Here is a 63,226-nt window from a genome sequence, read left to right as displayed (position 1 = left end):
AGTCCTTAACCTTCTCAAAATTTGGACATATCAATCTCTAGGTCTAATTTGTTTCATTTTAAAAACTCTTCTATGTGTGCATTTGTTTCATTTTAAAAACTCTTCTATGTGTGCATCCGTATATCGACCCGGTTAGTATAACAGAAGTCACATTTGATTTTTTCGTTGGGTCTGACAGACTCGAGTGAACAAAGTAATTGATTTGTCCAGATTTTAAAAATATTAGGGACTTAAATATATTTTTAAAATCTCAAACTTAAATATTTGTGGGCCAAAAGATCAATTATCTATTTATCTTTTTCTCTAATTTTTAACATTTAGATGACATTTCTTATTATCTTAAACACATACATGACTATTATGGTAGTTTAAAATTTTTGAGTCAAGTGACAAATAAATCCTTAAAAATTTATATTTTGAACATATTAGCCCTTAAAAAAATATCAATAAAATCTTCTAAGATAACAAATGTAAACATGCTATCTTTAAATTTTTCCTTGTGATTAGAATAAAAGGTTATAACTTACTTATTCACTTTTGTTATTTTAAAGAATTTTATTGGTACTTTTTTTTAAGGACTAATCCGTCCGAAATGTAAATCCTCAAGGATTTATTTATCGATTAACTCATTTATTAATTAACTTTTTTATAAATTTAATTTTGATATTACATAGTTATTAAATCAGATTGATGTATTTAAATTAGTCTTTTAAGTAATAATGAGCATAAAAATTTATTGCTTTTACTGATATAATAATATACAATTGATTATTTATATAATTTTTTTAAATATTAGTAATTCATAAAAACTAATTATATATGTAATATAATTAAAAATTTTAATATTTTAAGAATATTGATACAGAGTTGTCGTTGTTGTAGAACTTAACCCAACATCTTATGACACCAGCTGACGATTGCCATGCACCACCCAGTGCGACTGTCATTCTCTCGAACCACGCGTTAATAAATTATTATCTCACCAACTAGTTAATCAGACACAAATTTTTTTTTTGGACGAATTCCTCCTTTTACTCTTTAGTCGGAAGGAATTATTTTTTTTCCTCTTTGTTTTTTAATAAAAATTATTCGAAATCAAATTAAATATATATTTACATTCATATATTTAAATGAATAAAAAAAATTGTATAATTAAAAGCATTTTTTCTATATTTTATAAATATTTTGTTTAATCTATAATAATTATAATATTAATTTAAAATTTAATATTTTATATATATAATAATTTAACATGTAGTTTATGACTGACTGATATTACACACCATTACTTAACTATTGTGATTTTTTTCTGTTGGTCACATGGGAGAATTAGTCATAGTATAAAAGAGATCATAGAGGAGAGGTTCATTTTTAGGGATGTTCATGGATTGGATGATCGGTATTTATTCGAATTCGATCTGAAAATTGTGGATATTGATCCGATCCGCATACTAATAGGATTAGATTGCGGATTTTGTGTAGGTATCCGTATATCCGCGTATCTCCAAAAACTAAAGAAATAAATAAGTAAATATTCTTTTTTATGTTTTATTTCAACCAATAATTATCATATATATTGTATTATTTTAATGTATTATTTAAAAAAAGTATGTTTAATATTATTTTAAAAGTAAACATATTTAAAAAATATAAAAAATGAATTTTATTGATATTTTTTTAGTAAAAATAAAATTTTAAAAATATTTTTATATTTTGCGGATATATCCGATATTCAATTCGATCTGCAAATATGCAGATCAGATCCAAATTTAAAAACGTGCGAATCGGATTTAAATTTAAAAACTGCGGATATTAGATCCGATCCGATTCGATTCGATCTGCGTTCATCCCTAGTCCCCGACTCCCCGGGGATGATTATTGTTCAGTAATCTTCACTCAATTTTATGATTAGGCCTTTAGGGTGCCTGCTGCCAGTAACGCACTCCTGTAGAAAGTTGGTTTCAGAAACCCATAAGAGCAATCAATGAATTAATGGATGGAATGATTGATTATTTAATTCACCAACTTATTTAATGCCTCCAAATATATATATATATATATATATATATATATATATATATATATATATACTTCTCTCCACTTAGTACAAAAACATCATATGCCGACATTGTCGATCAATTTTCTCTGAGTCAGACTTTTTTCCATGTTTTAAATATTGGAATTTTGCTGAGAAACTAACTCTTTTAATCAATAATAATGATAAATTAAAAGTAGTAAAAGTGAAATTTAAAGGCATATAATGGACATGACAAAAGTTATGATGGATAACAGTTATGACAAGAGTGTATTTAAATCAGAGAAATAATATTTACATTATATTTTCTTTGTATAATTTCTATAAAAGATAAATTTTTTATCTTCTCTCATTATGTATCAATAATTTTAATATTAAAAGTAGATATATTCAAAAAAAAAAAAAAATACATGAAAGTAAGTGTATAAATTAAGTTGGTAATAATATGAAGGAAAAGGATAAGGAACAAGAGCTTGTGTGGGTTGCCTTTCCAAATTGAGGCTGAGAAATGACAGTTAAACCAGAGGAAAGTAAAGGACATATTCTATAGGGGAGGGGTATAATATTCATTTCGTCTTAAGCTAATAATTAAATTAAATTACATATTATTATGTCTCACTCACTTGAACCTGTGTGTCTGTTCCACTTCACTTTCACTTCATTACACAAATCCATTCTCTCTCTTCTCTTCGTTCACAAAACCAAACCACTTCCTCTCTTGCTCTTGAACCAAACCGCATCATCATATTCTACTCTCTTCTCTCTACTAATCCCCATTCACCAATGTATGTATTCTACAATATTCATCATTACTTTCTTCTTCTTGTTACATTTTGTCTTGTATTATGTTCTGATTTGATCCATCGAATGCTTGTTTTTATTCAATTATGTGAGCTTTTAAACATTAGATCAACCAGCCTTTTATACCTCACATTCCTATCAGATTTCTGCTAGATCTTTTCATGAAAACAGCTGCAGTATTTCTTAATTCAGATGCTAAAGAATTTACATTATAGTTGAAATTATTGTGAATATAATATGTAGGGGTGTTCTGAGAAAGTTATCCTTAAACTTGTATTTCTGAATTCTGAGATTTTGTTGAATTGCAATAGCATAGTGTGTCTACAGTTCCATTTAATGCCTTGATTCTTATAGTGTAATGTAAACTATTTTTACATTTTAGATTAACAGTTGGTCATCCTTCAACTACTTCAATGGAATCTGAAAACGGTGTTGCTGTGGAGATAGAGAAACGCATAATTGGGATGACAACTAATAAGGAGAATACAAAGAACCAAGTTGGAAATGAATTATCCAAAACCATAGAAGCAGAATCAGATTGCCCCAATTCTAATGATGCTGTTGAGGCCTCTATAACTTGTTCTGCAAGTAAAGCTTCAAAACATACTAAGGAAGCAAGTGGTGGAAGAGCTAGTGTTGGTTCCAAGAACAAAAAATCTTCCAAGGATAAACCAATCTTGAAGAAGCTTCCAACTTCAATCTCTCAGAAACAAAGGCCAACCCTTTCTCAGAGCCTTTCTTTCCCGGCCAAAGCCAAACTCGGCCGCGAAGAAGGCATGCTCAAAAGCTTTGATGGATATCCCTCAAACACTAGGACAAAACCAAAACATGGAATTAAAGCGAAGGACGAAAAGCCGAAAACTAACCGGAGGGCCTCATTGGCATCCATGCCTAATTCAAAAACCTCTGTGGTAGTTTCTTTTTCTTCTTTTCTTTCCAACATGATTTCCTTCTTTAATTGTTCATTTTCATGATCTTGCATCGTTCTGTTTTCTGTATAACAGTTTGGAAGGACTATTCCAGTTAGCAAGAAGAACCATACAACTGAGGCAGCACTGTAATCTTTACATTATGAAAATTATTCATGAGATTGCTTTGCATTAATTACTATACAGATTAGACTAATTGACTATTACTCCTTTTCTTTAACTTTATTGCAGACCCGTTGATGAGATTTCAAATCCGGAGAAAACACCAAAACCAAACAAAGAGGATGATGATTCTCATTCCACAACTTCGTATGTGTTGTAGTACTCTATTACCATGAGAAATGAGAAAACTTTATGTCATGTTTGTTCTTGAATTTCTCATTCTTGTTCATGTAATTGTTTATCAGAAGTGCTACTCCTAGTCAGAAGACCAGTGGTTCTGGATTTTCCTTCAGATTAGAAGAAAGAGCCGAAAAGCGAAAGGAGGTTCTTGCTTTAACCTTATTGATATGATGTTGTTACCATTATCATAACTAACTGCCAGATACTGAATCACTAAACTTTGTCTTTCTTGCTTAGTTTTTCACCAAGTTAGAGGAGAAGATTCAAGCAAAGGAAGCAGAGAAGACTAATCAGCAAGCAAAATCAAAGGAGAATCAAGAGGCAGAGATCAAGCAATTGAGGAAGACCATGGTATTCAAAGCCACTCCAATGCCAATCTTCTATAAGGAACCACCTCCAAAAGTTGAACTCAAGAAGGTTAGATGTTAACCAATGTTAAGAGTTATAACTATTAATGTTACTTTCTCCTATCAGCTTAAACTTTTGGGATGACTGTATTCATGATATGGTATTAAAGTTTTATGTCCAAAAACTCCAGAGTTTGATCTTTGGTAAAACCAAAAGTGATCAACTTAAACTTTTATATTTGGTAAAACTCAAGAGTTTCATGACACAATTTATCACCATTTCTTCTAGATTCTAACTCTTTCTAGAGAATCCTCTTACTTATGAGTTTATATTTGGTGTGCGAATTAGATTCCAACAACACGGCCAAGATCGCCGAAGCTTGGAAGGAACAAAGAGTCTACTATGAAGAACAACAACTCAGAAGAAGAAAAATCCAAAGTGAAAGAGAAGCAGCAGCAACAGAATGATTCAAATTCAAACAAGTCAAAGGGAAAGGGTCACACTAACAAAGAAGTGATCTCAAAGAAAGCAATCACAAGAACACAAAGCAAGGTGCAGTCTCGGGAAATCAAAGGTACCAAAGGAAGCAGTGAAGAATGCCAAAACCAAGATGTAAATAATAACATGGAGCTGAAATCTGAAACAGATGTTGCACAGAATGGTGCAGTGATATTGAATTCGACTGCACCTGAAGTTGTATCATATGTGGTTACCGTGGGAGTGTAGTAATATAGTTATTTATTTCATTGTTAATGTGAATAATGGAGTTTAATTTGCTTCTTGATTGTGTAATGCAAATAAGAGCTGTTTTATATTATCCTTTTGACATTTATGTATATTAGAATGTAATTAATTCGTTATATTTAGCAAGACATTATTCATTTTTAGCTGCTATATGAATAAGAGATAGTTATTGCTTTTATGTTATGAAATGTGCATCACATTTGGGTTTGGATCTGTAGCAAATAGGAATCTTTCAAGCATGTACTCCTCGCCAATGCTTTTTGTGATTGTGTTTCATTTAGAGTGTTAGAAAGGGAAAGAGACAGCATTGGAAAAAAGGTCTGTGTGGTTGTATAAAAAATTATACAATATAAAAGAGTATTAATAAGTACTAAGAAATCAAAATAATAAAGACATAATATCCTATAATAAATATTACAAAAAGATAAATTTTAATTCTAGGTATTATATCACAAACTCATATACTATCCACTCACACGCCTCACATGCTTAAGGGTTCTTATCAATTATTTGGCATTGCCAAGGTTGGAATCCGATGCAATGCAACGTATTTTTTTTTTTTATTGATGGATTTAACCGTCTCCAATCCTAGACATTACCCACTCACACACACCACACTCCCACACACAATTCAGGTTCTATCACACCCAACTACAATTGAGAATCGAACCTAGAATGTAGCTATACGAAGCCAACAAATAGGCCATCGGTACAAAAGCTCGCCTCCAATGCAACGTATTAAGATGCATACTAATGTATATTATCTTTAAAATTTTGGTGTAGGCGTGTAGCCTCTGTTGGATAGACACCATTTTTGGGCCACCTAACAATCCATGTTGAAGCAAAATATCTAAGTATTCTTTAATGGGCCTATGACCAAAAATAAATTAAGTGGGTCTATAGTATATAGAAACCTTAAATTCAATTATCAAAAAAACAAAAATTATCAAAAGAAAAATCTTAAATTCATACAGAAATTACCAAAGAGATCTGACCAAAAATAAAAATTGATACCAAAGAGAGGCACGAATTCAGTACGCCCAACAGGTTTGTGCACCAAAACGCCAAAAACTTGTTTGGTTTATTGGTGTGCATTTTTATTGAATAGTCATTAGATTTTTTATATTTTTTTAGTCCAAGAGTGAAGATCATCCTAAATGTAATTTAATATAATTGGCTAATTAGTATATTTTGCAGCTTTTGTGTTAGTGGAATTACTTTAAAAATTATTTTTTTTATAGTTATTGTTATTATATCAGAAATATATGTGGGTTTATATCAAAAGATTAAAAATATGTAAATTTAAATTAATTAGAATTAAGTATCTCATGTTATGTTAAATGCCACCTTCAGCCCTCTCTTCATCCTCTTCTCCCTAATCTTCGCTACAATCTCGCGCACCCCAGCATCAACCATCTTGTCGGAGATGAGTTTGAGGACTCCAGCGAGGTCGTCGGAGAAAAGCTGGGACTGAAAAACGAGGTCATTGGCGAGAGAAAAGAGTGACTCAAAGTTGTTGCAGTAGGAGAGGATGTAGCATTAGACCTTGGATCGGATCTGAAGGGAATGCGATTCTAGTCGCTGGATGAGGAGGCGGAGATTCAGTGTGGAGAGTGGTATTGTTGGATCGGAGAGGTCGTGCGTCGAGAGGAGATAGACCTCAGGCGTTGATCGCGCCCAAGATCGAATCCATCGGACGGTTGAGAGAGAGGGAGAGATAGATTGAGGGTGCCGGCAGCTATGGATTCCAATTTCATTCCTCTCTCTTCTCCATCATTTTTCTAATCGTATTCTCTTTCTCTCTCTTTCTATCCCTAATTTTATACAAAATCAAAACAGATTAACAAACAAATTTCTATTTAGTGAAAAGCGACCAGTTTTAGGTACCCTTTTGATCGAATTGATAGACAGAATGACCCTCTGATTTTATTTTAATTCCGTTAGTGTCTCTGTTGAGGATCCAATTGAGGGTTTCGATGGTTAATTGTGATCACTATGGACAAATACGAGGCTGTAAAGGATTTGGGAGCTGGATATTTCGGTGTTGCCAGGCTCATGAGGAACAAGGTTAATTTTATTAAATTTTTTTGGTAACAAAATTAAAACAACCAAACAGAAAAGAAAAACAATCCAGATCTGCGTTGCGGCCGCCATCGTAGTGCTCTTATCATCAACTACTAGGCGACCTTTTCATTTGCCCAGATCTGTACCGTCTAAATCCGTGCGGTGCCTTTCCTGCCTTACTCTCACGTAACTATATATAAAGCATTCATTAAATACCTCCATGTGAAAGTAACACAACCACTTCGAATGACAAACTATTTACTGGCACTGACTCATCCAACAATGGCAGCACAACCATAAAAGAGTGTCAGAACATGATTCAAGAGAGTCTCAAAGGTTAAAGACCTCAGTTTCTTTTCTCTCATTTTAACTTTAGTGTTTTTCACGTTTTTTTTTTTCATTTAGCATCCTAAATCTTATTTTCAGATTGGGAGAAGCAGAAATGGAGATGAGAAGCATAAGGTTCAGTTATCCGGACCCTATCATCTAATGAGTAAACGGTAAAACTAAAACTAAAGGTGTAAGTTAAAAAATTATAATATGACCCCTCTTTTTTAATATGATTACCAAATAAATCCCAATAAAAAGTAAAATTTTCATTTGTAGATATTTAGGTGCATCAATAAGTTAAACAAATTTTTGGCGTTTTAGTGTCCAAAAGAAGTTAGCAAATCGAATCCGTACCCACCAAAAAGATACATCATGTCTGAAATCATCAATATTTATGTCCAAAGAAAAAGACTCCATTATTTATTTATTTAGTTTCTGATAATTAAATTATGGCTCAACATATGAAGTTAATGGAATAAATATTAGAATAATAAATTTAAAAAAATAAAATTCTGCAAACATAAAACCTAAATAAACTCCATTTATTCTACTTTTAAATTTTGACAAAGAGAAATTGGCCTAACATAACATCCTTCATTCCCTCCAAAGTCCAAACTTAAAGGTATTAGATCCTTTAAGCTGTAGTATTTTTCTTTTCTTCCCCCAATTTGATTACTCCGTTTTTACTTTTCAATTTTTTTTTTTCTTTATGATAAATTTTAACCGAAAAAAACTTCGAGATAAAAATAGAGGAGTCTTTTTTACCCCAAACGATTAAAATCACTAAGATAAAAAAGTTGTTAAATAAATAAATTGTTATTCCAACATTGAGTTAAAGCAATTAGTTATATTAGCATGATATTTTAGATCTGAGACTTAAGATCGAATATTAACAAAGATGATAAATTGTAGACAAAGCTACTGAAATAGACTAAACTTCAAAAGAAAAAACAATTTCTAAAAGAATCTAGTACAAAAAAATTTGATGGGAATCCAGTTCCGCTTAAAAAATAATAATTTTTGGTTTTGAACCAATCATATTATCATATTTTAGTTACATTTTCTTCCACCATTCTTTTTCCTATTCCTTTTCGTTATTAAAGGAATAGAATAAGGTCTTCCTCCATTACTAGCACATATTTTCGGAAAATAAAAGATAAAAATACACAGAAAGACACCAAAGGAGTGAAGTACACAACACAACCAATAATAATAATAATAATAATAATAATAATAATAATAAAAGACTGAAAACACACACACCATGAAATGAACTTGCACATGTGATTAAACACAATTACTGTACGTGGGGGTTTCTAATTCAAAGTGACATAGCTTCGTTCTTAACCTGTGTAATTCCATCGAGAAAATAACATAACCGAATCTTACATCAAATATTAAGATCTGTGCTAGGTGACAACCGAGACAACAAAAATAAGTGATTTTCCAGTACATTCAGTTTATTTATTTATTAATAATTTATTTATTTATTTTGTCAGAATGTACAATTTAATCATTCATACGGTGGTCTCCCTTTTGTCCTTGACGAGTTATTTGGTTTGAAGAGTTTGATTGAATAATGAATACCCATATTAGTCCTTAATAAATTTTACATAGGACCTTTTGGTTTTTAATAAATTTTTATTTTTAAAAAATTTTTGAGAATTATTTTTGTCAGATAAATTAGTTTTTCTGTTACTTTTAACCAATTTTCTAACATGTATGTTGAATAAATAAGTCATTAACAAATGTTATTATAAAATAATTAAATTCTCAAAAATATATACTTTAAAACAACTTAGTCTCCCTTTAAAATAATATAGAAATAATTTTAGAGGACTTTTGAATATTTATTCTAAGAATTTTTTGTCCAATGGCAACTAATCAGCGACCAACTAATTTTTATTTGTGTGAACAAAAATATTAAAATTAACCACTAAAATTAACTATTATATATTTATATAAAATGATGTTACATGATCAAATTACTTTGGTAATTAAATTCGACCAAGTTGGTCTTATAATTTATTGGTATAATCAAAATTAATTAAAAGAGACACATAAGAAGAAAAAAATTTTCGTTAAACTTGATTATAAAAATAACTTATTCACCTAATATTTTTTATTTATTATTTACATATATCAATTTACACATTTTTTAATTAAATAATTAGTCACCAAAATAATCAAATTTGTTATATTATAATAATCAAATCATCAAATAGACGAATAATGAAATTTATTTACAGTACAATGATAAATACTTTTTATAAAATACTAAATATGTATTTCTATACATAATGACTAATTAGTATTAGTAACTGATTTTTTTATGTGCATGTAGTATATCATTACTTTCTAATGATATTATTTCTCAACCTGCAATTGTATGTCCCTACGTGAAGGTATACAAAATGAATGGTAGATATTTGCATCAACATATTTGATGCCAATAAGTAGGGGTGTATATGGTCCGGTTCGGCCCCAAATACTTTAGGGGTTAATTTAGTGTAATTTTATCGGGTTTAAGATCGGGTAAGGGTCTCAAAAATAGATCCGGTCATTATTTTGAGTCCGATCCGGACCATAGCTTGGGTCACTCGAATTCGGTCCGGTGACTCGGTCATCATACACAATTAATATTTTGTATTATTAGTGATGGATGATGGCTATTCTTACGTGGAATTTAAATATTGTAAACCTTAATATTTTATGTTATTAGTCATTATAAGATTATAAGTTAATGTTTTATATTTAAAATGCATAAGACTTTACACGAATGCATAATATTGTGTTATTTGTAATTATTTAAATATTTGGTTTTATTAGACAATATTAGTATTGATTATGGTTATGCTTTAATTTTAGAGAAGGGTTGGTTCTTGTTATATTTTTTAAGTGAATTTTACTATGTGAATTGTGAAATAATGGTTGGAGATTAGGTGATTTTTACATGCTAAAGACCAAATTTTCACCCGGTTTTTACCCGGTTTTCACCCGCCCCGAAGGTGCGTAGGTTTCATCAAGTCAAGAATCGAGTTAGGATCTAAAAATTAGGGCCGGTTTATATTTTGAGTCGGGTCTGAGTTAAGCCAAATTCGATGTGGCTCGGTCCATGTACACCCGTACCAATAAGTGACCTTACTTTATATAACATATGTTGTCAATTGTGATTGAAAAATCACTCTCCCAAAATCTATGGCTATCTACCGTGCCACAATTCTTTGCCTTTGTGACATTGCTTGATGAGTTAGTGAGGAATACTATAAATTAAGAAAGAAAAAAAAAGGTAGAATAAAATGCTTTGATATATTCATTAATGCATGATAAATGATGAAAAAAAAAATCGCCTTTAGGCTTTAGCTTACTTTCAATTAGTATTGTACTATATGAACAATTAAAATTTATAAAGTATATGTGATAAAAGTTATATAAAATAAACTTTTGCTTCTTATTATGTCCTTTTGAAGCAAGCAAAGTGCAAGGCAACAACCATGCTTATAGGAGAAGAACCATGCATCCATGAGATGAGTGGCAATTTTCTTTACAACATCAAATCTAAGACTTGGTCATATATATAGTTTTCTTCACAAATTGTGACTTGATATTTAATTTGGCCATGGATCCTGTTACTTGAGGAACCCGCAAAGCTAGACTTTAAAACTAAGGATGACAGCATTCCCTTCTTTTGTTCAAGCAGTGTAAAACGTGCCTTTGCTGTAAATACTAGAAGCCAAGAATAATCAGAACCACATGTCCACAAAATAGTTCTATATTGCAAGCTTTGGGTAACTGTCACCGATAAAGATATAACTATTCATCCTATTAATTTAAATTTTTAGAAAAAATAATTTTTTGATAAAATATCAAAAATTTTTATGACTGAAAGATTCCAAAAAGAAGCTTTTTTGTAAGAAAGTGTATTAGAGATATCATCAATCACTTATGTATCTCATCCTATTAATTTAAATTTTTGAAAAAAAGTAATTTTATGATCGTCACAAATAATAAAAGCTAGTTTTTATTAAATAAAAAATCTCGTGTTAAAGGTAATTAAAATCGACAGTTTATATCTAAATTCGAGAAGTTTAGACAAATAATCACAAAGTCATAGGGTTTAGTAGGAAAAAAACAATGATACAAAACTTAAAACTAGTTGTAGCATCTAACTATGTATTATAAAATAAATTCCTGATAAAATGAATATATAGCAATTTTTTAAAGAAAAATCTAATTAAAAAATTCTCTAGTTTATTCCATGTTTTGACATAGTAGATCGATATTTTGGGGGGGGGGGGGGGTGGTTTGTTTTGAAGTAGTAAATTTTTCCAACTATATTTAGGGTACACAAAAAAATCAGTCATTAAATTAATTATTCGTATGAAAGATATATTAAAATATAAAATTTATATTAAAAATAAATTAAACTAAATATATATTTATACACAAATACATAGTAGTTGATTTTGTGACTAATTTTCACATAGGATTTTTGCAAATTTTCCAACGTTATTAAGCTCAGATCACCTGAATTTACTTAGGTTTGAGCTTACAAGCAAGTTAACTCGAAAGAATCGAAAATTTAATAAACCCTTGCTATATGATTGTGATCGAATGAACAATAGCTTGAATAGTTATTAGTGCTGTATTTTGTTTGTTGGTCTTTCTGTCTCAAGTGATGATTTTGTTACGTCTTATTCTCTCGGTTTCAATGTGGGGTTGTTAGGTTCTACGACTTTTGTTTCCCTTGAGAAAAAAATATGAAGTGATGAGGGAGAATAATTTGTTGGGCAATCAAGGAATGATACTACAGTTGGGGCCAGCTTTTATATAGCAAATACCACTATTTCTAGTAATAAGGCATAAACGTGACATAAGAGACTTTATTCAATATTAGTCACTGCCGAAACACCCCCCTTAAAACCAAAAGAAAAAAAGAAAACCACAAAAGAAAAGAATAATGTGAGTATTATATAGTGACCGACACCTTGGGAGGCCCCGCTATGTAAGAACATGAAGGGTGTCTTATTCATGAAATAAATAATCCAACAACTATTTTCTTTTTCATTAATACAGTGCTATTTGTCACCATAAGTATGGATTTCCGTGAAATAACCCTCTAACAGCTTCCCTAATGAAAAATAATAGAGACTGCCTCCACCAACACACAAAGCAAAACTCCATTTTAAGTCCTTGTTTTCTAATGTTCAGCTCAGTTCAGAGGTCCTTGTTTTTTATTTTTTTATTTTTTCTTTAAGTGTTCTGCTGAGAGGTCCATTTCATAGTTGGTTGTAGGAAGAAAGTTGTAAAATGGAGTTGAATTTGGAAGGCTTAATAGCAATAATATAAATAAATATAATAAATAGAGAAGTAACAAGTAGGTCATGTATGAATTTGATTCACAAACAAACAGAAAAAAATTTAATAAAAAGAAGGGAAAAAGGAAAGGAAAGAAAAGTATGCAAATTGCAACCCGTGATGAAGTGTCGTATTCCAAGGTTATTTATGCATACAGATTACAGAGACATTACCAACATAAGATAAAAATTTAATAAAAAAATGATATGTAATTACAGTATGAAACAAAATGACAGAAAAATCGTTGTCTTCTTCTGTATGTCCACCGAAATCCTGCAACGTAATCGCTTTTTTTTTTTGGGCAACTTTTGTATTAACTCTCTACAACTGCATAATCCATGTGAAAAAGAAAATATTGATCAGATTTTTCTGTCATCAAAGGAAATCAAATAAAGCAATAAATGGTGGGTGACTGGGTGGGGGTAAAAAGCTTACCATTCCTCAACTTGTGTACACAAATTCACTCTTTATTTTTTTTTTTTAAATCTTTTTTTTTCAGCGATTAGTTGGAATGGCGATTTCATTAGCAGACTGAGCCAAAAGCTCCAAGCATGTCACAAGCGACTTGCATCAATTTCCCTGCCACATGCCATTAGGTAAAATAAAATGATTAAGTCAACTAATGACGAGGCAAATCTATTACATGTTCAACACAGGAAAAGAAAATATATATACAGATCATGATTGAAGGCAATGAAATTTGTTTGTATCCGTCCTAAAAGCGTATCAAATAACCAATTAATTAAAGCAATATATATGCTAGTAATTGACAAGAAATATAATATAGGGAATGTGAAATTAGATGAAATGAAGCAATAAAATAAAGGGTGTAGGTGAATAATATAATAGTGAGACATAGACAGACTGTTTTGGCACCTAAGGTTGGGCTCGGTGGGTATGGACAATGTGCCTCACAGGTTGGCATCTTTATTCCTTAATTTACTTTTAATATCTTCCGTTCATCACATGGATGGACTAATTAAAGAGGAACAGAGAATCATAGTGATGGAAATGGAATTCATTAGTTAACACACACTTGTCTTGGCATCTCTAATAGTACTATTTTCCTTGGCAACTTCCTCGCGGCTTCCACCATTAAGCGGCATATTCCTATTCCTAATTCCTAATCAATCATTTATCACAGCACACAACTACTTTGTTCTTCCGGTAATAGTGTGAAAAGTGAAACCAAATGCTTTCAGGTTTCAACCCAAGTAAGTACTAACTAAGCTAGCACATAAAGGGTGAAGCAAATAGAAATCCAACACAAGTAACACGAGAATCAATGGTGAAAGGTGGAATTGGGTATGCATACAGCTGGCTCCCTTCTGTAAGAGGAATCTAAAGATTGCTTCAAGCACTTTCCAGAATGCATTTGAGAATGAAATCACTGAGATACACCAGGATCCTTCTTCTTCTTCTCATGCTAATTAATTGCCACCATATAAAAGTTACCAAAGGACTTGTTCTCCTCCTCACCTTACTTGGCTTGAACTCCATTTCTCTTTAGATTCCCATAAGCCAAGACACAAATATCAATAATCTAGAATGAATCTACCTATGCAATTTGCAATTAACGTTGCAAACACAAAAGTCTCTAAACTCAAAACAACTTGCCCCTTAACTTACTTCAACCAGACTTAAGAACCAAAATAGTGGCTTGCAATTCCATATCAGAATCCTGTCTCAAGCATAGGGCTACTGCTAACTGCTACAACTCATTCTAAAACACACTACTGAAAATCAAGAAATAATTTAATATAATTTGCTTGTCCCTCAATACTAAATTCATACTCCAAAATTAAGCAAAAACCAAATAAACAAACAAATATAATCAAAAGAAAGGAACAAAATCATGCAATGCAATAATCAATTCATGCTTAAATAAGGAAATTAATTTATAGTTATATACCTCTCCTAGGCTTGGCAGCAACTTTAACAAGCGGGGTTGTTCTACGGCGAGCCGCCGCCTTATTGTCTTCCTCCTCCTCCTCCCGCGGGAAAAGAACGCCGTCGATCCCCTGGACGGAGATCCTTCCGTCCGTATAGATATCAGGATCAAACAAATACGCAGAGCCATCGCCATTTCCGAATTTTACAGAGCCATCAGCTTCCTGAGCCGCAACCTTATGCGGCAACCGCAACGTATCGTAACGAATCTTCCCGAACCTTCTAACGGCATTGTACATACTCTCCTCCGTCTGGTACTCCGGTATGATGTGATAGTATATGATCTGCTCCGGCGCCCCCGGTTCGCTCAATTGATCCGTCGTAAGCTTCGCCATGGCCTCGTCGTTCGGCGCCAGAACCGTTAGGACGTAACCCTCGGACACCAACCGCCCCATCTCCGTTGCCAGGGAAGTTAGGTTTACAAGAATGTCCGCCATCTCGTTGTACCCGCCGTAATGCAGCAGCGTCTGGATGAAGTCCTTCACCTGGCGCTCTCCGTTGAAGTGGTGGCGGGGGCCGCCGGGTCCTGGTGCCGGCGCCGGAGCTAGAGATGGTCCAGGAGCCATGGCATCATAGATCGGAAGAACCGGAGGCGCTCCGGCGGGAACTGGAGCTGGCTTCTTCAGTCGGTGAGTGCGAGGATCCACCTCCGGAGCTCCCTCCGGTAGTACCGCGGCGATGGAGCGGAGACTACGTCGGCGGTTGAAGTCTTCCTGTACGGATCGAGGAACTAATAATCGTTCGATGCCGTGGATGACACCGTCAGGGCGGACAACGTCGTCAGGGTGGAGGACGGCGGCGGAGTCAACAGTCTTATGTCCCGAGGAGTTGGTAGTCAAATGAAGGTGGTAGTCGGAGGAGAGCGTTGTGTGGCGCACGACGGAGGTAGCGGCGGGAGGCCAGGCGTCGGAGGGGATGCGAGTGGGGAGAATGTGGGACATGAGGAGGGTCTGGAGTGAGTTGAGGTTTCGAGGCTCGAGAAGGAAGCGCTTGAACTCAGGGTCGAGGTCTCGCTCGAGAGCATGGTTGCGTGGTGCGAAGATTGTGATGTTGTGGTTGCCGACAGCTTCTTCAAGCTTCTGAAGGAGTAGTGCCTTCTCTACTAGCTCGGCGAGTTCGGTGTAGTGAGAATCCAAGAGCGCGACGAGGATGGAGTTTGAGTTGATCTGAGGAGAGGTTGAAGACGATGCGGAATGGAGAAGGAATGGGACGAGGAATACGAGACTGAGGAAGAAGGAGAAGTGCTTGTGGTTGCAGACACCATAGACGGAGGTATCCATGGCGCTGGATTGAAGAAGAGGATACAGATACTGAATGCAATGAGACTTTCTTTTCTGTATTAGAACAAGAACAAGAACAAGAACAAGAAGGAGGAGGAGAGTAAAGTGAGGGAGTTGTGGGGTATAGCTGGTGAGTCTCTTTCTTTCTTTCTTTCTTGTTCCAATGGGGTTGTGTGCAGAGACTGGTACTGTGGGGGGGAAGATGTTAGATGTAAAATGAAAAACTAGCAATATAGAAAGCATACAATTCTTTCAGTGACAGCCTGTATGTGGGGACCACACGGCAACTGGTGTGCTGTTATTATACTCACTACTCACTACTCCTCCTACTCTTTGCTTGTTTTCAAGCCACGCCAAACCCGCTTTTTTTTTTATCCTCTTCTCCGTTTAACATGTGTAATTACCAATAATCTATTCGGTTAGTAAATTCATTTTCCTGAATCCATGCAGGTGTCATGTTATACCATGTTGTAGTATTTCTTAACCATGATGCATATGAATGTTGCTTAATTATTGTTACATAGGGTAAAAAGGAGGGCAGCCCAAAAAAACGTGTTATGTATGGTGTGGATTGTATTTGACTATTTTAAATTTGGGAAAGAAAAGGGAGAGTGCAATGTGGCAAGGTGTCGGTGTTGGAGACAATGAATGAATGATAGAGAATGGGGATGATGCATCATAGTACGCTCCCTCGTGAATTGATAGTTGGTGTTTACATTGATTGATAGCTTCCCTTCCCAGTTCCCACAAGTCTGCTTAGGAAAACTGTTTCACGCAACCATAACGGTGACTTCCCCTCCTGCGGTGGTTCCTCAGTCAATTCTCTATCTTCACTTCACCTTCACTCTCACTCTCATAGCTTAATTAGCTTCCCTCACCCCTCCACTACGTTTCTTCTCATTTTACTTCCTCTGCAAATCACATGCATCACGTAACACTTTGCATTTACAGACAATGAATACTACCATCCATATGCGATGCTCATATTCATACAAACTTACAATAGACACCAATATCCTCCTACTTTCCTATCTGTATTCTTAATTGTAACAATTTTTTTTTCGCATAAAATCATATCAATTTATTCATTATTAAATTATTTAATTCTACAAAATGTAGTAATATCTACATCAAAACCACTAGTGTGAAAACCACAAAACAAACTTCCTGAAGCAACCTTGTGTGTGAATTTAACGTTATTATTTGTTGCCATGGGGAAATGTAATTAGATCAACAAGATTTTCGCTCTTAATGCATGAAATAAAAAAGAGGTAACTCGTTATTTCGTATTCCCTTCCCTAATGTTTTCGAAACAGCTGGTTTAACCGAAATTGGGATGACACAAATCAATCATTATATGTAGAGTAACTAATTAGGACAAATATGGGAAAACGTCTCCAACTTTGGGCGCACATTCATGTCACTTATCACAGTATATGCCCATGGCTTGCCAATTTCATAAAACATTACCGGTATTAATGTATATTACATGTTACGTATGCATATATACATGAAGATAGTAACATTATAGGTTCAATCACAGTTGCATCTTTCAGATCCTTTTAACTTGTTATTGTAAAACCAGAACAGAACATATATTTCCATTTTGCAATCACTCTTTCCAAAGCATCTGCTCCTCAGTATGTCATGTCCGGGGAATAATTAACCTGAGGACCAAAAACACTATTAAGCGATAACAACCGTACAATAACATTAACCTACTAGCTACTATTTCACAATAAGATCAATGCAGAAAATAGTCCCTAAAAGATTATGCATGAATCAATTTAGTTGCCAAGAAATTTAACACTCCAATTTGGTCGAACTGGTCGTTTATTACGCATGAATCAATGAGTCGAACTGGTGGTAACGTTAACTTCTTATTGACTTGACCCAAAATTTCAAGTCCATCACCTTTTCACCAATAACTGATTAGTGGTTAAACCATTCTCCCATCCCCACTAACAAAATAACAGGCTAGCCTACTGAACCACCAAAATAGCCCAAATTTGTGGCCAGCAGACCAAAGGATTGAGTTTGGCCATGGTGTTTGTTCCTTTTTTTTCCTTCTTTGTCTAAGAGACATCTCATATCCATTGGATAAATTGCATATAGGAATTAAGTTCTTCTAAAATATCAAATAGCTAGGAACAAGTAAGATGGAGTTGATAGACGTTAAAACTTAAAAAAAAGATTCAAGAAAATTCCCCCCGAATTCTTACTGCCATATGAAATCACGCTAAATAACCAAAATGCTCCCCAGAAAAACACACTTTACTTATTGCCAGTCCCATTGTAATCTTCAACTATATCTTATGCGTAGCTTTGTGAAAGAAAGTATGAAAGTGGTATACCATCTCTTCAGTCTACCAAGCACATTGCGAAAACGCCCTAAAACCACTTGCACTAGGGATGCTTAACCATAAGAACCGAAACAGGTATTGAGTTTACAAATGGCGAAAAGCAAGAAATGCTGAATCTGTACAGAATCTAAAAGGTTAGACAAGGATCAGAGCTCACCTTCAAACATGAGATGATGAGGAAAGATTTTATCGACAGAAACAAAATAGAGCTCAATTTGAACGTGAGCTAGCAGAACAAGCAGCTGGAGTGTTATCATGCGATGCATTCTCTCTTCTAGCTCCCCTGTTCTGGTTGGTCACCTCTCCAGTGGGATGATCCTCCAAATGATTTGACAAAGAGGTAGTCGCAGTTCTATAAGTTGCTCTATTTTGAAGAGATTGGGATTGCACCAATTGTGTGACGCCGGCAATTCCAGCCTCTCTCCTAGCTTCTGAGCCAACTTTTGACATGGAAGAACCATGACAGAACAGCCTCTCCTTCCATCCCCTTGCGCCTTTTGAAATTGACTCTTTGTATCTTAATCACAAAGATAGGTTGAAATCAGAGAGAAGTCAAGCAGGAAATATACAGAACTAGGCATATCCACTATTCTCTAACAAACCGTACCTCATGGACAACGCACTAAATCGGGCCCGCAGAGAATCAGAAATGGACTGGGATTCTGATGGCCCTGCTCTATCTTGGTTTGCTGGAGAAGATTGCGCAATAGAGTCTCTGCAAACAACCAGTAGAGTAGATTACTCCCATCCTGTATTTTTATGTTAACTAGTATATTTCCCCACTGAAATCAGATATGAAGAACTATATAAAATTACGACATTTAGAGAAAAGTGTCACACCGAACAAGTTTTCTTAGACTTAACACATTCTTTAAGGATGTTTTAGGGTCAAATGGCATTCCCACCATTCTTCACCATCATATGCTGAATAAAAGGGAAAAACACATCAATTATGCAAATGAATGTGCTTTACCCCTTGGCTCAACTTGATACACTAAACCGTTCAGGAACTAAGAGCTGAGACAAAGATATTCTGGACAACATTTTATATTTATTTGCATAAATAGTGAGGGAAGTTTTGAATGGGTTTTCATAACAGAGACAGTTGTGTATGGTAAATGCATAAATAGGGGGAGAGGAGTAGCTTATTGTTTTGCAAATAAATAACATGGTCACAACTACCTATCCCGAGGAGCTGAAGAAGAGCTTTGAGTCTGAAGATGTGGGATCTGCCGTGATATTTCACCTCCACGGGATGTCATAGGACTAGATGGAGTTCCTAAAGGATTTGTAGCTGGTTCATCTCCCCCTCTAGGAGATGATTCAGGGACTTGCGGTGGCTGAGATGACAAAACGATAACGGGTGGATGACCATGAGCAGATGCCCTAGTTTGATGCCCTTCCCTCCGACCATGATGGTGTGATCTCCCAACTGCTGCTGCTGCAGCTAAATGTTGAATTATTCGTTGTTCAAGATCAGCATCACTTATGCCTAACTGCAGGAAGAGAAAAATTATAAGCATGATAAACAAATGGGAGAATTGTAATGTGCTTAGCTATAAGACAGCCAAACCAACACTCAATGTCTGATAGATAACCGACATGCTGCAGTCCAAAATCACCAAAGGCAGGGTGGTGAAAGATAGCAGCAGTCCTTGGTGCGATAGCCCTCAACTTCCTTTCCCGTTCTACTGCCTCAAACAGCTCTTGACTGCAAGAAAATGCACAAAAATTTAAGAACAGCATCAATTTATAAAAAAAACAGAAAAGATCCAGAAAAGCTAAATCACAACAAACCTGGTTGGATCCTTCATGCTAATAGTTTGCCAACACATAGGGCACTGAGAGCTTCTCTGGCACCTACAAAAAACAGCCATAACAATTGCTAAAATATAATCTTCCATTTCCAATGATATAAAGTAAAACATCTCTAATATGCATATACTTTTAATGCATGTGGAAATAACAAGAATATCTTTAGCAGTGAGCAGATCCTCCTCCCACACACAAAATACACAAGCAACTCAATTCACTAGCTTTCTAGTCAATGCAGTCTGTACAGAGTGTAGTTCTAGAATAAAGTCATAGCCATATATCACCTTAGCATTGACAAAAGTCAAAAGAACAAGAAACATAGGACAGCATTCTAACCACCTTAATATAAATCAATGGAATTAAAACTTACATGAATATTCAATCAATAACCCATTATAATTGGTGATGTTGCCATATGCAAATTCCAGAATGTATTAATTTTTATGGGATACTACCAGACTGATTGTATGGAAAAGGGTAAATTTGAAGGACCTAAGTGTTTGTTTGTGGAGGGAAAAAAAACAACAACAAAACAAACTAACCTTGGTATGAATATCATTAAAATTTATGCTGTTAGAGAAATAGAAATTAGAAATCAGACTTCAATGTAAGTACAACCTGCCTCAAGTTAGTTACTCTCATCCTATCTCTATAAGTTGAAATTTAGTTCTCTTAATCTCTCTCCTACCACTTCCCCAGCCAGTAGAATGTTTGCCTCCCTATGTCGTAACTCTCGGACCCTGCTTTAAGAGAACACCATAAAATTTATATCCTTATCATAGCCATTTGACTCTTAAAGGAACCAAGCAAATCTAATATCGAGTAGGTCAACCAACATAATAGACAAACTCACAAGGATATAAAGGAAAAAATACAATAAGCTAAAATCAATATATATTTTGAGAGAGGCACACGAAAAAAATTATTCGTATATTAAGGCATACCATTCAAGAACACATTGAAGGTGAAACTCATGCTTGCATGCAGTGGTCTGAAAAGCAACAGAGGGAGAAAAAGAAAGTGACCAAAAGTTATATTTTATAAACGAGAGTAATTTGCAAAAGCTGAATATTACTGTCGAAGGATCACTTTCGGAGAAATCCTCAAGGCATATGCTGCAAGCATCATCACACGATTCTTGAATCCCTCCTTCGACGAAGGCTTCAGCCGAAGTCATTTGACTCTCAGCCTTGCCTTCCATCCCTGGTACCTTCTACACATCAGCCGGACAACTTCAGAGTCAGATTAATTGTTTTACAAGTGTAAATAGAGCTCTAGAATTCATCATATTTTGAACAAACACAAGGAAAATAAACCAAGGGATCAATAGATCAATTCTACTATGTCAAACTCCAAACCAGTTTTGAGACAAGTGCATTTAACTAGTCCTCACAACAAGTGTCACCACAATCCCTAGTACAAATGATCTACCAATACCAAATATTTAGTAACAAATAAATACAGTTTCTACCAGCAATACATACTATTACGCCCCGGGAATCTTCACGAAAAGCTTCTAAAATTTGAGAAGACAACTTGAACACAATTGTGTGATAAGTTAAATAATTTTTCTTAAATGTATTCCTATTATAGAATTGTGCCTCAAACATTTGATCATCATCATCGTCGAAAATCGCTATATCCTTGGTAGCAGAAAACCGTTGCTAACCGCCATGAGGAAACGTCGTTAATAGTACTTTCTATATTGGCATGACGCTAATGAAAAAAAGGATCACGACGCAGGACAGGACAGAACTCAAATCGACGCAGATAAAAAAAAATGAAACCTTTGGCATGGGGAAATGTAGTAGATAGAAGCAGATACAATAATGAGACCAAAATGGAAGAGAATAAGTAGGTTTTAATGTGGGTTACCTCCATGGATAGGAAATTAAAGGTGTCAAGAAATAGAGGGCAGGGCCATCAAGGGAAGATCGAGGCTTGAACGCTAGAGATCCATTGCAGAGAAGAGGAATTGAGTGAGTGAAACAATTTTGATGACGATTGAAGATGAAGAAAAGGAATGAGAAAGAGAGAGAGGTGCAGAAACTTTACCTTGAGAAATGGCAGAAGTTACCTGGTCCCACCCCGCAGTATGAGAGAGGAGGGAAGAGAGAGAAAACACAAAACACAGAACATAAAAATAAGAAGAAAAAGAAATGGAAAGGTTTTACTATTTTTTTTTTCTGTTTTTTTCACTGTAATACTATCAGGCTCAATGCCCAACTTAAGAGAAGCCCAAATATCTTGCTTCCTTTTAAATATGCATTGGGCTATAAATAAAGGATAAGAATCACGGTGTGGCTCGGGACAAATAAGCGCAAAAAATGACCGAAAAAAAAAGCCTTTGTTTCTCAAATCTCAACCCTCATTCTATATGTTTGTTTTTTCGTAAATATATATTTATTTGAATAAATAGTCAAAATCGTCCCTTAAAGATATTTCGATCTCTATTTTCATTCTCGAAAGATAAAATTAATCAAATTCGTCCTTGAAAAATAACCAAACTGGTCGCGTTAGTCCTTCCGTTATCTCCTGCACTGAGGTGGCTAACGCTCGCTGACATTGCCTATTAACTGCCAGCGTGGCACTCGCTTAGTGTACCCTCTTGTTGCTGATAAGATAAGTTTATTAAATCAATTCAAATCAGTCCCTAAGTACATGAACCCTAATCCAAAATCCAAAGGAAAGATCAAGGGAAACTTTCTCCTTAAGAACGGCAATGACTTGGTCGGGTTCTGAAAGCTTCTGATTTGTGATCCAAACAACATCAGCACCAACTCCCCTCAGCAGAAAAGTCAACTCCATCAATAACAAAGGACCACCTGAACAACAACACAGACAAAAAAATAACATTCTTTTCTTTCCTGAATTTAATTGACGAAAGGGAAAAAATAAAAGAGACGAAGAACGTACCTGAAGGGAGAGCTCATGGGAAACCATGAGAACAAGCTTGGACTTCATGAAATCAAGGGGAGAGAGAGCGTTTTCGAGTTGGAGAGAGGAGTAAATCTGATTGAATTAGTCTATGAAGTAGTAGTTGTTGTCGGCGACGGTAATGGTGGTGCAGGGAACGGAGCTGTTGGGTCTGATGAAGAGAACCATGGCAGTGGAGAGAGACAAAAATGCCACTAACATCAGCGGGCATCTCTTCCCAAATTTATGAATCTCTTACCTACTAATTCTACATTGTCATTGTGATTCTGGTTTCTAGGGTTCCTGCTGCTGTTGCTGGATCTTTGGATTTTAAGGTCTCATTACTAACTTGGCTATTAACTGCCTTCGTTTCGCAGATCAAATATACTAATTAATCCACAATTCTTAAATTTTACCACAAATACTAATAAATCTACCATCGATGTGCAGGCGATGGCAGCGTTGAAGGCGTAGGCAGTGACGCCAGCGACAGCAGGGCAACCTGGGAACATGGAATCTGATCTGCTATGGAGGTAAGGTTCGATTCCTTTGGATTTGGGATTAGGGTTCATGGACTTAGGGATGATCTAATAAACTTATCTTATCAGCAACAAGAGGGTATACTAAGCGAGTACCACGCTGATAGTTAACAGGCCATGTCAGCAAGCAAGAGATGACAGAAGGACTAACACGACCAGGTTGGTTATCTTTCGGCGACAAAAATGGAGATCAAGATATCTTTTAAGGACAATTTTGACTATTAATTCATATTTATTTCTACTTGGGTATACTTACTATAATTTTAGAAATGGCCCTGAATTGTTAGGTATTTAAATGAGTGACGAGGAGTTAGTATTTTTGAATATCTAAATAATTTCGGTGTGTAGATATTTGTCTATTTTATTCATAAATAAATTTATTTGTGTATTGTTGTTATTATAATGTTATTATTACAAATTATTATGATTATTTTTTTCAGATTATTATTATTATTATTATTATTATTATTATTATTATTATTATTATTATTATTATTATTATTATTATTACGATGGATAACCGGAGATTGTTGGGCTGGACTTGCTGGGTTGGCCCAATCGTCTGAGGAAGGAAGCCTTCGAGCGGGTCTGCGTCTTGGGGGCCTCCGTCCGACTTGTGAGTATGACCGAATGGGGGTGGTACCTGCAAAGACACTCCGATGCCTAAGTCAGTAAGGGTGTGAGCAGGTCTAGAGAGTATTGGGATTTAGAGATACCTGAGAGGTGTCAGTGTATTTATAGTGGTGAACCAATAACCACCGTTGATGTAGTGCCACTTTTTTAGGGTGATAACCATCCCTTTATCTTAGGGAGGTTGAGATATGGCCCCTGGAGGTGGTTAGAGAGATTCTAGGGGCAGTTACTTCATTCAAACGAATGTTTATCTGCCAGCTAACTCTCGTCCCCGACTTCTTCAGGGTAAATCGTGGTAAGAACCGACTTCCCAGGAGGAAGGTCGGTGCTGGGTTAGGCTCAACCCTTCAGATTGGGCCCTTTATTTGTACCTGGGCCTTATCGTTGGGCCATGGTATGAACAGTGCCCCTACTCGAGCCCAATTTCTTTTAAAATTTTGGGTTCGAGTATTCTACTCGAGGACGTAGCCGACTTGGGAGGGAACCGACGTGTTTGTTTGGAACCGATGTGACTTTCGTGACTTTTGATTTTTCACAGTTACGTCTAATCAAACGTCGCGTCTGTTAGAGGTTCGCGTAGGTATTGATTACCTTGGTAACAGTGCACCTATTAATGACTTTTCCATTTTTACCATTATGCCCCTAACGTGTTTATAAATACTTTCCCTCTCTTTCATTGTTTCGTTTCTGCGATTTTTCAAATTTCCTCTTCACCTGTTCGTGCTGCACTCTTGCGTTTGAAGGCTTTCATTTCCTCCAACCTTTTTCGGATAAAGGTTAGATTTTTCTTCTTCTCCTTTTGCAACATGCTTTCAGTTTGCATGCTTTTATTTTTCGGATGGATAGGTTGATTCGTAGGTTTCTGTTTGATTCCGTACTTCCCCCTTTAGAGACCATGTTTTTGATTTTCTTTTTCTTTTTCCTTTGTAGGTTTTACCAAAACCCTTTTTAAAAGAAAGAAAAATGTCTTCTGTTGAAAGTCTTGCTCAGTGGGTCGATGTTACGGTCCTGGGGGAGGAACCTTTGGTTGACACTGATTTTCTTAATGATCTCCGCACTCGCCACCGGCTCTGCACCTCTGATGAGGATGAGCCGAAGTATGAACTACTTGCCCCGGGTCCAGAAGACCGGGTCTGTTTTGGGAGGGCTTCGGAGGCAGCCCCTCATTTCTTTTTTATGTGTGAGAGCATGCTTACCCGCCTGGACGTTTTTCTTCATTTTTCTGACTTTGAGATGGATGTTTTACGCCACTGCCGTATTGCACCTACCCAGCTTCATCCCAATTCCTGGGGTTTTCTGAAAATTTATCAATTTGTCAGCCATGCTTTGGACTTTCCGACTTCCTTGAGGATTTTCTTTTTTCTTTTCCATATGACTAAGCCCTTCAGTGGGCAAAATAATAAACAACAATGGGTGTCCTTCCGGGCTATACAAGGTCGGAGGGTCTTCACCCTTTTTGATGAATCTTTCCATGACTTCAAAAATTATTTTTTCAAAGTGCAAGCTGTAGAGGGTCACCACCCCTTTTTCCTGGATGAGAAATCTTCCCCTCGCTTCCCTCTGTATTGGTTGGAGGCCTCCCCCTGTGAGAAATATGGTCTGGATGACCTGGATGAGATGGAGGCTGCCATTGTGGGGTTCCTCCGAGAAGTATGGGGGAGGGCCCCATATTTGGATACTAACAAATTTCTCCAAGGGTCTCCGACCTTTGTTCAGATACATTTAGGTAGCTTTTATTTGTTTTATTGGATTTCCGACTTGTATGGCTATCTTACACCGACTTGTCTAACATTTTGGCTGCTACTTGTTTTTACAGAGATGGCGATGAGGAATTCGAATGAGTCTTACCAGAGGGTCCAGGAGGCTAGGGTGAGGTCCCGGGCCAGGACTGGTGGTGCCAGGACAGTTATCTCTCCCCCTCCTCCTCCTCGAAACTTGGGGACTCCTTCTGAACCTATTGTTATCTCTTTTTCTGCTCCTTCTCAGCCGTCCCCTCCCCCCCGATCCTCCCCTGAGCCTGAAAGGAAGAAGCGCAAGGCTTTAGAGCCTAGTTCTTCTTTCGAGGGTGAAGCCAAGGTGGATGCTCCTGAATTTATCCAGAAGTACATCTATCCTCATGCCCGTATAGGCTTGGATGATGTTTCTATCCGGAACCACTTCACTATTCTGGCTCAGGAGAGTATCAGGGCGGCGGCAGTGTGCACCAAATTTCTTGATATTTTCGAGAAGACTCCTCTTAGCTCTCTTGGTTCGTCCTCGAGGGCTAAAGAGTTGGAGGAGAGACTTCTTTTATATCAAGAACATGAGAAGAAGTTGAAGGAGGAGGTTGCCAAACTAGAGGAGGAGAGGAAGGGTCTCCAGGAGAGGGAGAGCAAGTTGCAGGCCCAGTGCAACATGGAGGTCGGTTTAAGGCTGAAGGCGCAGGAGAGCTATTCAAGCCTTTTTGAGGACCTTGTGGTTGTGAAAAAAGATCTGCTGAATGCTCGGACTGCCTATGCCGAGTTGGAGGACTCTATTGCCGAGGGATCTGAAGAGGCTTGGAGGATTTTTAAGGAGCAAGTCGGAGTCATTGCTCCTGGCTTGGATCTCTCTCCTTTAGATCCTGACAAGGTCATCATTGATGGTGCTATAGTGTCTCTTCCTGCCCCCCAAGTTGTTTCCGAGTCAGACTTGAAGACTCGGGGGCAGAGGATTATTGAGTCCCCTCCTCGCTCAAAGGATGCTCCGAGCTCTTCAAAGGTTCCTCCGACTTCCTCTCCATCTCCTATGGATGCCTCTCTCCCTGGTCCTGACGTTGCTCCGACTATTCCTGGCTTTGGTGGTGATCCGTCTACTCCTATTCCGAAAAAATAACTTTATTGGCTATATGGGGACCCGGCTTGTGGGTCCCCCCTTTTTTAAACTCTTTCTTTGTTTGTGTTGGTGGTAATTGAACAATTTCTTCTGGCCTTTTAAGGCCGTAAACAAAATATTTATAAATACCCTTTTTGGATAAGGGTTTTGAGTTTCGAAGAATACCCCTTTTTTGGATAAGGGTCTTAGTTACCTTTTGCGTGTATGCTTTTCTGACTTCAGTTTTTTGAAAAACCCCTTTTTTGATCTTTTCACTTTTGGAAACCTTTTTCCTGGCTGTCTGTCCTTTTAGGGTCCTTGTCTCTAAGGACTTTAGGACAGTACTTACGCTTTAGTAGGTTTTTCGATCTCTTTTGCTATTCCTTATACTCAACTTTGTCTTATTGAGTTCTATGACTTAGGTTATTTTTGCGATGCGTTTTTTTTCTACTCGGTTTTTTTTATTCCGACTTATAAGTCGGAATATCTCCGAGTTTCTCACGATCAACTTTTATAACCTCTTTACACCGACTTGTACCTCATCGTTTTATCCTGATGACCATCTAGGTCGGTTCAAGGGATTTTCACGTTTTGTCGAGCTTAAGTCGGCGCGTTTCGTAGGAAGAAAAAATAAACGAGAAGGAATTTATAAGAGATATTGTAAAAGATCTTTATTAATTTTGGGAAGGTACTTTACTGCTACTAAGGGTTTTTAGTAATTTTTCCCCCTTAGCCTCTACTATGATGCCTCATTAAAAACCCTTCTTCAGAAAAAACCCTCTAACGTTTGGGAAAAAATCGTGAAGTTGGGAAAAGAGTACATCAAGGAGTAGAGTTCGCTCTTAGCTATAGTACCTTTTCATATTACAAGCATGCCACGATCTTGGTAACTCGGCGCCGCTTAGGTCGGTCACCTTATAATAACCTTTTCCTAAGACCTCGCTGACTTTGTAGGGTCCTTTCCAGTTGGCAGCGAGTTTTCCTTCCCCCGACTTGTTGACTCCTATGTCATTTCTGATTAAGACCAGATCACTTAGTGCAAAACTTCTTCGAATGACTTTCTTGTTGTATCTGGTAGCCATCCTTTGCTTCAGCGCTGTTTCTCTTATCTGGGCTTGTTCTCGGACTTCGGGGAGCAACTCTAGCTCCTCTTTGTGCCCCTGTATGTTTTCGATTTAATCATGGAGAATCACCCTTGGGCTTTGCTCGCTGATTTCTACTGGTATCATAGCTTCTACTCCATAGACAACTCGAAAGGGCATTTCTCCAGTGGCAGATTGTGGCGTTGTCCGATAAGCCCACAACACTTGTGGGAGTTCTTCTGTCCAGGCTCCCTTTGCTTCTTGTAGTCTTTTCTTCAGCCCTGCCAGTATGACTTTGTTTGCTGCCTGGGCTTGTCCATTGGCTTGTGGATGTCCCACCGAGGTGAACTGGTGTTTGATTTTCATACTGGCCACCAGGCTTCTGAAGGTAGAGTCGGTGAACTGGGTTCCATTATCTGTAGTGATGGAATAAGGGATCCCATACCTTGTGATGATATTTTTGTAGAGGAACCTCCGACTTCTTTGGGCTGTGATGGTAGCCAGTGGTTCTGCTTCTATCCATTTTGTGAAGTAGTCTATTCCCACGATCAAATATTTAACTTATCCTGGCGCTTGGGGAAAGGGGCCTAACAAATCCATTCCCCACTTTGCGAAGGGCCATGGAGAAGTTATACTGATGAGCTCTTCAGGGGGAGCCACGTGGAAGTTTGCATGCATTTGGCATGGTTAACATTTCTTCACAAATTCTGTGGCATCTTTCTGCAAGGTCGGCCAGTAGAATCCAGCTCGGATTACTTTCCTGGCTAGCGACCTGGCTCCGAGATGATTTTCGCAGATCCCATTATGGACCTCTTCTAATACCTCCGTGGTTCTCGAGGTCGGTACGCACTTTAACAATGGTGTTGATATTCCTCTTCTATAGAGAATATTTTTCACCAGAGTGTAGTATTGTGCTTCCCTCCGGATTTTTTTAGCCTCTTTTTCCTCCTTGGGGAGGATGTCGAATTTCATGTATTCGACCAAGGGGTTCATCCATCCGAGGTTTAGTCCGGTTACCTCAAGGACCACTTGCGTTTCCTCCGTTTTTACCACAGAGGGTTCCTGGAGAGTTTCCTGGATTAGGCTTCTGTTATTCCCTCCTGGCTTAGTACTTGCTAACTTGGATAGGGCGTCTGCTCTGCTATTTATATCCCGAGTTATATGTTTGACCTCGGTTTCCGCAAAGCGCCCAAGATGCTCCAGAGTTTTTTCCAAGTACCTCTTCATGTTTGGGTCTTTTGCCTGATACTCTCCACTTATCTGGGAGGTCACCACTTGAAAATCGCTATATACCATCACTTTTGTAGCACCGACTTCTTCTGCCAACTTCAACCCGGCAATCAGGGCTTCATATTCTACCTGATTATTTGAAGCTGGGAATTCAAACTTGAGGGAAACCTCTATTTGGGTTCCCCTTTCGTCCACTAATATTATGCCTGCGCCGCTTCCTGTTTTATTTGAGGATCCGTCTACATAGAGTTCCCATGTAGTTGGCTTATTCTCTTGATCTCATGCATACTCTGCTATGAAGTCGGTAAGGCATTGGGCTTTAATTGCCGTCCGAGTTTCATACCTCAAGTCGAACTCGGAGAGCTCTATTGCCCATTGAACCATTCTCCCTGCAACATCCGTCTTTTAGAGGATTTGCTTCATGGGTTGGTTCGTGCAGACTCTTATTGTATGAGCTTGAAAGTAAGGCCGTAGCCTTCGTGAGGCTACCACTAAGGAGTAGGCAAACTTCTCTAGTTTGTGGTACCTTAGTTCGGGGCCTTGTAAAACTTTGCTGATGAAATACACTGGATGTTGACCGACCTCGTCTTCTCTTATTAGGGCTGACGCGACAGCCTTGTCTGCTACAGATAAGTATAGGACGAGGTCTTCTCCAACTACAGGTCGGGTCAGAATCGAAGGTTGACTCAAGAATCCCTTGAACTCCTGGAACGCCTCTTCGCATTCAGGAGTCCACTCGAACTGACATCCCTTTCTCAATAAGGAGAATAGTGGAAGGGATTTTAGTGCTGATCCTGCCAAGAATCTGGAGAGGGCTGCAAGTCGGCCGTTTAGCTGCTGGACCTCTCTTAAGCAAGTTGGGGTCTTCATTTCCAGGATAGCTTTACACTTATCGGGATTTGCTTCAATCCCTCTCCGTGTTAGCATAAAACCCAGGAATTTTCCAGCTTCTACCGCGAAGGCACACTTTGCGGGATTTAGTCTCATCCTGTGTGACCTTATGGTGTCAAAGACTTGCAAGAGGTCTGTCAAGAAGTCGATTTCTCCCTTGGTTTTTACTAGCATGTCGTCGACGTAGACTTCCATTAAGCTTCCAAGGTGAGAAGCGAACACCTTATTCATCAGCCTCTGATATGTGGCCCCTGGATTTTTCAATCCAAATGGCATGACCACATAACAGAAATTAGCTTTGGGCGTGATGAATGATGTTTTCTCCTGGTCGGGCTCATACATCGGGATTTGGTTATACCCCGAGTAGGCATCCATAAACGATAAGTATTGATATCCCGAGCTAGAGTCTACTAGGGTATCAATACTTGGTAGTGGATAAGGGTCCTTAGGACATGCCTTATTTAAGTCGGTGTAGTCGACACACATTCTCCATTTGCCATTTTGCTTTTTGACTAGCACTACATTGGCTAGCCATGTTGGATATTTAACTTCTCTGATGAAGCCGGCTTCTAAGAGTGTCTGTACTTGTTCTTCTACTATTAGGGCTCGTTCCGGGCCGAGCTTGCGTATTCTTTGTTGTACAGGTCGGGACCCTGGGTATACCGAGAGCTTGTGGGACATGAGCTCGGGGTCTACCCCGGGCATGTCGGAGGCTTTCCAGGCAAAGAGGTCGGAATTGTCTCTTAGGAGTTTAGTCAACCCTTGTTTTAGGGTTTCCCCTAGGTTGGCTCCTATGTTGGTATTTTTTCCTTCCTCTTGACCGACCTGTATTTCTTCGGTTTTTCCTCCCAGCTGTGGTCGCAGCTCTTCTCTGGCCCTTGTACCGCCGAGCTCTATGGTGTGGACTTCTTTGCCTTTTCCCCTTAGGTTCAGGCTTTCATTGTAGCATTTCCTTGCCAATTTCTGATCTCCCTTCACCGTTGCTATTCCCGCTGAGGTCGGGAATTTCATGCAAAGGTGGGGAGTGGACACCACTGCTCCGAGTCGATTAAGGGTAGCTCTGCCGATTAAAGCATTGTATGCTGACCCTACGTCGATGACTATAAAGTCTATACTCAAAATCTTGGATTTTTCCCCTTTTTCCAAAGGTAGTGTGTAGGGGTAGAAATCCTAGTGGTCTTATTGGTGTGTCGCCTAGTCCATACAAGGTGTCGGGGTAGGCTCTTAATTCTTTCTCATCCAACCCTAGTTTGTCAAAAGCGGGCTTGAAGAGGATGTCCGCTGAGCTTCCTTGGTCTACTAGGGTTCTGTGGAGATGGGCATTTGCTAGGATCATGGTTATTACCACTGGATCGTCGTGTCTAGGGATTATTCCTTGCCCATCCTCTTTTGTGAATGAAATGGTAGGGAGGTCGGATGATTCTCCTCCGACCTGGTAGACTCGCTTGAGATGCCTTTTGCGAGAGGATTTGGTGAGTCCCCCTCCCGCGAACCCTCCTGAGATCATATGGATATGTCTCTCCAGAGTCTGCGGTGGTGGGACTCTTCTGTCCACATCGTCTCGCTTTCTCTTCCCATGACTGTCCGACCTTTCTATGAGATATCTGTCAAGCCGACCTTCTCTAGCCAGCTTTCTATCACATTCTTAAGGTCATAACAGTCATTTGTCGAGTGACCATATATTTTATGGTACTCACAGTAGTCGCTGCGACTCCCCCCTTTTTTATTTTTAATGGGCCTGGGAGGTGGCAGCCTTTCAGTATTGCAAATCTCTCTGTATAGATCCACTATAAAAACCTTTAGAGGAGTATAAGAGTGATATTTTCTTAGTCTATCGAGACCGAGTTCTTCCTTCTTCTTGGGTTCCCTCTCCCTCTCTTTTGTTGAGGGGAGATGCCCAGGTCACCAACTCGAATCCCTCAGTCTAGCATTTTCCTCCATGTTGATGTACTTTTCAGCTCTTTCCTGTACATCACTTAAGGAGGTGGGGTGTCTTTTAGATATGGATTGTGAGAAGGGACCTTCTCTAAGCCCATTGACTAACCCCATTATGACTGCCTCAGTGGGCAGGTCTTGGATTTCTAAACATGCTTTGTTGAACCTTTCCATATAGGCTCGTAAGGATTCTCTGACCTCCTGTTTTATTCCCAGGAGGCTTGGTGCATGTTTTACTTTGTCCTTCTGGATGGAGAACCTCATCAAGAACTTCTTTGAGAGGTCTTCAAAACTGGTGACCGACCTCGGGGGGAGGCTGTCGAACCACTTCATCGTTGTTTTCGATAAGGTGGTCGGGAAAGCTTTGCAGCGCGTCGCGTCAGAAGCATCAGCCAGATACATCCGACTTTTAAAGTTGCTTAAATGATGCTTCGGATCTGTGGTTCCGTCATAGAGGTCCATATCGGGGCTTTTAAAGTTTTTTGGAACTTTTGCCCTTATTATGTCCTCACTAAAAGGATCCTCCCCTCCTGGGGGCGACTCTTCTCTATCGTCACGGGAGTTCCGACCTTTGAGGGAGGATTCTAACTTTAAGAGTTTTTTCTCTAACTCTTTTCGTCGATCCATCTCCTCTCTTAGGTGCTTTTCTATCTCCCTTTGTCACTCTCGTTCCTGTTCTAGCTGTTCCAAGCGACTTTGGTGGACATGAACTAATCCCAAAAGTTCAGTTGCGTGGGACTGTCCGTCCTTCTCCGATTCGCGCCCTTCTGAGGAATTCACCTTCGGAGTTTTGACTCCGGAGGTACCCTCTCTGTGTTGATCGTTGGTTCCCTGGTGGAGGGTTTGGTCCACGTCATTATTTCAGGTGTCCAGATTCTCTTGTTCGGAATCTGTCTCCACATGACCCTCCTCAGGGGATCTGTCCGCCATCACTGGTTGATCTCTCAGGTCCCCGGTAACGGCGCCAATGTTACGATGGGTAACCGGAGATTGTTGGGCTGGACTTGCTGGGTTGGCCCAATCGTCTGAGGAATGAAGCCTTCGAGCGGGTCTGCGTCTTGGGGGGCCTCCGTCCGACTTGTGAGTATGACCGAATGGGGGTGGTACCTGCAAAGACACTCTGATGCCTAAGTCAGCAAGGGTGTGAGCAGGTCTAGAGAGTATTAGGACTTAGAGATACCTGAGAGGTGTCAGTGTATTTATAGTGGTGAACCAATAACCACCGTTGATGTAGTGCCACTTTTTTAGGGTGATAACTGTCTCTTTATCTTAGGGGGTTGAGATATGGCCCCTGGAGGTGGTTAGAGAGATTCTAGGGGCAGTTACTTCATTCAAACGAATGTTTATCTGCCAGCTAACTCTCGTCCCCGACTTCTTCAGGGTAAATCGTGGTAAGAACCGACTTCCCAGAAGGAAGGTCGGTGCTGGGTGAGGCTCAATCCTTCAGATTGGGCCCTTTATTTGTACCTGGACCTTATCGTTGGGTTAGGATATGAACAATTATTATTATTATTATTATTATTATTATTATTATTATTATTATTATTGCAAATCATAGCCATTCTTCAAAATGCAGGCAAGAAAAATAAAAAAATATTATAAAAAATAAATTATAACCTACGTTTTTCGGGTAACAAAAATGAAAAAATAATATTATACAGAAAAATTATTTTATCTATATTTTGTTCTAATACCATATCATTATAATTACTTTATATAGATTTATATTTCAACGTGTTTCACCAACATTTTTTTTATATTTAAATTAATCAATTTCAAATCGATTCTTTAAAATTTTTCATATTTTTTAACCTGACTCTTGCTATTAGACTTTGAGAAATAGTGTAGAGTAATAAAATATTTTTATATGAACTATTATATAATGCTTGATACACCTTCAGAATAAATAATTGTTTTTAACTTTTTATTATTAATTAAGAAAGCGAATCACCACACCGAAGTCAAAACCCGGGGGAGAAGAAAAATAAATGAATCACTCATAAGATAATGTAGTTCATTAAAAAAATATGAATACATAATAAGATACAAAACAACGCATTAAGCAGACAATTATTTTAATTCGTTCTTCCAGAAAGGAAAATTCAATCAAGATGACAATTATATAATGCTTTTGCTTTGCTTGTGCATGTTGATATAAAATTGAATCAATAAAATGAAAAGAGAAGAGCGATACATAAGATCAGAATAACCGGGGAGATCAAAGATGCCAAATATTGTCACATTCTTTATAAATTATTAAAAGAGTAAAGTATCGTTTTTGTTGTTAATGTTTGTGGTAAGTTCTATTTATGTCTCAAACGTTTAAATTGTCCTATTTGTATCTGCCAAATTGCCTTGTGTTTTATTGAATAGCATATCAATTATATATACAGTACTTTACCTAACAATTAGCTACCTGATTTCCTAATTATGGTAATGCAAGATATTTATAGCTAATAAAACAGGATACACCAAATCAACTAAAAACTGAAAGGAATTTGTTTTCTAATAATTCCTAATATTTAGCCGTGACATATGTGCCTTGATATGCATCAGATTTCATTACCCCCCTCAAGTTGGGGCATGTAAGTTACTAATGCCCAACTTGTCCAACATTGATGCGAATGAATGGGAGCTTAGAGCTTTAGTCAAGATATCGGCAACCTGAGATTTTGTTGGGACATAGGAGGGAAGGATGAGGCCCTGGATGATAGCATCACGAACAAGATGACAATCAACCTCAATATGCTTAGTACGCTCATGAAAAACAGGGTTCTTAGCAATATGAAGTGCTGCTTGACTATCGCATGAGAGAGGTATGGGTTGCGTGTGGGAGATCCCGAGACTCAAGAGCAGTTCCTTTAACCATTTGAGTTCACAAGTGGTATTAGCCATGGAGCGATACTCGGCTTCTGCAGAGGACCGTGACACTGTATGCTGTTTCTTTGTTTTCCATGAAATTGGTGAGTTGCCAAGGAGAATAACCCAGCCAGTGAGAGACCGACGAGTAAGAGGGCAACCCGCCCAATCAGAATCACACCAAGCATGCAAGGTAAAATCGTTTTCCCGGCGCAATAAAACACCTTGCTCAGGCCGGCCTTTTAGATAGCGAACAACTCGTAAGGCAGCCTGCCAGTGTTCTTCATGAGGCTGGTGCATGAACTGAGAAAGAATGTGAACACTGTATGAGAGTTCCGGGCGAGTGAAGCACAAATAAATGAGACGACCAACCAAACAACGATACTGGGCTGCATCAGAGAGCAAAGGTCCTTCAGCCAATGCAAGACGATGATTTTCTTCAATAGGTGTAGACACAGGCCGAGAGCCAAGCATGCCAGTCTCCATGATAATATCTAACGCGTATTTGCGTTGGTTAAGAAAAATGCCAGTAGGAGAGCGAGCCACTTCCACCCCTAGAAAGTATTTTAGTTTCCCCAAGTCTTTCATGTGGAAGCATTGATTTAACTAGTCCTTGAACTGGCGAATAGTAAGAGAATTATTACCAGCCACGATAAGGTCATCAACATAAATGAGCACCACAAGTTGAATATTGTGATGACGAGAGACAAACAGTGAGTGATCGGAGGCACACTGCTGAAACCCGTATTGCAGGAGGGCAACAGAAAGTTTAGAGAACCAGCAGCGCGGAGCTTGGCGGAGTCCGTAGAGGGATTTTTGAAGTTTGCACACCATGCCAGGAGTAGGGACATGAAACCCCGGTGGCAATTTCATATAAACATCCTCCTCAAGATCCCCATGGAGGAAGGCATTGTGAACATCCATTTGATGGAGTTCCCAATCCTTAGCAGCGGCCACAGCTAAAATAGTGCGAATAGTTACCATTTTTGCGACCGGGGCGAAGGTTTCATTATAATCCAGCCCTTCAATTTGATGATTACCAAGAATGACGAGGCGTGCCTTAAACCTTTCAACTTGCCCGTCCGAACGATATTTGATGCGATAAATCCATTTGCACCCCAGAGCCTTCTTCTGCGGTGGTAGATGTGTAAGGTGCCAAGTACCATTGTCCTGAAGAGCTTTAATTTCAACGCTCATGGCTTCTCTCCATCGAGCATCACCTATTGCCTCATGAAAATTTGTGGGTTCACGTTCTTCGCCTATTGCTGCGAGGAAAGTACGGTGTTGCACAGAAAATTTATCGCATGACATATATTGAGATAAGGGATAGAGTGGACCTAAGGAATGTGATGGAGAGGGTGAAGAGATGGACGGGTTTACGATGATGGTGTTGGTGACAAAATCACGTAGCTTGATCGAAGGTTGCTTTACTCGGTGTCCACGACCCAGAGGAAGTTCAGAGAGCGTGGTGGTGTCAGTAGAAAGAGGCACATCATCTGAGACAGTTGGTGAGGGGCTGCTGGTTTTGATGAGGGGTGAAGCTGTCCTTGTTGGGTCTGTATGTGGAGATTCACCTCCCCCAACAACAACAATGGACTCGTCATTGGAATTAGTCTGAGGAAGGACCTCCTCGTGATCATCAAGTGTGGACTTATTATTAATGGGCTCCAAAAATTTCTCCTCATGCACTAAAGAAGTAGAAACCAAATTTTTTTGGACCAAACACGCAAACGGGAACTCAGTTTCTACAAATTTGACATCACGAGATATAAAGAAAATATTTCTTTCCATATCATAAAGTTTCCATCCTTTCTTTCCAAATGGGTATCCCACAAATGTGCATGTACGAGTTCGGCTGGCAAATTTATCACCCTTGGTTTGTTGATTGTGCGCATAACACAATGAGCCAAAAACTCTAAGATGATTATAGTCAGGTGGTTTTTCATGTATCATTTCAAAAGGAGTTTTCCCGTTAAGAACAGATGATGGTGTTAGGTTGATCAAGTGTCCCGCAGATAAAACACATTCTCCCCAGAATCGAATGGGCAAAGATCCTTGAAATCTCAGTGCACGAGCTACATTAAGGATATGTCTATGTTTTCTCTCCACCTTTCCATTTTGTTGGGGTGTCCCAGCGCAAGATGTTTGATGAACAATTCCATGCTGCAAAAAATATGGACGCATACAGATGAACTCAGTCCCATTATCACTGCGTACTTCTTTGACTTGTTTATTAAACTGTCTTTCAATAAGAGCAAAGAAATTAATCATCACACTTGACACTTCCCGCTTTTCACACAACAAATAGATCCAAACTGCTCTTGAATAATCATCAACAATTGTTAAAAAATAAGATGCTCCGCAAGAAGAGGGGGTACGATAAGGTCCCCATAAATCACAATGTATTAAATCAAAAGGATGTGTTGCATGAAAATCACTTGATGGAAATTTATCTCGTGTTTGTTTAGATTTTTCACAAACTTCACATAATTTATTATTCTCTTCAGATTTACAACCACCATTCAAATTCGGCAACATTTGTACCACTTTATAGGAAGGATGTCCCATTCGCTTGTGCCAAAGATCAATACTACTCTTCTCTTGGGTTTGACATGCTGTGAATTTGCGAACACCACGGTACATGTAGAGCCCATCTTTTTGTTCACCCGCTCCAATCAGCATCCTCGAAATGAGGTCCTGTATAGCACAAAGCTCATGAGTAAATAGTACAGTACAATTTGCATCCTTTGTTAATTGTGATACTGAAATCAAATTGCATCTTAGTTTTGGCACATATAAAACATTGGTCAATTTAAGTCCTCCATCAAGAGTCACCGTTCCCTTTGTATTAGCAAGAACTTCTTCTCCGTTTGGTAGCCCCACCGTGCATCCTTCAATACGCTCTAGACCCCTTAGATCTCTTGAATTCCCTGTCATATGGTTAGAGGCTCCACTATCTATAATCCACACAACATATCCTTCCTTACCAGTCATGCTTTCAGTTCTACTTCCGTTGTTGCCATTTAGCATCTCTAACAGCGTCTGCCATTGTTTTTGGCTAAGTCCAGTCACTGCGCTTCCTCCTATTTCTTCTTCATGGTTACTTGATTTTTCTGTTGTGGCTTGTGCTGTGTTGACACGTATGACAGCCCCCCCTCGCAAGCGTCCTCCCTGCTTATGCGAGGTCTTGGTGTTGCTTCCCTTTTCGTCTCGAGATCGATCTCCCCACCATTCCGGATACCCAATCAGTTGAAAGCACCCCTTGATCTCGTGTCCTGTTCTTCCGCAGTGAGAACATACGAGTGGCTTTATTTCATTTCGGCTTTTGTGCTTGTACCCAGTGTGTACTGCCAGTCCCATTAAGCTTCCTTTGTCTTCCTTGGTTCTGCTGATCATCTTCATTCTCTCTTCCTGTACCAAAGTTGCATACACCCTGTTGAGAGAAGGTAGAGGATCCGTTGCGAGAATATTAGATCGCACTGTGCCATAGCTTACGTCTTCTAACCCCATTAGAAATTGATGCACCTTTTCTTCTTCCCTTCTCTTATCTAATCGTGACCCAATGTCACACTTGCAGCCTCCGCAAGAGCATCTAAGCACTGGTTCATGGTTTGCCAACTCATCCCAAAGAGTCTTCAGTTTTCCATAGTATTCCACCATAGCCAGTCCTTGTTGTTTGCACTCGGCAAGTTCAGCTTTCAATTGTTGAATTCTAGGACCATTCACGTTGGAAAATCGCTCCTTGATTTCTTCCCAGAGATCCTTTGCATCTTCAGTGTATGAGATGGTGGAGCACAGCTGTGGCTCAATTGTATTCATCACCCATGAGACAAGCATGGATTGAACCGTCCACCAATCCTCCATTTCAGATGCCCCTTCTTGTGGTTTCTTGTGAGTTCCATCTAGAAACCCCCACTTTCTCCTAGCACGTAGCGACACCTTCACAGCTCGAGCCCATTCTTCGTAGTTCTCTCCTTGTAATTGCACTTGTGTGATTACGTTTCCAGGATTGTCGCTAACGCTCAGATCATAAGGCGATGGTCCTTTGTTGGATCCATCTTCGTCCTTTTTTGAATCCTCTCTTTTTGGAGGAGTCACACCTACTCCAGGCATTTTAGCGGCGGAGGTTTCTTTTGTGTGATGATTATCAGAGCCAACCTAGCTCTGATACCATGCCAAATTGCCTTGTGTTTTATTGAATAGCATATCAATTATATATACAGTACTCTACCTAACAATTAGCTACCTGATTTCCTAATTATGGTAATGCAAGATATTTATAGCTAATAAAACGGGATACACCAAATCAACTAAAAACTGAAAGGAATTTGTTTTCTAATAATTCCTAATATTTAGCCGTGACATATGTGGCTTGATATGCATCAGATTTCATTAGTATCTTAACGTTTATAAAAGTGATTCAATGTTATCCTACTATCAATTATACTAACAAATCAGATTATATTTTTCAATTATTCTTATTTGGATGTATTTATTTTCAATTAGGTCTCACTTGAATTTGTTCGATTTTAATATTATACCCACTATTTGTGTTTAGATTCAATTATGTCCCTAAAAAAGTGAATTATGTAAATATTGTAGGAATTAGTTTCAACATTTGATGAGCTATTTTTCGGAATAAATCATCGATTCTATCCCAGATATTTGTATTCTAACTTCAATAAGAGATTTTTAAAACTCAAACTAAAACGTTCATGATGTGTAATTGATGGCAGGATAACATTTAATCACTTTTATATTATATCAGCATTTTTAATACTCTGTTATGTTGACAGATAATGGTTCACGTTAGATTTTACTTAACGGTGTTTATTGGATATTTGATTGATGTTTAACTTGATCTCTGACTCAAAATTGGAAGTATTTCAATCGTTACCTCATTTTTTTCGGTGACTGAAATAAACTAAACAAAGAAAAACAAAACAAACAAAACAATGATCTGTTTAAATAGAGCGACAGTCCCGTTTAAGACTACTCTTAAACTCCTCCCAAGGTGAAAGAAGCTCCACATGTGAAAGTTGTAACTTCATCACCATCTTTGCCATAGTATCTGCCACCGTGTTTGTATCTCTCATAATCAAACGAAAGTCAACACGCCAATTCCAATACATGATATCTCTTATTTTGAGTACCAATGGATCAATAAACCCAAAACCATCTTGAGTAACAAGATTAAATGCTTTCACACAATCCGTCTCACAAATAATATCTCGTTGACCCACATCCCAAGCTAAGAGATATCCTCTTCAAATGGCAAACAATTCTCCTTGAAGAATAATATTACTCTCAATCATTCCCAAACACCCCTTTGCCAACTCCCATTACAATCTCTAATAACACAAGCAAAACCAGCACTATCACCCGAACCAAAATAACTAGCATCACAATTAATCTTAAAAGTACCAATAGATGTGGGATTCCAAAAACCATTTAGAGTAGAGGGAAGGGACATACGTTGTAATTCAAAAATATTCCTAAGCTCCTTTTCTGAAGTTAATGCCAGACAAATCACTTTTTTCGGAGGCCAAGTTTCATGAGCATTAAAGATGTCATTATTCCTTGCTCTCCATATCCACCAAAGTCCCGAAAAGAACTTGAACGGATGCTCTCTGCTATGATACAAGAACCAGTTCTTCAAATCCAAAGGATGACAAGAAATATCCAACCTATGCCAAACAAGCTGAGCTTTTGGACAATCCCAAATACAATGTAAAACCGATTCCTGGCTAGAAAGACATCTTGGACACCTATCCGATGACGACATCCCTCTTCTAATGCGAAAACTTGCAGTAGGAAGAGCCTCCTTAAGACACAACCAAGCCAAAAACTTATGCTTTTTCGGAACAAGCTGACGCCAAAGCCAAAGCCAATTCTCCTGCTCCTCCCAACCAAATAGCTGCCTACACAACCACAAGTAATCATTGCGTGAGTCATAGACTTTGTCAGCAGACCCACACCAATACCAACTCACTTCTGGACCTGCTTGTTCATCTGGATTGTAAGAGAGAATATTACCTTTCAGATTTTGAGATAAAGGAGAATAAAGAATATCCAAATGCCACCTACTAACCGACCAAATATCTTGTATCCGGAGATTCAAATCAGAAATGTGAACATAATCCATCTCATTAGATAACCGTCCTTCTCTCCTCCAGCTAGAAAACCAAAAATTCTGGTTCAAATCTCCAATACACCAAGCAAACCCATCCTTCAACACTTCCCAAGCCTTGCAAAGACACCTCCAAATGGGAGAGTCCTTGTTCTTAGTATAACTAAAATAGTCATATATAGATGATCGGTATTTGGCATCTAACAATTAGACCCATAGCTTGTTTGGCTGTTGGAAAAAAGTCCAAACTAGCTTCCCAAGAAGAGCAATATTTACACAATAAGGATCTCTAATCCCCAAACCTCCATATTTTTTTGGAGTAATCAGTACCTTCCAACTAACAAGATTCAATTCTCTTCCATCAACTTGTCCTTTCCAAAGAAAATTCCTCATCATAGACTCCAATTTACTAGTGATTCCTTTGGAAAAAATAGAGACATGCATCTGGTACGTGGGAATAGCGGCAACAACAGAATTAACCAAGCAGAGTCTACTAGCCCGATTGAGTAAATTTCCTTTCCAGCTTGCTAGCCTACTCCGAATCTTATCCAGGACACCATTGAAAGCTGAACGAGTCACCCTAGAATGGCTAAGGGTAACTCCAAGATACCTGCCCAAGTCCTGGACAAATCTGATAGAGGATACCCCAGTGAAAACATCTTTCCTTGTTGCAGAGACATTCTTGGAGCAAAGCGCTTTTGACTTCTCCACATTAATCTTCATCCCAGATGCTTTGCAAAAAGTCTCTAAAATCAACATCACATTTTGCACTTGTCTCTTTGTAGCTTTACAGAATAGAAGCAAGTCATCCGCAAACATTAAGTGGGATATTCTTGGTCCCCCTCTAGAAATAGCAACCGGCTCCCACAAGCCCAAATCAACCTTATGACTAATAAAGCATGCCAATCGCTCCATACACAACACAAAAAGATAGGGTGACATAAGGTCTCTTTGTCTAAGACCTCGACTAGGAGTAAATCCATTCAGACGATTCCCATTCCAAAGAATAGATAAGGAAGAAGCAGTGACACAATTCATAATCAAATTAATTGTAGGAATAGAAAAACCAAAGCTCTTAAGGGTATGAGCTAAAAACCTCCAGTCAACTCTGTCATAAGCTTTCTCCAGATCAATCTTAAAGGCTAGTGTGCCTTTCTTTGATTTAGTCTTCTTCATAAAGTGGAGAACTTCTTGAGCAATAATGATGTTGTCAGGAGTTCCTCGTCCCGGAATAAATCCTCCTTGAAGCGGGCCAACAATCTCCGCAAGATGAGGACGAAGCCTATTAACAAGGACCTTCGTGATGATATTGTAAACTACATTGCAGAGACTAATCGGCCTGAAATCTTTCATAGATACCGGTGATTCAACCTTTGGAATAAAAACCAGTAAAGTCTCCAACATTCTCAGATCAAGAGTAACACCGGAGAATGCCTGCTTAACCATCTTTCAAACATCAAGACCAATGATCTCCCAATATTATTTGAAGAAGAAAGCTTGAAACCCATCAGGACCTGGAGCTTTAAAAGAGTTCATGTGAAAAATAGCTGTTCTGACTTCCTCCATAGTAACTGGTGTCGTAAGATTATTGCAAGCTTCCTCATTCAGAGAAGGAAAAGGCACATCACCAAGGCAACCCAAATCAACATAATCCAAATGACAGAATAAGCTTTTATAGAAAGACTCTGCTTCTTGACTCAGAACCTTTGGATCAGTTTCCCACACTCCATCCTTGAGAAAAAGGCCATGAATCTTATTATGCTTCCTTCGCGCAAGAGTTTGAATATGAAAGAATCTTGTATTCCTATCCCCGAACCTTACCCACTGCTCTCTGGACTTTTGGAACCATAGGAGCTCTTCTTGCACTAGAGTATTATTATAATCATCAAGTAACTGTTGTTCTTTCTAACGCAAATAAATACTATCCACCACTTCCAAACACTTTTGTAAATAATTAATCTGCTGCTCTAATTCTCATTTCTTAACAAAAATGTTACCAAATACTTTCGAGTTAAACTCTAGTGAATTATTCTGTACTTCCGAAAGCTTGCCATGAATCCCTCTATTACCAGACCACCATGACTGATTCACAATATCCCTATACCCAGGATGAGTAGCCCAAGCAGCAACAAATCGGAAAGGTAGATTCCCTTTAGGCTGAGGACGACCTTTACAACGCACCAGAATAGGGCAATGATCAGACTGAAGCCTATTTAAAATTTCTGCATAAGCCTCTGGAAAGATGGATAACCAATTACTATTTATACAGACTCGATCAAGCTTTTTTGCCACATCAACATAATTTTTCACCCTTCTGTACCAAGAAAACCGCCTCCCAATAGTCTTCAGATCAAACAAACCACTATCCCCTAATGAAGTAGCAAACATGTCTGCTCTTTGATAAGAAAATTGACAGCCCTTAGATTCATGAGAAAATTTGACTTCATTAAAATCACCAAGAACAATCCAAGGTCCTTGAAAAACCATGGATTGTGCAACAAGATAATCCCAAAGGAGAACCCTTTTATTAAATTGAGGACTGCCATAAATACCACTACACCTCCAAATTAAATTATCAAATTGAACCTCAACAGTAACACCCTGATCAAAAGCATCAATGAACTTACAACAAACACCCTTCATAGAGAATAGAAACCAAATACCTCCCTTATGCCCTTCTGCTTCTACTATACCAATAGAGTGATACCCCAACCTTTCCCAAAATAATTTTAAATGCTGAAAGGGGGAGTGAGTTTCAACCACAATAAAGAAAACAGGTCTAAATTTTCTAACAAGTTCTTTACAATGCACCCGGGCTAACTTATTAGAAGTACCCCTAATATTCTAAACAATCGTATTTAAACTATCTATAAATAATAGGGACAGAATAAATAAGAACATAAACTCTAATCAGAATTACCAACCTCAATAGGTGGTTTGTCCTGCGGTACTGGCACACTCTGATCCTCAATAATTGCCACCTTTGGACCCCCTAACACTGTACCTGCCATGCTTCCATCTACTAAGATTTTTTCCGTTGTGCCACCATTTTTATCAACTGGCGAGTTCTGCAGGGAGGAAGGCCGATGACGCTTCCGTAAAGAAATTCCACGATGTGCAAGAGTTCTACGCAATGGAGATGGCGCAATTTCATGTTTTTCTCGCTTCCCCATCCTAATGCCAATTGATTTGCCTCCATCACCATGCAAATTGGGCCTTGGAACCCTTCTCGAACCATACTTGTGCTGCTTTCCATCTTGGTCTTTCAAACCTGATGACTGGCCCATTGTGAATTTTTTCTTACACAGCACTTGTTGCCAGCCCTCTCCATCATCCATGCATGCCTCATTAACATGACCATCAGGCACGTGAGGAGCCAATGATTCCGTAACCACATCCTTCCCTTTAACAACTCCTAACTTCTCACCCAAATCACGAGAATTCTCACCCAAATCACGAGCTTCTGATTCAGCCTCTTTATGAAGCTCATGATTGTTGTGTGGCACTAGTGTCGGGGCTTTATTATTTTTTCCATCACCAAAGGAATTTCTGTTTCCTTCCAAGGACTCCTTCTCCATGCACAACGATTTATCATGCCCATACCGTGCACAAGTAGCACAAATCAACTGTAAACTCTCGTACTCCACTTCATGAGTCACACCCTCCACTATAATATGTTTGATTACAGGCAACCCAAGATTAATTTGAACACAAGCTCGAGTATATTTTCCTCTTTCTGCAAGCTTAGTGGCCAAATCTACTTTCACCGGAACCCCTATTGCAGAAGCAATTCGCAGCATTGCTTGTTCCTGATAGCACCAAATTGGAAGTCCCGAGACTCGAATCCATACCAGCGTTGATCCAAAGAATTTTTCGCATGGCCTAAAATTCACATCCCATGGCTTTACTGCAACATAGTGACCGTCTATCAACCACGAGCCACCAAGAATAACTTTCTCACGATCCGCAACAATATCAAATTTCCCTCCTTTGATGCGCCATACTATCCGAAGCTTATGCATGAGAGCAGTGTAGCCATAATGCTTATCCAGCACCTTGATCACGATGGCTTCCTTGTAAGGTTCAGCTAGACAGCTCTTTGCCTCCTTGGTAAAACTGACACTTGGTGGGCACGAATCACCCTGCTTACCTGTCACCGTCGCGATACCATCTCCAGATAAAGATCCTACTAATGCAAATGCCTTAGACTTTTCTGCACCAATGACTTTATCTCTAAAAGAGACCTTGGATGGCTTTTCTAACCCCTCTCGAGAAAAACCCTCCTTAACACCGGAGACACACCCACCCACGCTCTCCCCCTTATCTCTTCCGATGGCATGGCCATCTTCCTCACTGTGTTTCACCCTCAACCGCTCGCCCCGCTCTCTCATCTCTCATTCTCCTTGAATACGGAATACGTACTACAATCGTTACCTCCTTTGAATGCACTATATTTAGATGCCTCCATACAAAAAATGAATCTTCTAAAAAATTAATTTTGATATAAAAAATAAAAAATATTATATAAATACTAAAAATTTATAATTATATATATATATATATATTTATTTATTTAATATGTATTTTATATTTTGATATATATTTTATATAAATATTTAATTTTAATTTAGTGATTAATTTTTAATATACATCTAGTATAATTAATTTATATATGTTGCTCTATTAATAAAAGAAATACATACATAAGCAAGAATATAGGGTAAAGCATATTTTTTGTCTCTAAAGTTTGACAAAAGTTTTAAAAATACTCTTAAATTTTATTTATTTTAATTTTGTCCCAAAAGTTTTTTATTTGTATCAAATATACCATCGACGGCTAAATTTTCAAAAAAATTAAGACCAATCTAACAATAATGTATAAAAATTATGCTTGATTAGTTTGTATTGAGGGTTGTTCTTATGAAATTGTTGTTGAATTGGTCTTAAATTTTTTGAAAAATTAGCCGTCATGGGTATATTTGATGCAAATCGAAAACTTCTAAAACAAAATTGAAACAAAATAAAATTTAAGGATATTTTTAAAACTTTTATCAAACTTCAGGGACAAAAAATATACCTTATCCAAAAATATATTATCAAATGAAACTTGGAATATTCGTGTTTGTATGCGGATGACATTTTCTTCCGTGATAATGAAAAATAAAAAGAGGATACATGAGAGAAATTGATAGCATTCATAATACTTGACAAAGTCTGAAAATTTATTTCTCCCATATTGATGTTGTTGGTAAAAGTACTAGAGGTTTTCTTTCACATAAAATAATTACAAGATATTTATTAATTTAATACACAATCTAATGAAACATCTTTGACGATCATAACTTTAATTTGTGCCACTTCATATCATGGTTTAGTAATGCTTATTGTTACTGCATGAGCCAAAGATATTAGAAGCCTAAAGTCAAATATTTAATTTTAAAAATATAAAAATAAATAATTATTAAATATTTAAAATTTATCATAAAAAATAAATTAAACAAAAATTAGAGGGCAAATTATGAACATTATAAAATTCACTATAAATATTTTATCTTGACAAATAATTAATCATCCCATTTTAGTATTTTACATATACTTTTAGGGGTGTCCGCGGATCGGATCGGATCGGATATGGTCGAAAATTCGATCCGATTTGCACAATTTTCATCGGATCGGATCGGATATGATATCCGCACTTTTTGGTGCCGGATCCGATCCGATCCGATCCGCAAATGTGTGGATCGGATATCGGATATCGGATATCGGATATATCCGCATAATTAAACCTTCTCTTTTTAATCATATTTTTATGTGAAAAATTCAATAAAAATATTTCTTTCACACTTTTAAACTTATTTATTCCTAAAATATTTTTAATCAAACACTTTCTAAATAACAAAAATAAAATAATATAATATATAAATAATAATTACTAACTAAAACATACAAATAAGTAAATATAATACCAAACATATATATATTTATTTATTTTTTAATTATTATTGTGCGGATCTGCGGATCCGCGGATCGAATACGCGGATGTAGAGCAGATATCCGCAATCCAATCGGATCAATTTGCGAATCGGATTGTATCCGTAATTTTCAGATCGGATACAAATATTTACCGCGGATCTGCGGATACAATCCGATCGATAGACACCCTTGTATACTTCACTAAATCGAAATCCTTTGTATCTTCAATCGTTAAAAATTCTACACTTTTTCTTTTATTAATGCTCCAGATTACATAAAACACATCCAAACCTCTCACATCATTCAATTACATTAGTGAATCAGTTGTCACAAATACCAAGCGTAGCATTTCCTTGCTTTAACGTTCTAACTTCTAAGCAAGTTGACCTTATTAAACAGTAACTCCATCATGGTTGAAAACAGCTCGGTAACCCAATACATTTTCAAATGGCCAGATCATTATACTAGTGGTTAGATTTTGGAGTATAAATAAATTGTTTCGCTTGCATGGTAATTTATAATGAATTGTATATTAGTGGATTACAATATTATCGTTAATACAATCACATAAGTACCAACGTAGCTCCTTGACATAATAACTTTTTTTAGTTAACTCGATCAACCACCATATGTCTCCCTTAAATGTCAAGGTCACTATTAAATTTATTTATACTACTAACTTATCATAATTTCATTGAAGTGATATCACTATCTTACTATTTATTTTTAAACATTGTGTCCCATCGACCATGAGAGTCCGCACGCACGTCTAGGCGTCTAGCGAAAGCAACATCAAATGCCGTACAAAATATTCTTCTATTATTATTATTTATTTATTTTAAATGAATGAAAAGTATATAAAAAAAAGGGGCATTCCGAGAATTGAACTCGGGACCTCTCGCACCCTAAGCGAGAATCATACCACTAGACCAAATGCCCTTCTTTGATTTTGAGTTTGTTCATTTTAATATTAAAGTTTATAAACACACACCAAAGTGAGTAGTTTAACCCTTTTCAGGGACGCTATGGTGTACTGTGTGGACCACTGTACTTTTGTAGCTCACTACATTATTATGGAGTTGTACCCGCCAGATATCCTTCAATTACTACTATCCCTAGGCCCTGCTGACTAGTGACTAGTACTAGTACTACATACATGATATTAATACATGTTTAATTAGTACTATTCCAATTTCAAGGGATATCGTATCAATATGGTAAAATAGTAGAAGCAATAACAAAGATAACATGAGCCAAGTTTGTAAAATTCCTATATATATCAACTAAACAACTAATTTTTTGAAATTTTAAATTAAAAAAAATATTAGCTAGATAGGTTTGCATATTTATTAGGTAGATAGGTAGCTGGGCAGTTCTTGAAAGATTGTGTATGAGGATATAATTGGGTAATTGAGAGGGTGGAGAAGTACAAGAGGGACCGGATTGTGAAGATGGAAATGGTACAAGGAGCAACATGGTATGGTTTCCATGTTGTGAGACAAGGTGAAGAGGACCCATTATTTGAGAATGGTAGGGAGGGGTAAGTGCTTCTAACGTGGACATTTTGCACGCCCGGCCCACCCTTTCAATTGGTGGCTCTTCATTTCTGAATCACCTGGACCCTGTTCTCTTTGATTGTGACCCATAAATTTATCAACATGGGATACTCATCATATCTCCAACCTACAATATCCATCTCTTTAGTTAAGAATGTCCTTAAAAAACTATATTTGAATTTGTATTTTTTATAAATATTTTTTAATTATAAAAAATAACAGTCACTTTTATGTTATAAAACGGTATTATATTTTTCAATTACAATTTCTTTTCTATACATTTTCACAAAGTTATGTTTTTTTTTTTTTTCAATTGTCTTGAATATCAAATTGTCTTTTCTAAATATTTATACTTCATATTTTTGGCTATCAAAGTGTATTTATATTTCGTCCATTGAAGATAACAAGTTTAACTTTATCTAAAGTAAGTTATATATCAAGGAATTTACTAATACAAGAACAATATTTTGAAATTTGACAAATAAAAAAAATATTATTAAAATATAAGAATATATTTTTTTTAATTTTTGCACAATGGTAATCACTATAGAGTCTACCATTTTAATTAGTATTTTTAAAATAATTGTTAACATGACTCATTTAATTTAATCGGTAATGTCATGGAGACATCAAATTAAAGTTATCTTTTTTAATTTATTATTTATAATTTTGTATATTTACTGTTATTTAATTATTTTAATTATAATTAAAAAATACAAAATAAAACAATTTTAGCTTATTTTAGACTATTTTTTATTTTTAAAATATTTTTAGTTTAATAATATAATTTAATTTTAACACAATGTTTTACTTTTACACATTCCTCTAATATCATCTCTTCTGTTAAGATTAAAAAAAAAAAAACCGACTTTACTCTTGTTGGTAAATGGTATTCATTTATGGGAGTTAAGGAGTTCATTAAATTATGGGTCTTGATTCTTCAATCAGTTAACTGCCCCTTCTCTTTTGAGAGGAAAGGATTAATGGCAGAAAGAGATTCAATTCCCGAACACAAAATTACAGAAGTACTTTATTATTAGTCAAATCAAGAGTTCATTAATTATTAGTACTAATTGGGTCAATACTTTTTTTTGTTTCCAGATTTCACACAAAGCAAAGCAAAACCCTTTTGCTACCACACAAACCTGAAACCTGACCCCAACAACAAAGTTCCTTCCTTTCAATATTACTCGTACTATATCTCATTGGAAAAACCAAGAACCAATTTATATATAACACACAAAAAATAAATGACAAAGAATCAAAGATAATCCATTTCAACACATTTTTTCTCATTTTTCAAAACATCCAAAACAAACAAATTTATCATCCATGACCATGATCATACCCCAACCTCCCCCCCTTCCCCCCTAAAAAAAATTAAAAAAATTAAAAAATTAAAAAAAGAGAAAATAATAAGAAGAAGAGTAGGAGAGAAAAGACCACATCTTTAAACATCTGCAGCATCAAAAATATGTTTTTTTTTTTAAAAAAACTCCATTGTTGGGCAAAGATGCATGCTTTTGAAATTTCAACGAACATATTGAGGGTGAAAAGTGGTAAGAACATTGCTAGAAGAATCCCTGCGAGAAGAGCTCCTCCAAAAACCGGTTCCATAGAACCTATCCCACATCTCATTCTCCAAATCAATGACTTCCTTATCAGGTTGAACAAACGAAGAGTATTGCACCGCTTTCACGTCGAAATCATCGTTGGCGCACATTGGTTCAACGATTCTGAGTCTGCTCGCGTCGCAGCACCCGCACTTGCACTGGATTCTGCGCCTCGCCGCCGGTAGAGGCAGACGCCCCTTCGCCAGATTCCGGCGACGTATCCCCCGTATCATGCGGCGGCACAGCCCGAATGGTACCTTGTAAAGGGCAAGTAGGAGGACGTTGAATGCCAGGCCGCAGGGGAAGCAGCAGCAAACCGCCACGCACTCCGCAGCGGTGCCGCCGACCACCTCCCCCACCACCGAGCTCCTCGACGACGAACTGTCTCGCCGAAGCAGCGGCTGCCGGCGGTTTATCGAAGGCGGGGAACGAAGCACGATCTTCATGTTCGACATCGTGATGATGGTGATAATGGAGGTTTGTGTTTCAAGATCGAAACTTTGTCGCGAAATGAATGGATTCTAACGTGGGTTTCCAGCGGCGAGGGTAATTGTCTCGAAATGACTGATCTTGTGGATACAACCCTTTTAAAAATGGAGACTTCCTTTTCTTTTCTTTCTTTCTTTTTTTTTTTGGGGGGTTTTTTTTGTGTTTTTTGGTTAGGGTGTGGATCCCCAATTCTTGAGTAATCGAGGAAGAGTGAGAAGGCCGAGGAAAAGACCCACACCCAGATTAATATCAAATGTTAGCAACGGTTTCTGCCATTGCAGAAAACCTCCGGGGAGGAGGAGGGGTAAGAAAAGGGAGGAGGAGGAGGAGTAAAAGAATTAAGAGTGTGTTATTGGCGTGGAAGTGGGAAGAGAGAGAGGGGTAATATAGAAAGTGGAAAGCGAGTGCTGCGGTGGTGGAAACCAATTTTAGGAAAAGATTAAGAGGGATCGGAGTTGTGTTGGGTGGTGCTTCCTACAATTGTGGGGGGGAAAACCGCTCTCAGCTCCAATGAGAGAAAATTGGGTGTATGGGTTCTGTCTTCTCTCATCAGATTTTTATTTCTGTCTATGGTGGGTACCTCTTCAATGGAATTTCGTTAACCCACCTCATTTTTCACTTCTCAACATCATTCCTCTATTACCAACAAATAACCATTTTGACCTATCAAATATTATAGGATAAATCACATAAATAAAATAAAATAATATTACCTCAAAATTATATAAATTTCTTTAATTAGAATTGATTATACGCAACCTAAATTAGAATTGGTTACATTGGTATAATTTTGAGTTAAAATTATTTTTTGTGTAATTTATTTAATATTATATTTTGATAAAATCATTTTAAAAGATATAACTGATAAAATAATTCTCTAAAAATATATTTTATTTAACAAATTAAACCAAATATTTAGTAATTAGAAATATATATTTATATAGTCATTTTATTATTTGTATTTTTTTAAGATTTATTTTATTAAAATTATAATTTTTCAAAATACTTATTTAATTTAATGCAGTAAGGAGCTTCATGGAGATAATGGGAGTTATGCCCCAAATATTTTATAAAATTGAAATTGTGATCACTTATTTTGTTTGGTATAAGTTGTTCAATTAATTTTTATTTTTGTTGTAAGTTTTTCACAAACTTTTAGGTAGTGTTTGGTAGGGAGACAGAGATTGAAAAATTGATATTGAGAGACTAGACTTAGAGACCGAGATTAAAATAAATTTTAATATTCTGTTTGGTGAAAAGTAGAAGATAGAAATTGAAACAAGAATGAAGCTCTAATTTAATTTGTACAAAGGATAAAATTGGAATTAATTAATTGAAATGAGGGTATTTTAGGCATAAAATGTTATTAAAGTTTCAGTCTCCGTCTCTAAAAATTCTAGTCTTCTGTGTCCCTACTTTTTGGAAGTACTGAAATTTTGGGGATAGAGACAGAAATTTTAGTATCAGTCTCTGTCTCTAAGCCAACAAATATGATACTAAGTCTTAGTCTCCCTATCTCTATCTCCTAGTCTCTGTCTTAGTGTGTGTTTGGATTAGAGTTTACAAATGAGATTTTGTATAAAATTGATTTTACAAACTTGATTTTGATAAAAAGTGAGTTGGTGTTAACTTGATTTATGTCTGGTAATTTTGTATCAAAATGGATTATAATAAAATAAATGTTGTTTGGATTACATTATTCAAAATTACGTTTAGACAAAAATTACTAAAAAGTACATGAATTTTTTTTAGAGGAATGTTAGGGGACCAGCAACTTTGTGATTTGTAGCCATCAAATAGCCATCAATGATGGTTTTAATGGTGTGAGATGGATGTGAGATTTTATCCAATGGCTCACTTTTCTTTGTTGGTTACATGCTGGACAGAATTTAACAAAGTTGCTGGCCCCCTAGACTTTTTCTTTATATTATTCAAATTTATATTATTTTAACACTTTTTTTACTATAATTACTTTTGAAAAGAATTTAAATTTATGTATTGAAAATTAGTACTCTTTTGTTATAATTTGTTAATACTCTTCTTTCGTACTCTTTTTGTATTTAATTATATCTTTTTAATAAAATTTATATTATAAAAATTAATAATAATAAATAAAATATATACTAATTTAAGAATATATAGTAAAAAATATACAAAGTCAAATAAAAAAATAAATTTTTATAAAAAAAATACGTATTAATAAAAATAATAAAAAAAATATATAAATAATGAATATTAAAAATTCTATTAAAAAAATACAATGATATACATAAGTGAAACATAAAAAAATTCTAAACAAAAATATCCATATTATCAATAAAAAAATAAATAAATAATTGATAAAAATTAAAACTTAACAAAGAGTAGTAATAATAATATTAAAAAAATATTTGTTTGTGAAGCATAAGTGCATAACTATGAAAAAAAATTCAAAAACTTTATGATTATTTTTGGTATTTCTGTAGATGAGATTGGATGGCAAATTTGGTAGAATGCCAATTAATTTTTTAATTTATGAGGTGAACGCAGAAGCTAAACGCAAAAGCTACAATTTGTTGCTTACCAAACACACCTTAATATCTCAAAACAAACACTACCTTAGATCCTAGTTCAAAAGTTATTACAAACACATTCTCTCTTTATATATACTTTTTTCTTTTTTTAAGGTCATCAAATTTTTATTTTTTTATTTTTATTTTTTAAGTTTATAATAAGAAAATAATTTTATTATTTTAAAGTATAATGAACTAAATAAAATTCAACTATGAAATAATAAATAATACAAACAAATTATTTCATAATATTTTATAAAACAAATTTATTTTTTAACTAAATTATAAAATAGATAAACTATATATATATGTATTTATTAAAATAAGTTTAATATTTTAATTTTTTTTATATCACCACTCTCTTTAATTAATATGTTGCACAATATAATAATTGGTATCATAATATCAAATAAAAAAAACTTATTATATTTTAAGTTTATCATTTTATATTTTTTTATTGATTTTTAATAATTAAAAAAAATGATTTGGACAAAAAAAGTATATATTTATTATAGTTTTAGATGTTATTATGTTAATTATAATTTTTAATTTTTTAACAATTTATTCCTATAATTATAAATTTATAATGATTAAAAAAATAAAAATTAATATATTTAATTTAAATATAAATACTCTTATATAATATATATAGTTAATTATATATTTGACCCTCCTAAAAGATTTTTTCAATAAGATCCGCCACTGCTTTAATGTATATACCATAAAGCTTTTATTTTAAAAAGTAAATATTTAAAATTTTGATTTTTATTTATTTTTTGATATATTCATAGAAGTAAAAAATTTTAAAATTTTCTACTATAGATAAAGTTTTAGAATACTTGTTAATAAAGACAAAAAAGAATTATACAGGGGAGAAGTTTGAGTGAAATTCTAAAAATTGAGTTTTTTGGTTCTTTCAAAATATTGGGACATAAGGAAAGTAAATTATAATTTTTTTTATTCTGAAAAATGAAATTATTGGAAGCGAATTATATTTTTTTAATTTTAAATTTTTAAGAATGTAATTTCTCGAGACAAATTGTAATTTTTTTGTTTACTAAAGATAGGGAGACTCAAACTCGCGATTTTTTAGGTGAGTATGAGAAGATTATGTCACTTGAACTATAACTCATTGGAAGGATGAATTATAATTTAAAAGAAATTAAAAAAAGAAATTCATCAAAAACAAATTGTATGTACTTTTTAATATATATATATATATTAAAAATAGAATTTGTCGAAGATATATAATATTTTTATATAAAATTGACAGTTAAAAATTATTAAATAATTGTATATTAAGTTATTTAACAAATTTTAACTTACGTAAAGATAATTTTTGCTACCGTAAAAAGTGAATACACTATGTGCAAATTCCAAGCACCACTATGTTTAAGTAACGCTTTTTATTTTTAATATGAAGTAAGGTGTGGGGTGTAATAGCATTATGGAAAATAGGAGTACTTTTTCTGCATGATGTGGTGTTAGGAGGCTGAAATCGGACCGAGGGATTTAGAGCAAAAAATTCGGACGGTCCGATTAGAAGAAATCTACAAAAAAATATTTTTTTAATAAAATTCGGACAGTCCGATTTCATTTTAAATATAAAAAAAAAAACTAATCAGACGATCCGATTTGTAATCAACGAATTTTTTAACAAAAAATTTAGACGGCCCGATTTTTTTCTGTCCCACACCTGTGTCTAACACTTGTATACACCATAATCAAGCACAACTCACACACTCCTCCAATATAAAAAAAAAAAATTAGTCTTTACGTAATTCACATGTTTACATTATTCTTTTGTAAAACACAACAACATGCAGAATTAAATATTTTCTCTTGTATTCATCATGTAAGTCATCACTTGTTAGAGTTGAGTATCCTTAACTAAGTCTAAGGCACGTCATCGTCCTAATAAACTACTTAAACCAGAATTTCTATCATGTTAAATTCAATAAGAATCTAGTATAACTTCTTTCTAAATTCACAACGAACGTATTATAAATATTACGGTAAAAAACTTATATGCGTCAAGGGGAGTTTAAAATTATTCAAATCAGCCAAATGAAATTCTGATACATCAATCCACCAAAAATTTGTTTAATGTAATTCGAATCAATAAAATTTAAATTAGATTGCCACATAATTCGAATTGACAAAGTTCGAACTATTCTCAAGCATTATTCCAAGGTAGTTCGAATCAATATGCATCGAATTAAGGATGCATAGTTCAAATCATATTAATTCGAATTGGGTTAATACTCAAATTCGTCCCCGAAAGATTACGCGATCTTTATTTTCGTCCCCGAATGATTTTTTTAATCAAATTAGTCCCTGAAAGATAAAAAATAAGTCGAATTAGTCCTTCTGTCAATTGGACGATGACGTGGCATGTAAACCCCGGTTAAATTAGTAGATAATTAGTTAATAAATTATTTTTTAATAAGGAGGATTAGAAATGCGAATATTATATCAAAATAGGGTAGAGCTCATCGAAACGAGAATTTTGACACTAATTTTGAAGAAAACGGTCCAAGAATGGACCGAAAGGACCGAACCGGTTGAACCGGACCCGAACTGGGCTGTCGGTTCAACCGGACCAGCCCTATTAAATGAACCCAGCTTTGTCTTCTCCCTCATTACTGCAGCAAAAGCTTCCAGGGAGAAGAGAAACGAGAAATATCCCGTAACCCCAACGTAAATTTCCGATCCCCGTAACTTCTCCGTCCGAGCTCCAATTGCCGCACCGTTTGCGGCCACGCGTTCACCGCGTCGAGCTCTACATTTCTATCGGAACAATTTTATAGGTAACTTGTTTAATCACTCTCAACTTCATCTTCCCCCAATTTTCGAATTTTAAGTGGGAATATTGAATTTCTTTGATTTCTGATGTTTTAGGATCCAATTAGCTTGAGAGAAACGTTCACTCTTGCTTATGTGAAGCTTGGGTAAGGTGAGGATATGATAATTTTATTTTAATTTCATTAAATTTGAGCTTTGAGTATTAAATTGGGTATATATGTATTATGAATGTGTATTAGGTTGAAAATAAATAATTGGAGCTTGAAATTGTGAATACTGGAACTTGGAGGAAGCGGATTAGTTGAGTTTTGAGGGGCTGTCTTGGTTTTGAATAAATAGCTTTGGTCGTTACGTGGAAATCGGCTAAGGTATGGTTTAGGTTTCTTGCATTTAATATATAATGTTCTGTGAAAACTTAGGCTAGATGACCATAGGATAAGTTGGAATGTAGGTGTATGCTTAATGTTTAGTAATTTGTCGATGAATATATATATTTGGTTGAAGTTTATTGGATAATTAGTTATTAACTAACGATTTGGTGAATTATTGATTTGAGGTATTTGTGTTAAAAGCCTAGGATTTGTGAACTATGATTCTTAGTTGAATTTTGGTTGTTGGATTTGAATATTGTATGAGTTTAATTGTTGATTTGAAGTAGATTTATTGTGGTGATTGTTATGATGATGAGGAAGGGTATGTTGAATTGAAAAGAAAGCAGGTTTGGACCCGAAAAGGGTGGCAAAGTCCGAGTTTTAGAGGAGATGCTGCCGAAATTTTATAAAAAATTAGAGATTTTGTTTAGGTGATTATTTAAAAGAGATTTAGATTTAAATGTTATATAGTTTGATTTTGAGTTATTAAGAAAGTGACTATGTTTTAAGTTTGAAGTTTGATTCTTAGAAAAGAATGAATTATGTTTTGAATTGAAACTATTGATGGACGGAATGGGAGGTGTGATAATGAAGGATAAGGATTGAATATGTTTAATGTATGATGATGAATGAAATGCAATTGAGAATGATGTGGATGTTGAGGAATTATAATTGAATTATTTATATGGCTTATGAATTTGAATAATCTGAGATACGAGATTCCCTGGATTAAGTGCTGTGGCTTGCCACCACGTGTACCAGGTTGAAAACTCGATACTCTGTTGACCCTACGACGTAAGTGTGACCGGGCACTATATAAATTCCCGGGAATGTTACCCCCATTGAGCAATATTGATTATTTGAGAAAAATCTATGCATAGACTCTTGGGGATGCACGTCGGGGGACAGTCTAAGGACAATTCAGACTTGTCGGGTTGGCTGGATAACCGACAGATGAGCCTCATCAGCCATAGGACAGGCATGCATCATATGCATATTACTTGAATTTCTTGCTTGTGCTCTAATTGGGTGTGCCTACCTGTATTTGCCATGCTAAATGTGTATTTGTTACCTGCAGTAGTTGTAACCTTCTTGTGTTTGCCTTTATCTGTCTATTTGTCTGTGAAAATGCATGATGGAGTTGGAGGTATGGAGGAATGACAGCATAGGACTTAGATTTAAGGTTAAGTTAAGTTATAATTAAATATTTTTAGGAAACCACCTTTTATGGCTTCTGTTTAATACTTTAAGCTTTACAATCTGAGTGTCGACGTTCTAGGATTGCCTCTGGTATTCCCAGGACCTTATATATTATGTGTGTGGCACCTTTACCATACTGAGAACCTCCGGTTCTCATTCCATACTATGTTGTTGTTTTTCAGATGCAGGTCGGGAGCCATCTCGTTAGGCGTCTGGACTCTTAAAGCGGAGGGGTTACTGGATAGTGTTGTTGTATAGTTTTGTCGTACAGTGATGTATATATATGTACTTAGCTTTCTCTCCGCATAACTTGTCCTTTTTTATCCTCTTAGAGGTTTATGGAGAGGCAGGATTGTGTGTATGTACTTTTGGGTTTTGGATATGTATGTATATATGTGTAAATATTCTCCGGCCAGTCTTGACTTCGCAGGCTGAGTTAGGAGCTTGTTATTTTGTATCTTTGGCACTCTATTCCTACTTCTGTTATCTTATGTTTGACAGTTACAATTTTCTTAGCATGCAAGTTAACTCGTTCCTTGAGCGTTGCGCTTTTATCTTGCGATTTTTTTATTTCCCCTATCCTTCAAGGCTCCTAGCATATTATAACTCTTCTGCTATTATATGTACCTATTTTATTTTAGAGGTCGTAATACCACATCACCTCTGTTTTACGACTTAAGCGTAAAGCTTTGTGTGGTAGGGTGTTACATGGCATGTTACGTGACACGTGGCATGCCACGTGGCAAGTCAACGCCACGGTCAACGCCATGTGACAGGTCAGCAACACGTGGCACGCCACGTGGCAGGTCAGTGACACGTGGCATACCCATGTCAACGCCACGTGTCACTTGACATGTACAAAAGATTTTTATAGTCAAAATAGTCCTTGAAAGTCCAGACGTAAGTCATTTTCATCCCTCAAATTTTAAAAATTAGTCAAACTAGTCCTTATATAATTTTTTTTTATTTTTTCTTCATAATATTAAATTTGAAATATTTTTTGATACTACTAATTTTAATAGAAATGTAATTGACAAACAAAACATTAGTAATTGTATCTTTTCTTCTTAAATTTTTTTTCAATAAAATTGTCTCTCTCCTTTAATTCTTCTCAAAATCTCTCTTATTCTTTTCTATTCTAAAACCTTTTTCTTACATACATTTTACTGGAATATATATATATATATATACTCAAAATTGAAATGTATGTATTTATTAATCTAAACAAAGTTATATTCTTAAAATCAAAATTTATGTATGTTAACCTAAACAAAATTATACTACTATTTTTTTCTACTACATATTTTTTTCTATTACGGTATTACTTACATATAGGATGTAATGATAGTGATACTTAGAGTCAAAATTTAAGAAGATCCACAAATTTGAGAAGAATTAAAGGAGAGAGACAATTTTATTGAAAAAAAATTTTAAGAAGAAAAGATACAATTATTAATGTTTTGTTTGTCAATTACATTTCTATTAAAATTAGTAGTATCAAAAAATATTTCAAATTTAATATTAAGAAGAAAAAAAATTATATAAGGACTAGTTTAACTAATTTTTAAAATTTGAGGGATGAAAATGACTTACGTCTAGACTTTCAAGGACTATTTTGACTATAAAAATCTTTTGTACATGTCAAGTGACATGTGGCGTTGACCGTGGCACTTAACGTGCCACGTCATCGCCCAAATGACAGAAGGACTAATTTGACTTATTTTTTTATCTTTCAAGGACTAATTTGATTAAAAAAATCATTCGGGGACGAAAATGAAGATCGTGTAATCTTTCGGGGACGAATTTGAGTATTAACCCAATTCGAATTACTATCATGACGTAGTTAAGGGAGAAGTTCGAATCTTCTTGATTCGAATTACTCTCGTTTGGTAATTAAAAGTAATTCGAATTGAGTTAATTCGAATTACGTATATATAGTGCGAAGGGAATTGATTCGAATTACTGTGAAGCAGAGCTCTATATATATGAGGTGTACGTGAGTTGCTCTCAATAGAGGGTCAGATGGCTAGTGAGGATAGTTTTCTAGTGTTGGTTCACCGCAGAGGATCGATTAAGAGAAAAACTCGATCCGGTGTGAAGTTCATCGATAAGGATCTTCTCTGTATTATCGTGAGGCCTACGACGAGCTATGATGACCTTGTTAGCTCTATACTGCTGAAAGTTGGTCTGGATGGTGTGAAAAGGGTTAAGAAGTTTTTCTATCGCATTCCAACCACGGTGCTCTAAGATACCGTGAAGTGTGATTGTTTCACGATCGGGAGTGATGAGGACTTGCAGGTCATGTTTCATTGTCGCCGGCAGTTTTCCGAGGTGAGGACACCAGAGCTGTTGGCAAAGTTGGTTGATGTGGTATCCAGTTCGGGGGGTTCGAACCGGAATACGCACACTTTAGCCACGGTGGCCGGTTCTAGCTCGAGACCTGCCGTTGCTTCTTCCTCCGTCCCTGCGTATGAGCCATCGATCCAGCTTGTTGCCTCCCCTTCGTTCGCTGTTGATCTCAGCGACAATGTCGTCGACGAGGTTGGTACAGGGGAACATCTTCCGACCTCATTACATTGTGCTACACCGGCTGGTGTTGGTGACGGATTGTTTGATGATCCAGATGACGATGATGTTGAACCGAATCTGATTGCTGATGATAGTGGCGATGACCTCGGAGCGAGTGACCCGAGAGGGGCTGCAGGTGGATCTAGTTCTGGCACATAGCAATACCCACCCCATTTTTCATTATTGGACCTGGATGCCATGAGGCAGGATGGGCTTCCTGGGCAGGCTGCTGGATTTGGCGCTAGAGATGCAGACGGGTCTGCTGGTATGACAGAGTTCCAGGTTGGTCAGCAGTTCCAGGATAAAGATGAGGCCCTGTTGAGTGTGAAGACTTACAGCATACGCCGAAGGGTACAGTACAAGGTAGTTGAGTCTGACTATCGCCGGTATGTGGGAAAGTGTTCTGAGTTTGGGAATGGGTGCACATGGTTGATTCGGTTGAGTCTCCGGCAGCGCAAGGGCATCTGGGAAGTGAAACGGTACAACGGACCGCATACGTGTCTCGCCAACTCTATCTCCAGCGACTACAGGAGTTTGGATTATCATGTGATATCGACATTCATTATGCCAATGGTGAGGGCTGATGCATCCGTCAACATCAAGGTGCTCCTAAATGCCACGGCCGCACACTTTGGATTCAGGCCTACGTACAGAAGGGTTTGGATGGCGAAGCAGAAGGCTGTTACCGTCATCTATGGTGACTGGGATGAGTCGTACAACGAGCTCCCGAGGTGGGTGTTAGGAGTCTAGTTGACCATGCCTGGTACAGTAGCAGTCCTTCGGACATGCCCTGTTCGAGTTGGGGGACAGCTAGACGAGTCTCAAGCTTATTTTCATAGGCTGTTCTGGACGTTCCCACCTTGTATCGAGGCATTCCGTCATTGCAAGCCGTTGGTGAGTATTGACGGCACCCATCTATATGGCAAATATGGGGGAAAGTTGCTTGTCGCAATTGCACAGGATGGGACATAGGTGAGTATTGACGGCACCCATCTATATAGGCACGGGCATAACGCCTCACCGTCTCCTCATCGGCCCCCTCGGGGCACTCTCCAAAAGTCTCCTGGAACCAGGTGCAGTTCACTGCGAACTTCTAAATTTGGTTCGCGGGAGGTAACACACCGAGAAACACATGGAACTACTGCCAAGCTGGCCGGCCACCCTCTATGTATACGTGGAAGTCTGTCAGGTAACCACTGACGTAACGTCCGTCCACTGGCAACCCCAACTGGTACGCGACGTCCTGAAGTGTGATGGTGCACTCTCTGAACGGCATGTGGAACGTGTGCGTCTCCGGACGCCACCTCTTCACGAATGTACTCACAAGGGGCTCGTCCAATCGGAACCATCTGTCGTTCAGTCTCGCAAGATGGTATAGTCCGGCCATCTGCAAGTATGGAACGTACCTCTCATCAAGTCGCATCCCCTGCTGCCGCCGCATGCTCGATATGCAACGCCGGGGCTGCGCATTACATGGACCGCATAATTAGAATGATTTACAATACCACTAACAGATAAAATTCACGATATAAACAAGTAAGAAAATAACACATGCAATAGGAGATATAGTCAACCACTACGGAAATTGCAAACAAAAGCCGCAAACATAGACCGCTTCTAAATTCCACATGCAAAAGCAAATTGTAGTAAACCGCTAGCAAAACCGCATACTCAAACCGCATCCAAAAAATCAAAAAAATAAACCACATGCAAATCCACTTACGAAAACTACGGGCAAAACCACTCATTAAACCACTCGTTAAACCACGGGCAAATCCACTTACGAAAACCACGGGCAAATCCACTTACATAAACCGCATGCAACACAACTAACCCAAACCACTAACATAAACCGCCAATAAAACCGCATGCAAAACCGCTATCATAAACCACTTGAAATACCGCTTTCATAAACCACTAACATAAACGAATATCATAAACCACCATCAAAAATCACTAACCTCGTCGTTGATCACCCCCGCTATATGAGCGACTTCATCCAGTCGATACAGCTTTTCCGGATCGTCCCCCATCGCCTTAGTATGCCGCTCCAGACTTTCTCGAACCGGTTTTGGGTCGTTTTCTCTGGGATTTGGTGGGGTATGAGAATGAAAAACTGATTCGAATGAACTTGGTTCGAACTCCTTATATAGGGCACTCACTTGTAATTCGAATCAACTCGTCTCGAATTACCTTTTGCTTCGAAATGTGAGTAATTCGAATCAATTTGATTCGAACTTCCTCTTATTCATGTGTTCCTACTAATTCGAATTGATACAATTTGAATTATGCTACTATAATTCGATCCAAGTGGATTCGAATTACTTGAACGGCATGCTTGAGAATAATTCGATCAGTATTGATTCGAATTATTAAGGAGTGTAATTCGAATTAACTTGATTCGAATTACATTAAAGTATGCTTTGGTTGAATGGTGTATCAGATTTTTATTTGGCTGATTTGCGTAACATCTTTTCTTCCTTGGCTCAAATAAGTTTTTTACCCTAAATATTATGTAGAATATTAACGCTAAAGTATTATATTATTTTTCTCATTCTTATATCCAGTGGCGAAACTTGAAATTTTTTTTTGAAGAGGCCAAAAATCTTAGTAAAAAATTATATAATAGTATTTATATTAAAATAAAATTTATAAATATAATTTTTTTTAAAATTTATTATTAATATGTAAGA

The 63,226-nt window shown here is 36.8% G+C and overlaps 4 protein-coding genes, 1 long non-coding RNA gene and 1 other non-coding gene across 11 annotated transcripts; 2 read left to right on the top strand and 4 right to left on the bottom strand.

The window, feature by feature from the left end:
- The first annotated feature begins 2,495 nt into the window (after positions 1 to 2,495).
- Positions 2,496 to 5,382, top strand: LOC112784520 (uncharacterized). 2 transcript variants are annotated; one of them, XM_025827758.2, is made up of 7 exons: positions 2,496 to 2,820; positions 3,219 to 3,747; positions 3,841 to 3,893; positions 3,997 to 4,074; positions 4,173 to 4,251; positions 4,345 to 4,524; positions 4,804 to 5,382. In XM_025827758.2, the coding sequence occupies exons 2-7, from the start codon at positions 3,250 to 3,252 to the stop codon at positions 5,179 to 5,181; spliced, it is 1,266 nt and encodes a 421-aa protein (XP_025683543.1). In that variant the 5' UTR covers positions 2,496 to 2,820; positions 3,219 to 3,249; the 3' UTR covers positions 5,182 to 5,382. The 2 variants fall into 2 exon arrangements, with proteins under 2 accessions (XP_025683543.1, XP_025683542.1); XM_025827757.2 differs by having other exon boundaries at positions 2,634 to 2,820; positions 3,227 to 3,747.
- Positions 5,383 to 13,051: 7,669 nt separating this feature from the next.
- On the bottom strand, positions 13,052 to 16,410 carry LOC112782878 (fasciclin-like arabinogalactan protein 15). The gene is made up of 3 exons (XM_025825525.3): positions 14,864 to 16,410; positions 13,387 to 13,530; positions 13,052 to 13,278 (listed from the first exon to the last, which is right to left on the bottom strand). The coding sequence occupies exons 1-2, from the start codon at positions 16,179 to 16,181 to the stop codon at positions 13,475 to 13,477; spliced, it is 1,374 nt and encodes a 457-aa protein (XP_025681310.1). The 5' UTR covers positions 16,182 to 16,410; the 3' UTR covers positions 13,052 to 13,278; positions 13,387 to 13,474.
- Positions 16,411 to 17,565: 1,155 nt separating this feature from the next.
- Positions 17,566 to 22,608, bottom strand: LOC112782879 (E3 ubiquitin-protein ligase RHF2A). 5 transcript variants are annotated; one of them, XM_072230024.1, is made up of 11 exons: positions 22,415 to 22,608; positions 22,235 to 22,307; positions 21,435 to 21,572; positions 21,304 to 21,350; positions 20,978 to 21,099; positions 20,342 to 20,404; positions 20,147 to 20,255; positions 19,727 to 20,040; positions 19,152 to 19,259; positions 18,702 to 19,061; positions 17,566 to 17,848 (listed from the first exon to the last, which is right to left on the bottom strand). In XM_072230024.1, the coding sequence occupies exons 6-10, from the start codon at positions 20,377 to 20,379 to the stop codon at positions 18,755 to 18,757; spliced, it is 876 nt and encodes a 291-aa protein (XP_072086125.1). In that variant the 5' UTR covers positions 20,380 to 20,404; positions 20,978 to 21,099; positions 21,304 to 21,350; positions 21,435 to 21,572; positions 22,235 to 22,307; positions 22,415 to 22,608; the 3' UTR covers positions 17,566 to 17,848; positions 18,702 to 18,754. The 5 variants fall into 5 exon arrangements, with proteins under 5 accessions (XP_072086125.1, XP_072086126.1, XP_025681312.1 ...); XM_072230025.1 differs by having other exon boundaries at positions 21,449 to 21,572; XM_025825527.3 differs by lacking the exon at positions 20,978 to 21,099.
- A 25,638-nt stretch (positions 22,609 to 48,246) lies between these two features.
- On the bottom strand, positions 48,247 to 48,318 carry TRNAP-AGG (transfer RNA proline (anticodon AGG)). The gene has a single exon. It is a non-coding gene; the product is annotated as a tRNA-Pro (tRNA).
- A 1,822-nt stretch (positions 48,319 to 50,140) lies between these two features.
- On the bottom strand, positions 50,141 to 51,659 carry LOC112786733 (uncharacterized). The gene has a single exon (XM_025830103.3). It carries the CDS (start codon positions 51,001 to 51,003, stop codon positions 50,467 to 50,469), a length of 537 nt encoding a protein of 178 aa, XP_025685888.1. The 5' UTR covers positions 51,004 to 51,659; the 3' UTR covers positions 50,141 to 50,466.
- Positions 51,660 to 56,215: 4,556 nt separating this feature from the next.
- Positions 56,216 to 58,519, top strand: LOC140182735 (uncharacterized). The gene is made up of 4 exons (XR_011878815.1): positions 56,216 to 56,399; positions 56,491 to 56,545; positions 56,634 to 56,762; positions 58,148 to 58,519. It is a non-coding gene; the product is annotated as an uncharacterized lncRNA (long non-coding RNA).
- The last annotated feature ends 4,707 nt before the right edge of the window (positions 58,520 to 63,226 follow it).

Source organism: Arachis hypogaea, chromosome 20 (assembly GCF_003086295.3).
Source record: "Arachis hypogaea cultivar Tifrunner chromosome 20, arahy.Tifrunner.gnm2.J5K5, whole genome shotgun sequence".
NCBI classification, from domain to species: Eukaryota; Viridiplantae; Streptophyta; class Magnoliopsida; order Fabales; family Fabaceae; genus Arachis; species Arachis hypogaea.
This window is presented reverse-complemented; position numbering and strand designations above follow the sequence as displayed.

What these genes read in the sequence shown, in the direction of transcription:
- LOC112784520 (XM_025827757.2), top strand. Translation starts at nt 2,646, where the DNA reads ATGTCTCACTCACTTGAACCTGTGTGTCTGTTCCACTTCACTTTCACT. An exon ending in ACTAATCCCCATTCACCAAT is followed by an intron (nt 2,821 to 3,226) that starts GTATGTATTCTA and finishes TTAGATTAACAG; the next exon opens with TTGGTCATCCTTCAACTACT. An exon ending in GAGCCGAAAAGCGAAAGGAG is followed by an intron (nt 4,252 to 4,344) that starts GTTCTTGCTTTA and finishes TTTCTTGCTTAG; the next exon opens with TTTTTCACCAAGTTAGAGGA.
- LOC112782878 (XM_025825525.3), bottom strand. Translation starts at nt 16,181, where the DNA reads ATGGATACCTCCGTCTATGGTGTCTGCAACCACAAGCACTTCTCCTTC. An exon ending in TGCTGCCAAGCCTAGGAGAG is followed by an intron (nt 13,531 to 14,863) that starts GTATATAACTAT and finishes GGCATGTGGCAG; the next exon opens with GGAAATTGATGCAAGTCGCT.
- LOC112782879 (XM_025825527.3), bottom strand. An exon ending in CCGAAAGTGATCCTTCGACA is followed by an intron (nt 21,351 to 21,434) that starts GTAATATTCAGC and finishes GTTGCTTTTCAG; the next exon opens with ACCACTGCATGCAAGCATGA. An exon ending in TTTAGTGCGTTGTCCATGAG is followed by an intron (nt 19,062 to 19,151) that starts GTACGGTTTGTT and finishes TTTGTGATTAAG; the next exon opens with ATACAAAGAGTCAATTTCAA.
- LOC112786733 (XM_025830103.3), bottom strand. Translation starts at nt 51,003, where the DNA reads ATGTCGAACATGAAGATCGTGCTTCGTTCCCCGCCTTCGATAAACCGC.